Source organism: Bos taurus, chromosome 2 (genome assembly GCF_002263795.3).
Source record: "Bos taurus isolate L1 Dominette 01449 registration number 42190680 breed Hereford chromosome 2, ARS-UCD2.0, whole genome shotgun sequence".
Lineage (NCBI taxonomy): Eukaryota > Metazoa > Chordata > Mammalia > Artiodactyla > Bovidae > Bos > Bos taurus.
The window spans coordinates 126,554,050-126,624,275 of record NC_037329.1 but is presented as its reverse complement, the minus strand read 5'-3'; the positions used below and the strand labels follow the sequence as shown (position 1 = coordinate 126,624,275).

General features: G+C 50.9%; 1 protein-coding gene across 4 annotated transcripts; it reads left to right on the top strand.

Annotated features, from left to right (window-relative positions):
• Positions 1 to 11,488: 11,488 nt before the first annotated feature.
• Positions 11,489 to 49,374, top strand: RPS6KA1 (ribosomal protein S6 kinase A1). Of its 4 annotated transcripts, NM_001083722.1 has the most exons (22): positions 11,493 to 11,649; positions 17,771 to 17,815; positions 26,224 to 26,340; positions 26,616 to 26,697; positions 28,519 to 28,599; positions 28,782 to 28,861; positions 30,492 to 30,598; positions 31,568 to 31,605; positions 31,945 to 32,087; positions 32,503 to 32,573; positions 32,887 to 32,975; positions 33,938 to 34,002; positions 34,263 to 34,365; positions 35,756 to 35,886; positions 37,348 to 37,473; positions 37,992 to 38,081; positions 38,453 to 38,611; positions 45,848 to 46,009; positions 46,238 to 46,314; positions 46,596 to 46,713; positions 47,938 to 48,075; positions 48,423 to 49,374. In NM_001083722.1, the coding sequence occupies exons 1-22, from the start codon at positions 11,587 to 11,589 to the stop codon at positions 48,543 to 48,545; spliced, it is 2,208 nt and encodes a 735-aa protein (NP_001077191.1). In that variant the 5' UTR covers positions 11,493 to 11,586; the 3' UTR covers positions 48,546 to 49,374. The 4 variants fall into 4 exon arrangements, with proteins under 4 accessions (XP_005203257.1, NP_001077191.1, XP_005203258.1 ...); XM_005203200.5 differs by lacking the exon at positions 17,771 to 17,815 and having other exon boundaries at positions 11,489 to 11,649; XM_005203201.5 differs by lacking the exons at positions 11,493 to 11,649; positions 17,771 to 17,815 and adding an exon at positions 23,206 to 23,429.
• Positions 49,375 to 70,226: the final 20,852 nt, after the last annotated feature.

Below are 70,226 nucleotides of genomic sequence, written 5' to 3'. Positions count from 1 at the left end.
CCATGTCATATCTGCTGCTCCTGCTAAGTCTAGTGGTACATAATATTGACTTGAAATATTTTTATTGACTCATCCATGGTTTCAGGGCCCTTGGCCTAGTCTCTTCATTATGGAATTCCCCCCAAAGTTTTATCTGTTAGTTTTAGCATCCACTGATGATCCATTATCTCATTAGGTTTACAAAATGGTGACTTTCTATTAATAATTCTATCATTCTTTTTACATTCATTAGCTGGAATTCTTCCATAAAGAATAACTTTTCCTCATCCATTATTTGATTTTCCTGAAATAGTTTGTACAGGAAAGTTAAGATAAATGCTTGATCCCTTTTATGTATTTTTAATTTTTTTGGCTATAGTTCCCTGACTAGGGACCAGGCCACTCCAGTGAAAGTGCTGAGTCTTAACTACTGGACTGCCAAGGAATTCCCTCTTTTTTGTATTTTTATAAATTGCCTGAACTCCTTTGTGGAACAAGGTGTTACAAAACAAAGGGGAGAAGGGTAGGCAGAGTAGTGAAATGGAAAGAGCACAGGCCTTGGATTTGGACAGCATCCTGACTTCATCACTTCCTAGCTGTGTGACCTTGGGCCAGCCTTCCGAGCCTCAATTTCCTTAACTGCAGATTGGGGATATTGCTCCCCGTTTCCCCACACCTTCAGTAGAATCATTTCTCAGCCTAGATCAAGCAATTCCTTGCACAGGAAAATAAAATATTTTATTCATTGTGGAAATTTTAGAGGATGCAGATAAATATAAAGAAGAGAATACTAAAAACTCTGAAAAGCATTTAGCACATGATTGGCATATAGGCTTTTTTTTAATCTTTATCTATTTGGCTGTCTTCATTGTGGCACACACAATCTTCTTTGGGACGCGCAGGGTCTCTAGTTGTGGTGCGTGGTGGAGAGGACTCTGAAGTGTGGAGGCTCAGTAGTTTCGACAGGCAGGCTTAGTTGCTCTGAGACACGTGGGATCTTAGTTTCCCGATCAGAGAGCGAACCCGTGTCCTCTGCATTGCAAGGCAGATTCTTAACCACTGGACCACCAGGAAAGTCCCTATATCAGTATTTTTGACAACTCCAGCTTGACTCTCAGGCTGCCCTGTGTCGGCATCCTTCTGGAAGAGAGTAAATTTAAGCAGCCGTGACTCCAGCCTCAGCCTAAGAAAATCCTAGCAAGAGAGAGAGAGGGGAGCCTTTGGGAGAGAGCAGGAGGTGGACTCCTCTGTTCTTATTTCAAGAGCTAGTGAAGTTAGACAGACCTGCCACAAACTTGCAGTGAGATCCTGGGAGAGTCACAAACCCCTGAGCCCTTTTCTCACCTGGAAGCTAGAGGTTGTCAAGGCTGACCTGCCAGAGTCATTGGGAGATTCCCATGAAATGTTGATGTGGAAACGCCCACCTTGGAGACAAGTGGGAGGTGCTCAGGAAATAGGGGTTAGCTTGATCTGTCTGATGGGGGCTCAGAAAGGAGGTTTCCTTTCTGAGCCCCCATCAAGTGTAAAGTCGCAAGTGACTCTTGTCACTGAAGGGCTGTGTAAGGTCTGGCTTGGAGTCCAGCTCAAAGTACTGTGTGAACTGGGTAAATGTCTTCCCCTCTGGGGCTTGGGTTCTTCCCTTTGCGAAATGGCTACATTAGGGGTCCAAATCCAAGCCCCCGGGAGCAGTCAGGTAGCAAGTGAATGAAACGGACGAGGCATTGGGACAATAGCAGGTGGTGGAGACTGTGGTAATCTGCTGGACTTGATTTACCTAAGAGGGGCTGCCTGCTGATGGTTGCAAAACGGACTGTGAGCCCAGGTGGCCTGACTTTTAAAGAGGCAGGAAAGTTCTATTTTAAATTTTATTCTTCCTGTCTTTTTTTAATATATATATATACATTTTCTTTTTACAAACCCTTCTCTCTGACTTTCAATAGATCTCAGCAAGGGATCTGCTGTGTTACGTAGGAAACTCCGACCCAGAAGCAGGTCATCTATGAATGGTTTAACCCCAGTTTCCCCACCAATGTGCGTTGTGTGACAGGTGAGAGGGTGGCTGCCTTTCCGGCTGTGCCTCATGTCCCAAGGACTTTCCCTGACCAGAGGGGCAGTGGAATGTGCCTCCCTGTATTTTTAATTTTAAATTCAAAATTTAAATTCAAGTTATTTGAGATATTTAGCCACACGTATAGACTACACAAAATGTAAATATAAACAAAATGTAAAATAGGGTTAAGAGCATGGACTCTAAGAGAACTTCATGCACCAGCTTTACCACTTAACTGTATGACTTTGAGCAAATCATTTAGCTTCTCTGTGCCTCACTTTTCTTATCTGTAGAATGGGGCTAATTATTGCACCTACTTCACATGATTGTTGAAAGGGTCACATGAGCAAGGACAGGACTAGGCTGAGGTTACTAGAATGAAGTTAATGAGGAACCATCATGGATGCAGAATTTAAGGGGAGCACCACCGAAAAAACTCAGCAGCGCGTGGGCTTCTCATTGTGGTGGCTTCTTGTTGCAGAGCACAGGCTCTAGAGCGTTTGGGCTTCAGCATTTGTTTAAGCCTTCTGGGCCTTAGTGTGCAGGCTCAGTGGTTGTGGCTCATGGGCCTAGTTGTCCCACAGCATGTGGGATCTTCCTGGACCAGGGATTAAACCCATGTCTCCCGCCCTGCATTGGCAGGCAGATTCTTTACCGCTGAGCCACCAGGGAAGCCCCACATGTGTCTTTCTGAATTGTGATTTCCTTAGGGCATATGCCCAGTAATGGGATTGCTGGGTCTTATGGTAGTTTTTTCCCTAGTTTTTTTTTTAAAGAATTTCCATACTGTTCTCCATGGCTATATCAGTTTATATTCCCACCGTGGCTTTATTCTTAAAACATGATGATACACAAAGAGAACACCCATTCCACCTCCAGGGCCAGTGGTTCAAGGGTAAGAGAGAGAAAGCATTCGGCTTTGTTCGCTGTCATATCCCCAGCGCCTACCATGGTGCCTCACACATGGGTAAGATCTTAATAAACATTTGTTGAGTGGGGGAAATAACGGGATGACACATGTCAAACCTTAGAACAGTGCCTGGCACCAAGGAGGTGCCTCAATAAAATAATAATTATGTTTGAGAAGATAACAATGTCATTGTCTGTGGGTCCTATTCTGTCTTCAGACCAATGGTGAACTTGGTATGTTTGACACCCAGAATGTATCTTTTTCCCCCCCAAGATATCAGATTTTATTTTTCATTAACTTCTTTAACTTATATTTTCCAGTAATTTTTCAAAAAATATTTTCATTTTTATTGTAATATAGTTGATTTACAATGTTGTGTTAGTTTCAGGTGTACCACAAAGTGATCCAGTTGCACGTATACTTCTTCTTCTTTTAGATTCTTTTCTCATATAGGTTATCACAGAATATTGAGTAGAGTTCCCTGTGCTATACAGCAGGTCCTTGTTGGTTATCCATCTTGTATACAGTAGTGTGGGTAGAATAGATCATTTTTTTAAGGCCAACATGACAAGATTATCTTCAATAATAATCATGAAATAAAACATAATAATGGCAGAAAAGCAACAAAAATAGTAAAAACTGGCTTTTATTGAACCTCATATATACACTCAGACCAATAAAATTTTTAATAAATTAAAAATTGTAATACAAAGGGGAACAAAGTAATGGACTAATAATTTTTGGTTACATTATTTTTTTAACAAAAAGGGACATACACACACACACGACAAAATGCCTCCAAAAGATGCAACTCATGAAGTTCAGAGAATGGTTTGCACAGAGAATGACAGAACTGCAGTAACAATTACTGTTTTACCATCACTGTGCTATCACTGTTGACTTCAAATCTGCTGTTCAAATGCAGGGACATGGGAACCTCCCTGGGCATCCGGTGGTTGGGTCTTCGCTTTCCAATGCAGAGGGTGCAAGTTTGATCCCTGGTCGGGGAGCTAAGTTCCCACATGCCTCACAGGCAAAAACCCGAAACATAAAACAGAAATACTGAACTTCAATAAAGACTTTAAAAATGTAGATAAATGGAGGGACACAGGGACATGAACACTCCTGATGTGAGCTCCAGTGATGCTGACCTGCTATGAACTCTCACCTGAAGGTGTATGTTGGGGCCAGTTATGTAACTGGGGATTCTTCAAGTTAGCGTCCATGTAGAATGCATTATTTATGAAAGGTTAGGTGATAAAATGTCCAAATTTGAAGCATATATATATATATATATATATATATATATATATATATATAATTTAAGTTAGACCAATAAAGATCTCTTCAGGAGGGAGGGTTTTATCACCAAGGACATTGTTTAGAATTGCCAGGGCATGGTGATAATAAAAGCGGACGCACCCAGTTTCACTAACGTTTTAAACCTCTCTACAGACAATGCATGCCTTATGTTTTGCACACAGAGGACTGGCCACCACCCTTACCTGATTCACCTCTTGCCTCAGGCCATCAGTTTCCTATCTCTGGCTGAGACAGTCTCAAAGTCCCTTCCAAAGCTGACGTTGCACTACTTTCTAATTCTGGCTCTGCAAGCTATTTCAAGCTATGTGACCCTGGGTAAGTCAGGTCCTCCCTCCAAGTCTCAGTTTCTTCATCTGTAGGGGAACAGTAACCCCAAGCCATGTCTTATCCTGTAAGAGCTCAAGGAGATAGTGTGAGAGAAGACTCTGTAAAGAAGGAGACGCTGCACACAGGTGGCAGGTACCCAGGTGGCAGACCTTGATGACAAAGGTGACCATGTTCCTCCAAAGTCATAAAGGAATTGTTCTTAGATTGAGGATCTGAGATAGGGGAAGGTTATCTAGTGGGTGCTGGACTTCACAAATCACTGACAGTGACTTTTTCCTTCCAGGAAAAGGCTTGATCCTCTTGGCCCGGAAGCAGGGGGCTGGTTACAATGACCCCAGTTCCTCTCTTGCTGTATTACATCCCAGCTGGAGGGAGCAACTTCCCTTCCAGGGGAAGGTGGCCAAGGCAGAAGCAGGGTGTGAGGAAATGCTGATGCCGGCTGGCTCTGAAATTAGCTTACCTGCTTGTTTAACCATTTCTCCAAAGAGAATGCAAGTTCCTAGAGCAGGGGTTGACAAAAAAAAAAAAAAATTTCTTTTATTTCCTGAAGAGCCAGCTAGTAAACATTTTAGGCTTTCTTGGCCATATGGTCTCTGTTGAGACTGCTCGACGCTGCTGTTGCAGTGTGGAAGCAGCCCTAGACCATACGTAAACGGAGCGTGGCTGTGCTCCAATAAAACTTTATTTATGGATCCTGGAATCTGAATTTCACATAATTTTCACACATTATAAAATATCCTTTTGATTTTTTTTTCAGTCTTTTAAAGATGCAAAAGCTGCTCTTAGCTCATAGGCACATAAAAAGAGGCCAGATTTGGTCCACAGGCCACTGATAGTTTACCCACCCCTACTGGGCAGAGACCCTCTGTGTTTTCCTCCACGGTGTCCTCAGTGCCCAGAACAGTGCCTGGCATATAGCTGCCCATTAGTATCTGTTGATGAGCCTCTGCTTACTCTCTGCCTGTTGTCTCCAATTCCATCCCCATCTCTAGCTACTACTGAATCTCCCTCTCCTGCCAGCTCCCATCCGCTGTAACCAGCAGTGAGAAGCTTCTGCGTCTCTCTGCCTTCCCACCCCTGGCCCCATCTCCAGGTCAGTGGAGGATCCCACTAGCTAATTCTCCAGTAGCCCTGGGACTGTCTCATCTGGATGCTCCCATGTCTCCTCTTCTCTGACTGCCTTTGGCCTCATGTTTATTTCTCCAGCATCCAAAATCTTTTTACTAACAAGGCAGGATCTAGGGTTAGTTTTTTTTTTTTCTGAAAAAGAAACAACTGTATTGAGGTATAATTTAAGTTCCATATTTAAATTGTACAGTTCAATGACCTTTTAAAAAAAGCTTATTTTTAAATGTACAACAGGCTCCAAGACAACTTCATTCTAGATATGGGTGGCAATAGATGTTATGGCAAGGAACCCAGATGCTTAAACAGGAATGGAATTGAGGATCACTTCAATGACCTTCATTAAACTTACCTAGCTGTGCAACTATCACCACAGTCAAGTTCTGTAACATTTTTATCTCCCCAATAAGATTCCTCTTACTAATTAACAGTGGTGAGTCCCATTCTTACCCCTATGGTCAGTAGCTCAGTTGTATCCTATTTGTGTCCATGTGGATTCCTCTGTCTATGGAATTTTCTAGGCAAGAATACTGGAGTAGGTTGCCATTTCCTTCTCCAGGGTAGGGTTAGTTTTTGTAGCAGCAGCTGGCCCACTGGTTTCCGGCGCACTTAAACTTCTAGCCCTGGGAATGCAGGATTTGCCTGTACCACCTCTCAGCCTTCACCAGGACCAGAGAGCAGGCCAGTGCCACAGCCCTTGGGAGAGTCCAGGGCCAGCTGGTTTAAGGTTGAGGATCTTGCTCCAGGCCTTGGAGATGATGCCCTGGGTGTGGCTGCTCCTGGGGCAGCCCACACACCCTCAGTTTGGTACCTCCTGGGCAGGCACAACATCAATTAGATCCCTACAACCACAGCTGTTTTGCCTTCCTGGCCAGGAAATTCCATCTTCCAGATCATCCGGGAAAGGGCCAGAGGTGGCTGATTGGTGTAACTTATGATCAAGGTCTTTAGCACAACTTGATCAAAGGAGTTGGTTCATTTGGCCAGAAACCTGTACAGCTTGACCAACAGCCTTAGGTAGATGTCCTGGCTTTTCGCCTCATTCTTTACCAGCCTCTTGATCACAGTTATGGGAATTCCTTCAAGCTGAAGCCTCTTCTTACATATTCATCTCACACCAATGGAGAACTCACCCAGTGAGCTGCTGAAGCCCCAGTCTATTGCCCTCCTCCTACTTTTCAGGGGCAAGAATTTGGAGAGAAGAGAGAGAGTCTAGGATTGTTACATACCCTTTCCAGTGAGCACTGATAGTGTAGCAGACACTGCACAGGCATTTTGTTCCCTGACTTCACCTAATAACTCATAACCACTCCTATTTTACAGATGTGGAAACAAACTCAGATGTGTTAACTGAAATTCTGTCAGGCAACTAGGAAGCGGGCAAGCAGGGGTTAGAGGCCAGGTTGGTGTGGCTCTATTCACAAGCCTATTTTGAGGGCTTGCCATGTCTGCCATGTCCAGCGAGTATCAGTAAACAAAACAGAAAAGTCCTACCTCATGGAGCTTTGTTCCTAGTGGGAGAAACAAACAATAAACCGGTAAATATACAATATGATTGTTGGTAGAGAGGCATGCCATGAAAGAAAGGTGAGTAATACCATTGGGACGTCCCTGGTGGTCCAGTGGTTAAGAATCCACCTGCTGATGCAGGGGACAGGGGTTCGATCCCTAGTCAGGGAACTGGATGCCACATGCCACAGTGAAGACTGAAAACCCCGTGTGCCACAGCTAAGACCTGGTGCAGCCAAATAAATAAATAAAATATTTTTAAAACGTTTAATTATCCAGATTTAAAAAATAAGCTGTCATAGCTGATAATGATGATTATTTAAATGCTGAGCCAAGTTCTGGTTAAAGGTAACTACCATTATGATCATTCCCTGCATGCTGTTCCACCTGCTGCCAGGAGACACATGTGCCAAGACCTTCCCCTACTGAAAGGCCAAGAAAAAAATAATGACAGATTCCCTTCCTGAGGCAGGGAGCATCCAGAACCTGCACTCTTGAACATTATAGCAAGCTCATGGCCAGGCTGCAGGAGAAGGACCTAAAACCAGGTGCTCAGCCCCTATCAGCTCAGACCACTGCTCCAGGCCAGAATAACCTCTTCCACAGGGAACAGACTAAGAACCTCACTTGTGTCCAGCACACACTTATGAGTCATTCATTTAACAAACACCTCAAGTGACTGCCCAGAACAGCCTGTTTTCATCCTATTATGAATAGTAATCATAGCTAGCATTTATCCACACCTCAGAGTGTAGCATTTCAGAGCCTGAGAATAGATTGGCTGCCTGGATCCGAGTCCCAGGTTTACTGTGTTGCAGCCAGATGACGTTGCACATATCATTTATCCTCACTGAGCGTCTCCTACGTTCCCGGCAGTGTGTCAGGTGCCAGGAAAACAAGAAAGAGCCAAGAAGAGCCCATTGCTGCCCTCTCACAGCTTACTGTCTAATTGGAGAGCCAGATGTTAATCAAGTAATCACAAAAACAAATGCAAAAGTGTATCTTGAGGTATACTTCCCTGGAGGAGAAGGCAATGGCACCCCACTCCAGTACTCTTGTCTGGAAAATCCCATGGACGGAGGAGCCTGGTGGGCTGAAGTCCGTGGGGTCGCAAAGAGTTGGACACGACTGAGCGACTTCACTTTCACTTTGCACTTTCATGCATTGGAGAAGGAAATGGCAACCCACTCCAGTGTTCTTGCCTGGAGAATCCCAGGGACGGGGGAGCCTGGTGGGCTGCCGTCTATGGGGTCGCACAGAATTGGACACGACTGAAGCGACTTAGCAGCAGCAGCAGCATACTTCCCTGGTGGCTCAGACAGTAGAGAATCTGCTTGCAATGCCGGAGACCTGGGTTCGATCCCTGGGTTGGGAAGATTCCCTGGAGGAGGAAATGGCAAACCACTCCAGTATTCTGTCCTGGAGAACGTCATTGACAGTGGAGCCTAGTAGGCTACAGTTCAAGGGGTCTCAGAGAGGTGGACACGACTGAGCGACTAACACTTTCACTTTCATACCTTGAGGAGCACTCAGGAGTGGTGTCCATTGTCCATAACAGGGAGGTAAAAAAAGATGTCCTGGAGGAAGTGACTGTGGAGATAAACTGGCTTGAGGAAGATGGAAGACAGTTTTAAGAACAAAGAACAAGGTGCTGTGGCAGGGGAACTGCAGGAAAGTCAGTGTGGCTGGAGCCTGGAGAGAAATGGAGAAAACTGTGAGCTGAGGCTACAGCAGGATCAGCACATTGTAGGCTACAGATCGGTGTCTTGGTGTCCACAGCTCTCTGCTGAGTGACCGCAACATCCCTACTACAGTGATGGCAAGCTGACCTGCCCAAGCTCCCAGGCAGGGCCCAGGTGGCCTCTGTCCCCTCCCCCACCCTCCGCTCCCTTTTCCATCATGACCTGCTGCCTCTCCAATACTTTTCAGAGGACACAGGAAATAAAATATTCACAGGAAAGCACAATCACTACTGGATCCTTAAATTGAGATGATGCACTTGATAGGGAATCCTTTCGTGTAAGAAGGGAAAGGACGAGAAAGCAGCTCCAGGAAGGGGGCAGACTGAAGGCCAAATCATTCCGGTTTTCCCTTCACCTACACACCTCCCACTCATCCACCTCATTTTCCTCCCCCAGTCCTTTGTGCTTATTCTCTGGGTCACAATGTCTCTTCCCAAGTTTAACTTATTTAAACTGGCTTGCAGCCAGATATTCGGCACCTGTGTGCAATCTGTTCTGAGCCCTGAATAGGATGGCTAGATTTAGCAAATCAATGGAATACCCAATTAAATCTGAATTCAGATAAACAACAATTTTTTAGTCTAAGTAGGTCCAAATATTACAACGCTATCCCTGAGCAGCAGGGACTGGGGTGTCAGAAACTGGTTCCGGTCAACTGATAACTAACGCTGGTGATAATAACAGGTGCCAACACTGGCCCAGGTTACCTCCGGTTTGGCCCTCATCAGGGAAGTAACCAAGTGAGTGAACAAGAGAATGAACTCTGGGCCCAGACTAGCAGGGTTGTCTTTCAGCTCTGCCATTTTCTAGCTGTGTAACCTTGGAGGGACCCAACAAATGAAATGCTTAACTTCTCTGTTCTCAATTTCATCATCTGTATATTGCAGTAATAACAGCAGCTACTTTATAAAGATGCCGTGAGGATTAAATGCATTTACAGGTAAAGTGTTTAGAACAGTACCTGGTCCACAGTAAGTGCTGTACTAATGTTAGCTGTGATTATTTATCTAATCACACCAGACCAAATGTAAACTCCATAAGAACATGGATTTTCTTTTGTTCATTGCTAGGAGTGGGGCTGGTTTACAGTACATGCTCAAGAAGAGGGCTGGCATGTAATATATACCCATAAATGTTTATTGAATTAAATCTAGTCCTCAGGATATACCGGAAAGATTGGAATCATGATTCCCTTTTTACAGATAAGGAAACAGGTTTAGGGACCCGAAAGGAGTTTCCCAACGTTAAGCAGGTAGCAAGGACGGGATTCCAACCCAGATTTGTTAGGTTCCAAAGTGTTTTCCACTCAAAACTCAATTCACTTCAACAGTTGAGGTGCTACCCTTGGAAAATAAATAACGGGAGCATGTGGATTCAGGAGAAACCTTCACTGACTTTTTTTAAGGTCCTATAATCTGTTCCCGACCTGCTGTGTGACTTTGGGTAAGTCACCCCATCTTTCTGAAGCTGTTTTATGATGTGTAAACCAGGAGGTCATAAGTTGGTGAAGCCTGATCAGAAGAAAGCTTCTGATAAACAACCCTGCCTTAGAATAGCTTTGCAAATGGCCATTCTTCCCCCTCCATGAAACCCACAAGCCCATCTCTACACTCTTCCAGGTGTGAATCTCACCACACCTGGACTCTTAACACCGCTTTAGATGGAGGCTGAGTCTCTCCAGGGGGGATCCCTCTCCCTGGCCTCTTACTACAAGTGCAGCCCACGTGTCGGTGGATCCTGGGAGCCTCCCCAGAGGGGGCACAAAACCCAATCAGCCCAGAGCCAGGTCTCCAGCTGGAGAGATTCTGGAGAGACTTGGCTTGAAAAGAGCAAAGCATGCATATTAAGACATCAGTCTGGAGGTACTGTGAGCCCTGATGGTGGCGAAAGAAGATCCGTACCCTGCCCGGAGCTGGGGCGCAGGGGATCCCAGTGTCGGTTTGGGGTGGGGGGTGGGTGGGATGCGGGGAGTGTCCTAGGGCCTCGCAACAAGGGGAGTAGGGCTCAGGCTCCTTTCCTTTTCCAGCTTCTCCCTGGGTCAGGCCTAGGACATTCGGTGTGACTGGGAGTGGGGCGGGGGGGGGGGGCGGTTGAGGGGAGATAGGGGAGGTAAAGGGAATAAGGGGGTACAGGCCCGCTGGAGAGAGAGGGGGCATCTGGGAAGCTATTCCAAATGAGCTGAGTGTGGGGAAACCGGGGGCCCTGATGAGGTTTGGGCCCCGGGGACCGGGCTTGGGAGGGAGGAGCCAGGAGGGCCTCTCCTGGGCGGAGCGGAGCGTGGGCCGGGGGCTCACGGTGGAGGCGGGGCCCTCACTCCCCGCGTGGCGGAGGCGGGGGTCCTCCCTGGGAATGCCGCGCCGCGGGGGCCGGGGCGGGGCTACACTGGCCCCGCCCCCTCGCGCAGGTAGCCAATGGGCGCGGCGGCGCCGGGTGACGGAGGGAGCCGAAGTGCTAGTGCCGCGGCGGCGGCGGCGGCGGCGGCGGCGGACGGCCCAGCCAGAGCAAGAGGGTCTCGGCGGGGAGGAAGGGGACGCTGGGGACGCTGAGCGTGGGACCTCAGAACCCAGGAGGCGGCGCGGCTCGGGCCGCCGGTGGAGCACGGGCGGCCCGGCTGCGGCGCGATGCCGCTCGCCCAGCTCAAGGAGCCCTGGCCGCTCATGGAGCTGGTGCCGCTGGACCCGGAGGTGAGTGAGCTGGGCGGGGGACGGGCGCCGGCGGCCGGCAAGCCCGAGTCCCCACAGGGGCGGGGCGGCCCGCGGCGCCGCTGTAGCCTGGCGGGCGCCCGCGAGGACGCGAGTGCCCTCCGGTCTCCAGCCTTGTCTCCGGCTCCACCCCCTAATGCTCCGGGTGTGTGTGCGCGAGGGACCGCTCTGCCAAGCCCCGAGGAAGCCCCTTACCCCGGAGAGCGAATCCCGTGCTGCGCTTAGATCTGACCCCCGCCTCACCCCACACATACCTGGGACCTGTACCCGGAGCCGTCGGAGGTTCCTTCATTAGGGCAGACGGACCAGGGCTGGGATGCCAGATGTCTTGGATTCCACAAGAGACGAGGGTCATGGGACCCCCCCACCCCAGCCCCCTGCCAACTTCTTGATGTCTCACAGCGGCCCTACCCCAAGAGCTCCCAGCATCTCCGCTGCTGACCTTAGAAGGATTTCCTTCTTGATCGTCGCAGTTGTGGAATTTGGGGTGACTCTGCCCGTCTGGGGCTGAAACCCTTGGTTTTCTTTGCTCCAGGCTAGGGTCAGAGGACGCCTGTGTCACCTCTCCCAGGCTCGGGAGAAGAGAATGGGGAACCTTAGACCTTTGAGAAAATTATTCCTGGAGATGAGGAGGTCCTTGGTTCCTGCCCCCTCCCATGGGAAGGGTTGGGCCTCTAGGGAATTTGGCCTTTGCCTGCCTAGCTTCTCCCAGAAGCAGCTCTTGCCTTCTGAGGATACTGTGGTTTAGGCCCTAACCTTGCAGAAGGCTCGCTCTTCCTGTGCCCACCAGGGTCAAGGTCAAGACCTTGAACCGGCAAATGGACAAAACTTTCCCCTCAGCCTCATTATGGGAAGGACAGTAGGTGATACTGCCTTTCCAGGGGGATGTGAGGATATGAGGGAGACGATGGAAACCTCAGAGAGCCTGAGACCCAAAGTGATTTTCTTGTGGCTGGGGCTCGGATCCCTCCCCACTTAGATCCCCTCCTCTGCCCTCTCTTACCTGGGGCAACCACCAAGTGCCCTGCCCCTCAGGGCCGCTGGTTGGGAGCTGAGTGAGGATCCTGGGTCCCCAGCACCCGGAGTGTGCTGCCCCTTTAAAGGGATGGTCACCGCTGACACTGGCTATTGGAGGGTGGGCGCGGCAAGATTAGGTAACCAACCTGAAGGCGCAATTTGGAGTAAATTGCTCTGGGATCCCTGCCATGGGGTTTTTACGGGCCCTGCACAGCTCAAAAGTTCTCCCGCTGACTCACCCTCTGAACTGAGGAACACGGCCCTCTGCAGCCCCTATCCACGGGCTGCCCACCCTCTAGGACTGGGGCACAAGGGGTTAGGGGTGGTGCTCAGAGGTAAATTCCTTTGTCCTGGCACACCCTTGAGACCTAGGCCTCCCTAGAGGAAGGTGGACTGGGAGAGGCCAGGGAGGGACTTACCGTGGGTTATATTAGTTGGGAAGGCAGACACCCAGAAACTTGATTCCCAGTCCAGGGCACTGCTTCCTGCTTCTCTTTGGGAAATCCTGAGGCAGGGACCAGGTTTAAACAGGAAACTCAACTCAGTTTTAGTCCTACTGCACCTGAACTTTGAGAGGAAAAAAGACGGCTTATTTCCCTGGTTTAGGGGGGCTGTGATTTCTACAGGAGCTTCACCTCGGATTCGCTGTGTGACCCTCAGTCAGTCCATAGCCTCTCTGGACCTCTGTTTCTCCACTGGCCAGGGTTGGGTTCTGGCCTCTGCTTTCTGGGCCTGAGAGGGTGCAGAGCCCTAAGGAGTGCTGCCCATTTTCCTCCTCCCCACTCCATGGAAGTGCCAGGCGACTCGGTGTTATTGTTTGGGTAACAGGAGGCATGGGGCAGCCAGGGCACGGGTTGGGCGCAGGTTCTTACTGGAGAACAGGGCCTCGCTGTTCTCAGCCCAGGTGACATGTAAGTGATACAGCACCCTGACCTGCAGGTACAGGCTCCTGGCCGGGAGGGAGGCAGGCCAAGGGGCTGGCAGGGCGTTTGGCAGAGGCCTGGGATCTGCTCTCCCTGTGACGCTGCCGAGAATGGGCTGCTCGGAGGCAGGGCCTTGTCTGGGGTGTGGCCCAGGTGGAGCCACCCCACTGGAAGTGTGGGTGAGGATTCTGCCGGGGCCTCCCCCTGGCCCTGCTGGGCTCAGTAACCGTGGCCGCAGGCCCGGCCTCGCTGTGCAGAGCTTTGCTCTGTGCCGTCCACCCCACTCCGCCAGTGTGGCCTTATTAAAGTCAAATAATTCTCCAAACAGCTTCTCAGGGCAGAGAGTATTACCCCTGTCATATGGAATAACTGAACTCAGTGGGACCTGGCCTGTGAATTAATGTCAGAGTCAGAATTAGAATCCAGATCTCTCACTGTCTTCTACCCAGTAGGCGGAGGCTTAAAGACAGGCAAGAGCTGGGGTCAAGCCGGCCAGGTGGAAGGTACTCCAGGAGAGGCTCCGGATGTTGGCAGACTCTCCTGTCCAGCCTTGGCTGAGGGCTAGTAGTGCCAGCCAGCCCTGGCACCTGGCCCCCAGCTTCCAGCAGTGGGCAGGGTTGCCAGTGCTGGGCTCTGAACCCAACTCCTGGGGCTGCTTCCTGCCTATGGGGCACGTGCTGTCTTTGTCCATCTGCTGCCCGGCTTCTCCAGATACTGCCCTGGATGCTTCTCTTCCCAAGACAGAGCGGCTTGGGTGGGAAGGAAGGATGCTTATTGGAACCCATCTCTGACCTTTGGGGAGGGGGCACAATGGCCTGGAGGCCCTCGGTTGCTGTGCCCATGAGTATTGCTCTCTGAGGAAGCGGGAGGAGAGTGAGTCTCCATCCTCTAAGGGGCCAGAGGCCTTTCCTGTACCAGACTCGTAGACAGGGTCTTTCATTCAGTTTTCTGCAAGGTCAGTATCATTGTCCTTATTCATTCATTCAACAAGTATTTATTGAGCACTTACAATGTGACAAGTACTTCTCCAACCAGCAGGGTGCCACTGTGAACAAGACAGACCTGCCCTCCTAGTACAGGTGAGGAAGCCGAGGCTCAGAGAAGTAATGAGACAGACACATTCAGAGTGAGTGGCTGGCAGAGCCAGCATTAGGGGCTCTGTCTTTGTGGCTGCAGACCTGTGTTCTTTCCACCCTCTGTGCAACAGTCAGTCCGGAAGGGCAGATGCGCCCTGTCTTCCCAGGACCCCGGCTTTCAAGGGGAAGGCCACCTGTGGTCCTCTTTGCACTCCTAGTGCTTTCTCCGGGGCCGCCCATTCCCCGCAAGAGACCTTGTGCATCAGCTCTTACAGGCCTGGGCGTTGCATGAAGATGGTACCCAAGCCAGACCCCGGGACTGGAGGCAGCCAAACAGGCTCCCTGAATCCTCCAAGATACTGCTCTGTAAGCGCCCACCTCTGGATTCACCCACCACCTCCTCCTCTCTCTCACTGGGGATTCATGTGACTCTGGGTCATAGCCCCATGTGTCACCTGCTAACAGGCTGCAGTTAAGTCACTCAGCTCTTCTGAGCCTCATCTGAAAAATGGGAGGAATAAAACCTACTCTGGCTTCCTTGCTCGCTTTGCTGGTTTGAGGTTTCATTTGACAGGCTATGTGCCAGACCCTGAGCTGGGTGCCAAGGAGACAGTACTGGACAAGCCGTGGCTCCTCCCTGAGTTAATCTGAGGTTTGCTCGGTGCTGTGAGGCCCAGAGGAGGGAGGAAAGGACTTGAGGCTGTATGGACAGAGGAGAAGACATTTAACTGAGTCCTCCAAGAAGATCAGGAGTGTACTGAAGTGACTGGGCAGGAAAGATTTTCTTGGTAGAAGGAGCCACCATGCAAATGCTTGGGGACAAGCTGATCTGTTCAGGGTCTCAGCTTGTTCAGTTTAGCTCCAAAATAGGGATAGTAATAATGGTGATTGTTTGTGGACCAGTTATATGCCAGCTGTACTTTTTTTTTTTTAATATTTATTTAGCTGTGCCGGATCTTAGTTGTAGCACTTGGGATCTTTAGTTGTGGCATGTGGGATCTGACCAGGGATCGAACCTGGGCCCCCTGCTTTGGGAGTGTAGAGTCTTGGCCCACTGGATCACCAGGGAAGTCCCTGGATGTATGTATTTTATAGACACTATTTTGCCTGCTTCTTAAAGCTACCCAGTGAGGTACTTTACTTTTATCCCCATTTCACAGATGGGGAAACTGAAGCTTTGAGAAATGCAGTAACCTCAGAGTTATGCAGGTGATAACCCACAAGGTCAGATTCCAGAACCCACATTAATCACCTGTGGGAGCTGGAGATGATGGCTTTGAATGCCATACCAAGGATCTGGGACTTTATCCCGCAGGCAGTGGGAAGCCATGGAAGAGTTTGAGGCCTGGTACCTAGAAAGTTCTCAGTAAGGAGTGAGTGACCAGGGGAGTCTTACTCAAGTGTGATGATTGCAGTTGAGTTTTAGGAAGGGTGAGGGCTTAGAATGGGGGAGGCTGGCGTGTAGGCCCTTGTTACCATCCGGGGTTATGTCAGGAGTCTGCAATGCTGGGTGAAGTAGAACTCTGTCTACGAAGGCCTCACGCCTCCTCCTCCCCTCAGGCCTGGTTCCGCCCAGTCCTGCTTCCCAAGCTCCTGAGAGAGAACACGTATGATGGGGCCTCAGAACACTGGCCCCTGGGGAGGATTAGGGGCATTAAGGGGGTTCAAGGGGCAGGATGTCCAGGGACTGGCGGGGAGGGAGTGCTGCTCCAGGAGCAGGAAGATTATATAATGGGGAAAGCACAGCTGTGCCCGCTGCTGCCAACAAGACTGCAGCTGCCCTGTGGACTTGGCCTCTGGCTCCAAAGTCCTGGGTCTTCCTGGTCTCTCCACACTCTTGCTGTGCATGAGGGCTGGGGACTGCTCCTTTTAGCTTCCCAGCGCCCGGATGGGGTAGGTTACTCACCTCATATCACACAGGAAAGGGGTGGTATACCCAGGGTGGACAGCACCCAGTGGAGGGCGAAGTCTGGGGTCTGGAGGACTGCGCAGGGGCCAGCTGCCATGCCTGCCTCTCTGTTGCCCTGGCTGGGCACTGGAGCCGGCTCCTCTTCCTCAGTCCTCTTGAGCACCTCCTGGTGTCAGAGACCGGATTTTGAATCCCCACTGAGCAGTGGTATGGCCTTAGGTGCCATCACTAGGCCCCTCTGCACCTCAGTTTCTTTCTCTGCCAAATGGGACCCAGGCCTACCTCCCAGGTCAGGAGGGTTTAATGGTGCCCCAGGTGTGAGGCACCAAACTCAGTGCCGGCGTGCAGCAGGGGCTCGGAAGAGAGCAGCTGTTAGCACCAAAGCCTCATCTCTGCCTCCCAGGATTCCCCATTTATTAGGAGGGGCTCCCAGGTGGCACTAGTGGTAAAGAACCTGCCTGTCAACGCAGGAGACCTAAGAGACGTGGGTTCGATCCCTGGGTGGGGAAGATTCCCTGGAGAAGGGAACAGCAACCCACTCCAATACTCTTGTCTGGAGAATCCCATGGACAGAGGAGCCTGGCAGGCTACAGTCCATGGGGTCACGAAGAGTCGGAGACAATTGAAGTGACTTAGCACGCATGGCCCATGAGTCAGTAGTCCCTGCTTTGTGATAAGTGGTAAAATGAAGGTTCATAGGGAGTAGCAGTGATTCTGCAAGAATGGAGAGGGGTCCCAGAGCAGGCAGGGCCAGGGCATTTCTGGGCTGGGCACTCTCCCAGACTTTGTGTCCTTCAGCCCTTGCATCAACTCTGGGAGGTGGATGTAAATACCCATGTTACAGATTGGGAAACTGAGGCCTCTTGAGTTGGTTAGTTGGCACACACCCACAGTCCTTTCCTTCTCACTGGGGGAGGTGGCATTTGAGCCAGACCTTCAAAGATGAGATGTTTTCTAGGCAGAGAACATGGGAGGGGTGCCCAAAGCAGGCTGCCTGAGTTGGGGCGATTGCAGGAGGCTTGAGGCCTGTGCCCTCCCAGAACTCCCGCCCCTGCCTCCAGGGCTCCTCTAGCCACTGGGAGCAGCCAGGGGCTGGGGCGCCCCATAGGGTCTGTCTTTGCTTTGTGCCACTCTGGTAAGTTCTGACAGTGTTCCCCACTCTATCCTCTCTTTTCCAGAATGGTCAAGCCTCAGGGGAGGAAGCTGGGCTTCAGCCATCCAAGGTAAGGCCCAGGCCCTAGCACCGGAGCTAGGGATCGTCAAGGGTGGAGTGACTTTGCCTGGAGTGGACGAGGAGGGAGGCACTGACCTTGTCCCGCCCAGGTGTGAGGCCCCCTGGGGCAGGCAGGCAGCTCAGCCTGCCTTCTCTGAAAGTGAAAGTGAAAGTCACTCAGTCATGTCCCACTCTTTGCAACCCCGTGGACTATTCAGTCCATGGGATTCTCCAGGCCAGAATACTAGAGTGGGTAGCCGTTCCCTTCTCCAAGGGATCTTCCCAACCCAGGGATCGAATGCCGCATTGAAGGTGGATTTTTTACCTACTGAGCCACCAGGGAAGCCCAAGTCCTTCTCTGGTGCCACCGAATGCTCGAGGCAACCCCATATGTCAGGATTACTCACTTCAGCCTTCCAGTTCTTCAGGTGAGTGGACTATGGCCCAGACAGGGTCAGAAGCCAGGCTAGAACTCAGGTTTACCTGTCACCGAGACCAGGACGCTTCCTCTGTTTATTTGCTCATGGTGGCTTGGCTGACTGTATTAAGAGGGTGAAGGGCTGATGGGAGAGGCTCAAGTCCACTGGCTCTGATGAGGGCATGGCACCTGGCGCTGGAGGGAACCTGGTGGCCTCCAATCAAACCAAGGCCCAGTGCCTGGCACGTGGCACACAGGCCGTTTCTCAGGGCTCCCTGCTCCCAGCCCCAGGCCGGCTCCCTGGGCTCTGAGGTCTCTGGTCCCTTGGGCTCTCCCTTCAGCTCCCCAGGGCCTGTTGCTGGTTTTGAGTGTCAACAGCACTGCGAGGCTGGGGGACAGTCTGGCCTGGGCTTTCTCATCACCATGCAGGGAATGACCTCACCCAGTTCTCAAGGTGCTGTGAGGTCGCAGAGCTGCTGGCTGGGGAGGGGCTGTGGAAGCCGCCAGGCAGGACAGGGCGTGAGTTCTGGCAGTAGAGCTGACCTGAGTTCTAGTCCTGCCTCCACCATCGCCATTTGACCTGAAGCTTCTCCCTTCTGAGTCTAGTTTCCTCAGCAGTAAAATGGGAATAATGGTACCTGCCTCCTGCCTCTCAGAAGTGACTTGAAGGACAAATGGAAGAGCAGCTGCCTGGCACACAGTAGCTTTAGCCCTGGCAGCCTGAGTGCCTGGCCGTGTTGCTCAGCTCCACTGCCTGTTAGTGGCCGCGCCCTTCTGGCCTGGGTCTGCCTAGGTATCAGACCATAAGCCCGACCTTTGAGATGGACCGAGGGCTGGTCCTGATGTTTGTCTTGACTCAGCCTCCTAAGATAAGGGAGCCGAGTTTCCTGGGGCAGGGCAGGCCAACAGAAGTAGGCTCCCACCCCCTCCTCTTTTTGTTACTATGGCAACCTTGGGTCATCAAAGGCCAGGCCGAGTCATGTGGACTGGGCCCCTTGACATGTCTCAGCCTCATGTGGGAGAATCTCTTCCCATCAAGTAGCTGCCCCTGGTTGCCTTGTAATGAAGGGACTGTAGGTCTCCAGTGAAGATCCAGATGTTCAGATCTTGGGGCTGTAGTTCTAGGGGTTGCAGAGGTGCCTGCAGCTTTGAGGGAACTGGTGGTGAGTGCAGCTTCTCACCTCAGAGCTAGAGGGGCTGGTTAAGAGAAGACAAGCACTTACCTAGGTGGACAACCTACATTTGATCCCAAGTCTGTGACTCCTTCCTGCTTCTGGAACAGCAGATCCTGGGATGGGAAGGGAGACGAGGCTGGACATGGATGGGGCAGAGAGAGCCTTGAATGCCATGTTAAGAGAAAGAAAGTGCCATACCAGGAGCTTTGCATTCGGTTCTCATAACATCCTCAGAGGTAGAAACTGTTACTCTCCCCATTTTACAGATGAGAAAGTTGAGGCCCAAGGCCAGATCGCTAGTGGGCAATGAAGTCAGGTCTTGCTTGACCACAGAACCCACATTCCTCCCAGCCCAGGAAACACACTGAGTGCTGAAGAGGAGGAGCACTGCGTCCCTGTGAGCTCAGTTTCCATCATTACTTGGCACCTGCTCATTCACCTCTGTTGCTGCAGAATCTTGTAGCATTCCCAGTGCCCACTTTTGGGCTCAACACACCAGGGGGCGCTCAGCCTGTGGTCAGAACCTCATCACTTTGTGCAGTGGAAGGAGCTGGTTTTATCTTTTGCATCATCACATGTTCATGGCACTGGGAACCCCAAAATGAAGTCAACACCCCACCTTTAGGGAGTTCTCAGCACTGGGGAAGGGTGGTGATGAGAAAGCTGTGTGGTGGATGCAGTGATGGGGAGGAACAGGCTGTGGGCACATAGAACCTCCATTCAGTGCCAGGCCTGACAGTGGGCAGTGAAATATACCACCTGCCTACCTGCCTCTCTGGGGCATGATGAGATGAGCACGTCCCAGGGAACCCAGTAGCATCCACTCTCAAGGTTGATGGTGGACCAGATGGACGGGCACTGCTGTGTGTGGCAGAAGAGGAAACGTGGGCTGTGGGGCACCAGGTCACCTTCCCCACAGAGCTGGCATTTGCCTGGGCCTCGAAAGCCGGGATTTGGGCAGCTGGAGAGAGAAGTGGCCCTTCCAGGGGGAGGAGAGGCCTGACTTGGAGGAGAGGCAGGCTCTCTTGAGTTCAAAATCCTGCGCCTCCTTCTTATTTGCCAGCTGACCTTGGGCGAGTTGTTTTACCCCTCGGAGGCTCCGATGCCTCTTCTGTAAAAGGAGACTAGAGTCCACCCATCAGGGCCACCCAGAAGGAAGGAACGTGATGTGCATAAATTGGAGCATCCAGCAGTGTTTGAGACATCATATTGGTGTTTAACGCTTGTTTATTTGATCCGTTTCAGGCAGAAGAAGGGATTGGGGTTTTAGCAGCTGTAGAGAGGACTGCAGTCTAGGATGAGAGCTCCCCGTGTGCACCTGGTCCTTTAGGCATGCTGGGGCTCCATTCACCCTCCCTCCCTTCCTGGAGGTGGATTGGGCACCCCAGGCCCCCTCCCTGGCTATCTCCGGAGCTGGACCCCTTGGAAGCGCCTGCAGGTCTATTTTGAGAGCTGAGCGTCTCCCCCCCTCCCCTCCTCTCTTCCTGTTTATGAAACCCTGATCCCTCCCGGATCCCTCATGCTCCCCTGGCTGGAGCTCAGGCAGGATGTGATTGTGGACTTCGGGGAGCCTTGGGAGTCTCAGGTGTTCGGGGGGGAATTTCCCTGGGACTGGCCGGGGAAGGCTCCCCAACCCTCCACCCTCGCAACACCTGAGACCCGTGGACTCTTGTCCCTTCAGCCTGCCCAGAGGAGACCCTGCAGCAGTAAGAAAGCCCTTGCCGTTCAGGGAGTTCTGTTTACCACATCCCTTTATCTCTGTGGCCCATTTTTGCTTCTTGAAACAACCTTTTGAGGGTGCGAACATTTTACAGAAGAAGCTGAGGCTTAGATAGGGAGAAAGGGTTGCATGGGAACAAATGAGTAGACGGGTCTTAGTTTCCCACCCTGCCCTCCTGGCCTCAGGCCTCTTTTCCGTGCTGGTCTCTTTACACGGAGTGTCTTTTTTCCACCTCTCTGCTTGGCCAGCTCCTATTGATCTTCAGGGTCCAGCTAGACTGTCGCATCTTCCCAGATCTTACCCCGGGCAGAGAGTGAGACCCTATGGGCACCTCCAGCACTTGGCCTGCACTGTTGCACGCCACGCTTCTGTTTCGTTATTGTGTATTTGGGGGAGCTGCCTGAGGACAAGGCTGGAGGCTTCCTTAACACGTGCGCCTCCTAGTGTCTGGCTCCTGGCCTGGGGACACATAGCTCCTGGCCCGTAGCGGTGAGTAACGTCCCGAGGGGAGGCAGGCTGGTGGGCCTCGCAAGGAGGGTGATGATGAAATGCTTCAGCCTGTAGGCTTCGATTTTGCCCCAAGCTCTCTGCCTTTCTAGCCATGTGGCCTTGGGAAAGTCACTTTCTGTCTGAGTCTGGTTTCCTCTTCTCTGGAATGGGATGACCGCACTTCCCTTGGAGTAGGACATCTGAGCCTGGCAGAATCCACACCAATAAAAGCTGAAGGAAAGAATGGCTTCCTGCAATAAATGCTCAGTTAAGAGGCACAGTTCTCATTGTCACTGCATGCCAGTCCTGGCCTCGGGCCCAAGGCCAGCTGGCCTATCAAGGAGGCCTGGAAACTGTGGACCCACTGCCCAGAGGCATGCTGGGAGAGGCGTCTGGGGATGTTTGCCCCATGAGAGGGGGCACCCCTGGGAGGCCCTGCAGATGCTGCCATCTGGGGGAGGGGCTGTTGATGTCCGTTAGGGCCAGAGATCAGCAGGTGGGCTTGGGCTGCAGCTGCTGGAGGGAGGCCCAGGTTGGGGACCCTACAGGCCAGGGATCAGGCAGGGAGTGTGGTAACGGGGGGCAGAGGCGGGTGGCGCTCTGGGCTTCTCTCCAGCTGCCTTGTGGGAGGAAGTAAATAAGAGGAAGTATCTATGGGGGGAATGGGGCCACGACCAGGGGGTGGGGTCTGGCGCTGTCCTCCCCGCTGCTGCCACCAGAGGCTCCCAGGCCCTGCACGCACCCCTCCAGAGCAGGCAGTTTGGAGACAGCGTCCTTCCTATTGCCCCTTCTTGTACCCTGCCAGCCACGGAGAGCCTTCTTTGCTTCTGAAGGGTACAGGGGTAGTGAGGAGTCGGGGCGGGGGCGTAGCTGGTACTGGACCAGAGAGCTTTGGGGCTCTCAGGGCAACCCCAGACCCCAGGTCCTCCAGGAGAAGCTGGAGTACAACGAGAGGCCTCAGTCTAAGGAAGTATCTTGCCCAACAGCCAGCAGGCCCTCCTCAGACTGCTGTCAGGGGCTCTGTGGGGACTGGAAGGGGAAGTTCTGTGTCCGTGGGGGCGTTTCCACATAGGGCATGTCTGTGGAAATGGTTTCCGATCAGCGGACTCTGTGCATCTGTGTGTGTCAGTTCCTGTGAGGGTACTGGGTGAGTGATGTGGTGAGGCCATGTGGCAAAGGGCCGGGCCTGGTCCCCCCTGCCCCACGGCTACCTGTGAGGTCCATGCCTTCTGCACCGTCCCCCCCCACCGCCCCCACCTCAGGGCCCTGGGCGGATAGGCTTCTTCAGGGCAGCGCTGAGTGCGGTCGTGCCTGCTCTGTGGGCTGCCATTTTGGGTGGGCCCAGCCATGGGAAGGTCACCGCAGGGGGAGGAACGCCCGTGCTCTGGGCCAGACTGTCAGAGGTGGTGACCCTGCTGCCTTTTGCCCCCCATTCTCTCCTGGAGGTGTTTGCAAGTAAAGGGTGTCCCCTGTGTGGCTGCCGCCTCTACTTGTGACTTCTGTCTGTGTCCGGCTCTTCTTTCCTTAGGATCAGAGAAGACGAGGAGAAAGGTCTCTCTGCATCCACCCTGGAGTTGTGGGCTTGGGGTCTACGGTGTCCCCTCCTCCGCAGGGGAGCCTTACCCATGTTCTGTCCCTCCTCCCGGCAGAGGGGGAAGTGAGAAGGAGGGGGTCAGGGACCCTGCCTTCTGGGCCAGGAAAGTTGCAAAAGCAGAAGTGAGGGGAGTAGCCAGGCTCTCTGGCCATAGGCGTGGGACCCACCATGCAGACCCCAGCAGATTTCCCCAGGGCTGAGAGAGACTCACGCCCCTGCCCCAGAAAGGTGAGCAGAGGCTTGGCCAGCCTCCAGCGGTGTCTGTCACCAAGACTCTGCGCCAGGAATGGGTTTGGGGGTGGCTCTGTGCCCTGGGGTTTCCGGGTGACTACCTCTGTCCCCAGGGACGGTTCTCAGTCAGAGGCAGACCGAGCGGTGGAGACTCAGACCTCAGGATGGGGCAGGTCGATGTTGCTGTGTGGTCTTTGCCCTCCCCAGCCCCTCTCTCAGCCAGGTTTTCTGCCTGTCCCACGTACTGGGTTCCTCTCAGGGGCCTGATTGACCTGCAGTTTTTCGTGACTGCAGCTTCTGTGGCTGTTCAGGCTCCCTCAAGGGAGGCGTCTCTGAGGGTCGACATCTAGAGGCAGAAGTCCCCAGACTCTCCCTGGTACTAAGGGAGGGGCCGGGCTTGGCTCGGCAGGGCATCGCTCTGGCTGACTTGCCCGCCCTCCCTTTCCTGGCCCCTGAGGCCTGCTGACCCCCGGCCAGGCAGGGCCCAGGGAGAGGACCTGGGTTTGAGCAGGCTCCGCCACCAGTTCACTTTGAGCCTGGGTGAGTCGCTGTCCGGTGAAGCTCAGTTTCTGGTTCCTGAAGTGGGGCATGACAGCTTTGGGATATCTGTCTGGGTCAGGGTCAGAGTCATCAGATTACACTCAGCAGACATCCGTCTCCGTCTAGTGACTTGATCCTGGGCCCCTCTCAGGCCCTGGCATAGGACGGAAAGCCCAAAGAAATGGAATTCCTCAGAGATGAGTCGGCCACAAGTACCAGACTGCTCTCTCTCAAGTGCTGGGGTTTTGCAGATGATGTTCCCCCAGGTGGACCAGCAGGAACCCAGAGCTCTTGCCCTTAAGTCCAGGGTCTGACTCTCTGGGTGCCTGTGTGTCTATGTGCCCTGGGTATCTGTCAGCCTCCTTGGGCCTCACTGACGCTGGCTGCCTCTGACTGCTGCCCACTTGCTTCTGCTGTTGAGTTCCTGTCTGTCTCCACTCCATGAATGCCTGTCTTTACCTGTTGGGTCCATGTCACATAGCTGGGTGCCTGTTGGGTCGTGTCCCTTCTGTCTCTGCCTGTTGAGTACATTCCCCATCTGTCTCCACCTGTTGGATGCAAGCCCCCATCTGCCTCTGCCTGTTGGATCCCCATCTGTCTCTGCCTGTTGGGTACATGTTACCATCTATCTTTGCCTGTTGGAATGTGTGCCCCCCATCTGCCTCTCCATGGTAGATATGAGTCCTTGTCCACTTCTGCCTTTTGGGTATGAGTCCCTTCCTGCCTCCTCTGTATGTTGGGTACATGTTCCCATCTGTCTCTGCCCATCGGATGTGTATTCTTCCCACCTCCTTCCTGTTGGGTGCATGGCCCTGTGCATCCCAGCCTGCTGGGCACGGGGACTCTCCTACCCATCTGTTGGATGTGCGCCTTCATCTGTCTTCACCTGTAGGGAGCCTGCCTCTGCCTGTTGGTTGTCCCTCCTCATCTGCCTGAACATGTCTGGTCCCTGTGTCTGCCTGTTGGGCACCTGTCTCCTCCTCAGCAGCTGGCTTGGCATATGGGGCTTTCCCTCTGCAGGCCCACAGGGAGGATGGGGAGGAGGGCCAGAGGGCAGCCCTCCGGCGATGGGGAGGGTGGGGGAGAGAGAGGAAGGGAGGTGGTAAGGGAGCTGGGAAACCACAGGCCCTGAGTGATTGGCGGCCCTGGGCTGGCCCAGCCCCCGCCTTCACCCTGCACATCCGCCTTGGGCCTGGCCACCTCCGCAGCAGCCCCGGACGCTGCCTGCTCCTGCCATGGTGCCTCGGCCCAGCCGGGCGCATGGAGCAGGATCCCAAGCCGCCCCGTCTGCGGCTCTGGGCCCTGCTCCCCTGGCTGCCCAGGAAGCAGCGGCCCAGGATCAGCCAGACCTCCCTGCCTGCCCCTGGCCCTGGCCCTGGCCCTGGCCCCAGGCAGGACTCGGTGAGTGTGCCCAGCTGTCTGGGCCTGGCCTGACGGTGGCCCCTGGAACAGGTGCCCTGGTAACCAGTTTGGAAACAGCTGGCTCTGGGTTCTCCTTGCCCATGCCTGACCCTCCTGGGTGACTAGACCCTGTCCAGCCTTGCTTCCTGGGAGAGTGAGGAGGCACTTCCGGGCTCCAGGGTGGCATCAACAGATTGGAGGGAGAGCAGAGGGGTTCTAGAACATCTGGGACCTGGCAGGAGTTTCTAGTAGACTTGTGTGAAGGAAGTGTCAGAGGGTGGTGCAGAGAGTCCCAGTCTTACTCCCTCAACCTCAGGCTGACACTTACTGGGATGCTAGGGGGAGTCTGAAGTGGCGACTTTGTGTTCTTGTGTATCTTAGCCTTGTCCTTCTACCAGAGAGAGCCCATCTTCCATCTTGGCCAGAAACAAAACCCAGCTGTGCCTTCCCAGTACATGAGCAAACTCGACTTCCTATTGTGGCAAAACCAAAACCTTTGTAGCTGCGGGAGGGGAGCCTCCAGGGAGGACTTGGGGCAGGTCTGTAGGCCTCAGCCAGAGCCTGGCATTGGCTCAGCCCGGCCGTGCCTGGGCATCCCTCTGGGCCTGACCAGGCTGGAGCAGCAGGAACGATACGAGCTCGCCTGACCCGGCTCCTTGGTGGTTTGGCCCTCCCTGGGTTTTGATATGCATGAATTGGGAGGCCTCGTCTTCCAGGGTAGCTGGCTGGTTGGGCCTGCAGGACCCTGTCTGCTGAGATCTGGCGGGAGTAGGATCTCAGGATGGGGGGCCGTGCCGTTTGCTGACCTGGATGGGACCCACCATGCTCACCAGCTCTGTTCCTCCATCAGGATGAGGGCGTTCTCAAGGAGATCTCCATCACACACCATGTCAAGGCTGGCTCGGAGAAGGCCGACCCATCCCATTTTGAGCTCCTCAAGGTCCTGGGCCAAGGATCCTTTGGCAAAGTGAGTCCCGAGCCCACAGCTGGGAGGGCAGCACTGGTCATGTCACAGTGGGGGTGGGAGGACCGCCTTGGAGCTCAAAGGATCAGAGCGCAAGGGTTGATGGGTCTGAGGGGAGGAGGAGAGAGGTCACTGTGGTACCCAGGGGCAACACAAGGGCAAGCTGGTGCTTAGGGAAGCTGAAGGTCAGCCTGGGGCATGCGAGCTGGCAGGGTCAGCCCCCTGCCCATCTTCTCTTCTGCTTCCCCCTCACCACCCCCACCCCGATGCCGTCTAAGGTCTTCCTGGTACGAAAGGTCACCCGACCTGACAGTGGACACTTGTACGCCATGAAGGTACTAAAGAAGGCAACGCTGAAAGGTGAGTGGGGGGTGCCTCCCCGCAGAGCCTCAGGCTGGGCAGAGATAGAGGGCAGATGACACCCAGCTCTTAGGGGCCTAGGGTCTGATGGGAGAGACAGCTATCTCACCAGGAATACCCGGTCTGAAGATACAGAAACAGGCCTATTCTCAGCCCCTCCTTCTCTCCCACTGCCCCAATGGCAAAGACAGGATCCATTCAGAAGAAAAGACTTCGGGAACTAACCCCTTCCCACCCTCCTAAGCCAAGTGCCAGTGTCTGTAGCTGAAGGGCGTCTGGCAGTGTGTTGCGGGGGCGGGCGGGGCAAGGGCTTCAGATATCAGGCATCAGCTTGGTTAGGCCGAGGCATTCTGTTAGCAGAATTGCTTCATGATGCTTGAAGAGTCTGAGGGAGACCTCTCAGAGTTGGGGAGAGCGTGAGAGGAGAGGAGGGAACCCAGGGAATGAGGCAGTTGGGCGGGTTGGAGAGGGTGAGTCAAGGCAGGGCCCCAGAGATGGATGGAGAGGTTCAGAAAGGAGCTGAGCCCACGTCTAGAATTCCCAGACTTACAGAGGGTGTGAGGGTGGTTGCGAGTGGGCTTTGGACTGGACAGTGACTCCTTGGTCAGCCTGGGGACCAGGCTGGTCCTGCTGACCAGGAGGAGTGGGCCCCGGCTAGGATGGTGGGGGCAGAATAGGAGGTACTGGCCTTGGGTTCCTGTGGCCACAGTGGGCTGGCTGTGGGGTGACTTAGCTGTGGTGCTCTAAGACCAGCCTGGTAGGAATGGGAATCCTTCCCCAGGAAGGATGATGGAAGGAGAAAGATGCTGTGAAGGGCTCCCAGGCTGGGACAGGGGAGGGGGTGCGGGACCCCACAGGCTGGTGCAGTTGGTGCTGGGACCCAGGAGAATCTGGGTTTCAGCCTCACAGGGGAGAGGCTCCCATGGGAGTAGCCAGGTGAGCTGTGCCTTTAGAGGGTGAGTTAGGCCTTCTCTCCAGACTGAAAACATAGAGGAAAGACACCCCAGGAGGGAGGAACTATGCCTGAACAGAAATGTAGGGTCATTTGATAGTTTGAAAATGCTAGATGTATTTGGGAAGCAGTGATGAGGGTAGTTAATCCAGCATGGTCCTGGCCTTGTCGGGTGAGTGAAGCAAGAAAATTAGAGGGTGAAAGGTGCTCTGAAGGGGGACATAGAGCACTACAAGAGTCCAGAGGGCTCCAGCTCAGCCTAGCAGGTTAAGGAAAGTTTCCTGGAGGAGAGGATGCCTGAACTGAGTCAGAGGAGAACTGGCTGACGATCAGAACGGCCTAGGGACTTTTATTCTTAAAAAAAAAAAAGGGTGAGGTGCCTGCTCAGACCTATGAGTCTGAAATTCATGCCCAGGGAGTCTACCCTCAGCTATAATCAAGGACTTTTTTCTTGCTTTTTTTTGGCCACACCGCATGGCATGTGGAACTTCCCCAACCAGGGATCGAACCCATGCCCACTCTAGTGGAAGTGCAGAGTCTTAACCACCGGACCACCAGGGAAGTCTGGGAATTGGAGATTTTTATGCCAGACGGAGAAGGGGCTGATGAAGGCATCCCAGGGGGAGCCACAGGGGCAGAGGCTGGGGGCACACAAGGAACAGGTTGCTTAGGCTGGCTGGATTGAATGGCCCCTCGGGACACAGCTAGCGACAGGGCTAGAGAGATGGGCAGGGCACCAAGGGCCAGTCTTGGGCACTGCCGAGAGACATGAGGAACAAGTAGAAAAGAGAGTCCGTCTTAGCCAAGGCTGGGGGCGGTGCTGTGCTGGGCGGCCAGACCTTTGGTAAGCCTCTTCTTCCTTTGACCAGTGCGTGACCGCGTTCGGACCAAAATGGAGAGAGACATCCTGGCTGACGTAAACCACCCGTTTGTGGTGAAGCTGCACTACGGTAAGACCACAGACCCTCTCTGACCTCCCACCCCACCTGCCGGCCTTTGCCCTTGTTGGGGGGCTGTTGCCTCCCCTATATACTGCCCCATTTGCCGCCTGGCAGACCAAGGGAGCTGAGGGGCAGAGGGACAAGGCCCAGGGCGCAGCTGGCTCCCCCATGGCCTTTTCCTGTCTCCCCAGCCTTCCAGACTGAGGGCAAGCTCTACCTTATCCTGGACTTCCTGCGTGGCGGGGACCTCTTCACCCGGCTCTCTAAAGAGGTGAGCTGACGCCCGGGACACCTGGACACCCCACTGCCAGGGCCCCGGATGGAGCTGGCGCGAAAGTGAGGCCTCCACCTGGGACTCGCCAGGCCTGCCCAGCATTCCCTGACCCACCCTGGGACAGAGCCCATTCCCTGGCTGAAATTCTGAGAGTTCCCTGAGATGGTTGAGGAGAATCAGGCCCAGGATGTGATCCTGCCCTGATTCCAGGAACCCAAGAGTGGCTCTCACCTCTTCACCTCCTTGCTTCTTCTTTTTTTTTTTTTTAAGATTTATTTATTTGAGAGTTTTTATTTATTTTTTTGGCTGTGGTGGGTCTTTATTACTGCATGCAGGCTTTCCCTAGTTGCAGCATGTGGGGGCTGGGACTCATTGCAGTGCTTGGGTTTCTCATTGCAGTGGCTTCTCTCATGGTGGAGCATGGGCTCTGGGGTGAATTGGCCTCAGGAGTTGTAGCTTGTGGCCTCTAGAGCTTGGCCTTAGCAGTTGCGGTGCACAGATTTAGTTGCTCCAAGACATGTGGGATCTTCCCAGACCAGGGATCAAATCCGTGCCCCTAACATCACAAGGTGGATTCTTAACCACTGGGCCACCAGGGAAACCCCTTCACTTCCATTTTTTTCAGGGCTTCCCTGGGCAGGGTTATGAGGATTCGGAGAAGCTCAAATCCACCTGGAAAGCTGGATTCTTTAGGATTATGTGCTGTTAACCAAAAGGCTTTTGAACTCACATATAAGAATTTGAGCCAGATATAAAAATGGGACCAGTAATACAAATTAAATTTTAGAAGAGAACCAAAGTTTTTAAATGTTTAAAATGCTGTTTGAATGATCAAATAGATAATACATGACTGAGAAGAAAAATATCCATTGAGAAGTCTTCCTCCCACCCCAGCCCTCTCGACTCCCTCCTCTAGGTAAACATTTTTCTTATCTAAATTTCCCATGTTTCTTTGGGAAAAAAATACAAACCAATTCAACGTATGATCTGAATCCTGACCCCTACTTTCTTACATACAAAACAGCATTCTACATATACTGTACTTTGCTTTCTTCATGACAGTGTGCTTTGGGGTAACTTGGCACTTATACCTTGGAGATGGATCTGTAGCCATCCGTCATATGGAGGGATCCTTGTTCTAGTTTATGGCTGCATTGTTGTTCAGTTGCCAAGTCGTGGCTGACTCTTTTGCAACCCCATGGACTGTAGCCTGCCAGCATCCTCTGTCCATGGGAGTTTCCAGGCAAGAATACTGGAATGGGTTGCCATGCCCTCCTCCAGGGGATCTTCCCGACCCAGATCTTGAACCCGTGTCTCCTGCTTGGCAGGCAGACTCTTCATCACTGAACCACCTAGGAACCCCTCATGGCTGGCAGAGCACTCCGTGATGTGGGAAGGAGACAGTTTAGTTTACTGCTTGACCCTTGGGCTGTCTCCAGCCTTTCCCTACTTGCCTTTCAACGCTACCATGAGTGACTTGGATATTAGTCACTTTATTCTTTAAACCCCTTCATAAAGAGAAGGGGGTATGGAATCTCTGAGGGGGACTGGGAAGCTGCTGAGTGCCCAGTGCCCCAGCTCCTGAGAAAGGGGCGATCCCGGCTGAAGTACCTCCCGCCCGTTGCAGGTTATGTTCACGGAGGAGGATGTGAAGTTTTACCTGGCCGAGCTGGCTTTGGGCCTGGATCACCTGCACAGTCTAGGCATCATTTACAGAGACCTGAAGCCTGAGAAGTGAGTGAAGGCCCAGCTCTGCCCAGCTCCCTAGGGTGTGCAGAGGCAGGCCCCAGGGGCCTCTTCTAGAGCAGAGCCAGTCTGAGGGGGTGGGGTGACTCCCCCTGAGAAAGTCCCCCTCTCTTGGGTTGCCCCAAGAACTGGCGGGTGGAGCAGAGTGGTGGCAGCAGTAGGCTCGCCTGGGGGCTGCCTCATCACTAGGGCTGCCATCACCAAGCACCAGGTACCTCTGTGCCTGGGCGTTGCCTACCTTTTTTGCTAATCCAGTGTGACATCTGAGATGCCACTATTAAAGGTCCTTCCTTGATATGACCCTCTGTAGAATCTTCCTTAACATCTAAATATCCTCAAGTGGTAACTTGGGAGCCAGGGGCAGGTGCTTACGTGGAGTGGGATGTAGCTTTCGAGTAAGGCAGAAAGTGAAAAGTGAAAGTGTTAAGTCACTCAGTCATGTCCAACTCTTTGCAACCACTTGGACTGTAGCCCACCAGATTCTTCTGTCCGTGGAATTCTCCAGGCAAGATCACTGGAGTAGGTAGCCATTCCTTTTTCCAGGGGATGTTCCTGACTCAGGGATCGAACCTGGGTCTCCTGCATTGCAGGCAGATTCTTTACCATCTGAGCCACCAGGGAAGCCCAGAGTCAGGCAGACCTGAATTCAAATCTAATCTCTGCCACCTCCTAACTCTCTGACTGGGGGAGTTATTTAACCTCCCTGGGCCTTAACTTCCCATCATTAAAACGGGGCCATGTGAGTATCTACCTCACACAGTCGTTTCAAGAATTAGCAGAAAGGTAGGCAACACACCTGTGCAGCACCCCCAGTCCCTGCGCCACCCACCCATTCATCAGCCGGACCTGGTGGACCAGCTTCCCTGGGCTGAGCCCAGCCCCTACAGACCCGTGGCGTCACCTGACCCCACCAAAGGCCCACGACTGAGGGGCCCTGAACCCTTCTCTCCATTGCAGCATCCTTCTGGATGAGGAAGGCCACATCAAACTCACTGGTGAGTGGAGGGCGCCTGCCCCTCCGGTTTCAGGGGAGGGAAGGGTGGGCTCTAGAGGGACCTGGGCTGAGTGCTAGGGTATCCGCGTGTCCTGAGAGGCTGTGCCAGGCACTTAGAAGTGGTCAAAAGTCCAGGCCTGGCATGACGTGGGTTTGCATCCCAGGTCCCCACTGTGTAATGCTGAGCAGACCATCTCACCCCCCTGGGCCTCACCTTCCTCCTGAGTACCATGGCGGTGATGCCCTCAGGCCTCTGGGCAGGAGGGCATGGGTGTGCAGGGGTGGCAGCGAGGAAGGTAGGGGGTCCTGAAGGTGTGTCCACTTGCGCTCCTTGTCACAGACTTCGGTTTGAGCAAGGAGGCCATCGACCATGAGAAGAAGGCCTATTCCTTCTGCGGGACAGTGGAGTACATGGCCCCTGAGGTTGTCAACCGCCAGGGCCATACCCACAGTGCAGACTGGTGGTCCTATGGGGTGTTGATGGTGAGTGCCCAGGCAGGGGTAAAGCATCCAGCAACCAGCCCAGGCATTGGGCCTCAGTTTCCCCATCTGTGGGGCATGGGGGCAAGGGAGGGTGGTTTCTGGTCTCTAAGGCTCTTCTCTTGTCCTCTCATAGCTAAGCTGGCCTCACACTCCTCCGAGCTGCAGTTTCCTTCCTTGGAAGGATTCCGGGCTTGGCCCCACCTGGGGTGCCCCCCGCCCCGTACTGGGCCTCTCCCCAACCTCAGGCCCCTAGTTCTGCTCCTGGTGGTCTGATTGATGGAGAGGGGAGGGACACACACAGTTCTTGATCCAGGTGGACCTCCTGGGCAGGGGGCTGAGTGGCTGGCCCGGGTGGGAGGAGGTGGGGGGCCTGAGGGGCGGGAGCAGAGCCTGAACGGACCCTTGTTCCCTGCAGTTTGAGATGCTGACGGGCTCCCTGCCCTTCCAGGGGAAGGACCGGAAGGAGACTATGACCCTGATTCTGAAGTAAGCTCCAGCCTCTCTCTGACACCTCCAGGTGTCTCCTTTCTTGGCCTCGTTTGGGGGCCAGAGTATCACCCCACACCTATCCTCAGATTCTCCAAGAACGAGACACTCCGCTGGTTCGAGTGCTATGCTTTTGCTAGGGCTCCCTTTTCACCCACGGGGCCTGTGGGTGGAGAATCCTGAGTCTCTGGGAGGGAAGCTAGTGGACGGCTTGTCTGGACTGAGCTGGAAATGAGATGTGGACAGAGGTGGGAGGTGAGATGGGGCCTCCGGGGCGGGGCTCAACCCTGACGAGACCCGGGGGCCATTGCAGGGCAAAGCTGGGCATGCCCCAGTTTCTAAGCACGGAAGCCCAGAGCCTCCTGAGGGCCCTGTTCAAGCGGAATCCTGCCAACCGGCTCGGTAAGTGGCCCCAGCCCAGGGGAGGGGAGCGGGTACAGCTGTGGCCTAGGCCACGGGGCCACATCTGGGGCTGAAAGGGGCCGTTGTCCTTTGTGTGGGCAGACAATGCCGGCGGCCACCCTGCCTTCTGGCCCCATGTGTGGAGTGTGGGGCGGGGGGGTGACCTGTGTCTGGGGGAAAGCAGGAACTGAGTCATCTCCACTCCCCCTGGGGATGAGGACAGAGGCCGGCACGGCTCCTCCGCCAAGGCTGCTGGCTCAGGAGAAGGGGCACGAGTTCGGGCGCCAGGGGCTCGGGACCCCACTGCTGGCACGCGGTGGTCCCTCCACAGATACTGTGGTCGGATGAGTGCTGTTTGTGAGCAGAGTGACCCAAAGCAGTTGACGTCTCCCCCCAGAGCCCGAGGTCCTTGTCTCCACCAGGGACAATGATCTCGAGCTTCGTGGATTAAATGAACTCACATGAACGTGCCTGTAGTAGCTGATCAGTATGTGTTGGCTCCTTGGCTCCCGGGTTCACCTGGACCTTGACCAGCTTCGTAAGGTCCCATCCAGGTGTCTGGGCTTGAAAGGAGGGAGAGCCTGTCTGGTGGCTGACAAGGGCGATGGGCTAAGAGCAGCAGAGATGAGGCCTAAGTTGGTGCGGAGCTGGGGGAGGTGGGGACCCCCTGCAAATCTCAGGACAGGTTTGACCTGTCCTGACTTTGGCCTTTGACAAGTTGTCTAGCTTCTCTTCTCTGGACCCTCCTTCTCCCATCAGTACATGGGAGCCCAATCATCAAGAGGCTCCAGAAAGTGGAAAATGCTGAGTGGTCTGTAGGCCTCGGGATGGTAGCTGGACTTGGGGTGGTGTGAGCCCAGCCTCTGGTCCCAGACCCCAGTGAGGCGCGGCCACTCGGAGGACAGGGCGGCTGTCTGGGGTCGGAAGGCCCTGGGGCAGGCCCCTCATCTGGGCTCTTGCAGGCTCCGGCCCTGATGGGGCAGAGGAAATCAAGCGGCATGTCTTCTACTCCACCATTGACTGGAATGTGAGTGAGTCTATCCACCCTGGGGCCCCAGGCAGGGCTTCGGCTGTGGTGGGAGGGGGCCTCTGCTGACTCGAGCCTCCGACGTGAAGCAGAGGTGACAGCGTGGCCTTGGGGGCACGGGCCGGCCTCCCAAGGGCGAGCAGTTATGCCCTGTCTGCATAGCCTGTGCTCGTCCAGGCCATTAACTCCTCCTCCTGCATGGGGCTGCTGATGGGCTGTGGGGGTGCCAAGGTAACCAGGGCGCCCACTCCACCTTGCAGAAGCTGTACCGGCGTGAGATCAAGCCACCCTTCAAGCCGGCCGTGGCGCAACCCGATGACACCTTCTACTTTGACACTGAGTTCACGTCCCGCACACCCAAGGGTGCGTCCCTCGTCTGACTTTGTCCTGGGCTTTCCCTTCCCCAGGAGGGAAGTGGGGAGTCGGGGCCTCTTTGGGGCACAGGGGCCCTGAGGGCTGAGGCAGGCCCAGGTGTGTGGGCAGACAGGCGGGGAGTCTCTGACTCTTTGTCCCCGTCTCATTCAGCCTGGCTGTCCCACTCTGGGGCTCTATGGGCTTCTTTGTGCCTGGGCAAGGGGGTGGGAGTGAGTGGGTGAGTGGGCCACAATAGAAAAGTCAGGACCCTTGGCCCCGGGCACCTTCAGCCCACTGGAAAGACCAGACACATCAGGCTCCCACTCACGTCAGGGGTGAAGAATCTGACCTGGCAAATGCGCGAGGTGCACAGTCTGGCAGAGCAGGGGTGACGGTGCCCAGAGGTCAGGGGCTAGCGTGGGAATCGGCTTTGGCTGCTCTGACAACTGGGCTTCGGTGACGCATCTGGAACACGGACTTAGCCACAGACCCACTCAGTCCATGGGATTACAGATAGAAGCCAAGGAGGGGGCTTCTGAGAGGGAACTTGGTAAATCCTAATGTTTTGGCCACATACTGGGGAGGAGTGTTCTGAAAGGCCTCCTAGAGGGACAGGTTTTAGCAGAGGGGTGCTTGTACGTCTCTGATGTCGGGGAACTTGTCACTTCCCCGAGCAGCCCGTCGCATCTTTATTTATCTGACAAGTATGTACCAGGTCCGTTAGTGTGCCAGCCATGTGGGGACTGACTGTGCACAGGACAGACCCAGGCCCTGCCTTCATATGGCTCAGGCTGCAGTGGGAGAGACACAAAGTCAGCTCTGGGCAGCTCGGCAAGTGCAGCTTAGCAGGGGCAACAGGCTGGAGGAGCAGCGTGAGGCCAGGTTTCTCAGAGGACAGTGTGTGAGCTGAGCCTCAAAGGATGGACAAGGAATGGTTGTCTAGTTAGCAGGAACAGCATGTACAATGGCTTAGAGTCTCCTCTAAGGATCTGAGAAGCTGGGCGTGGCTGAGCTGTGGAGTGGGGCGAAAGGAGGCTAAGATCACAAGCATCTCATTGCCTGGGCTATCCCAAGGGCAGAGAAAGGGTACAGACAGGGCACAGACTTGTGATCGGAACCCTCCATCTGGCTGCTGCAGAGAAGATGGACCTAAAGGGGCAGACCAGACACAAGAAGGCCTCCAGGAAGGGATAAAGTGCCCTGGCCTGGGCGGGTGGTGGATGTGAGGGTTTTTGCTGTTTCTTGCATGACAGGGCTGGACTGGTCTGAACACACATGGGCAGACGGGCTAAAGCCGGTGATGAGAGGTCCTGCCCAGGCTCCCATCCCGGCCAGCTTTCTGGGCTACCTCGGGTCAAGGGTGCCTCCTCTGGTTCACACCCCGCTCCTGCCTCTGCAGACTCCCCAGGCATCCCTCCCAGTGCCGGTGCCCATCAGCTGTTCCGCGGCTTCAGTTTCGTGGCCACCGGCCTAATGGAGGATGACGGCAAGCCTCGGGCCACACAGGCGCCCCTGCACGCGGTGGTACAGGTGAGGGGCGGGAGAAACTTCTCAGCTGTCCCTTTCTTCTTGGAAGCCGCGAGGTGGAAGAGCTGAGAACACAGGCACTGAACGCGGACAGACTTGGGTTCAGACCCTGCTGCCACCGGGGAGCCCACTGCGCCGCAACCTCCTTGAGCCTCAGTTTCCCCACTTGTAAAACAGGGAAGGCAGCGTGCTTATGAGTTTCTTTTTTTTTTTTTTAGTACCTTGAAACTTTATTTTAAAAATATTCTGAAATTTGAATTTTTCAAGAATCGTCATCTGCTTTCCTTTCACACACGCTTGGTCCTAATAAGTCCCGTGTGCGTGTGTGTTCAGTTGCTTAGTCTTGTCTGACTCTCTGAGACCCCATGGACTGTAGCCTGCCAGGCTGCTCTGTCCATGGACACTTCCAGGCAAGAATACTGGAGTAGGTAGCCCTTCCCTTGTCCAGGTTATGAGTTTCTTGACACAGAGCCAGAATGTTGGAGGGCCGGGGCACACCCAGGTTGGTGGCGCTGGGTGGTGGCTGGCCCTGACAGGTTGGGCGGGCACTCGGATCTCTTCCCACTGTCTCCCACTTGCCTACTCGCCGAACTCCATGGGAAATTTAGAGTTGAGAGGCAAGAATGGAGACTTTGGAGCTCACTGCCTGGGTCAGAGCTTCCAAGGTCAGGGATTGTGGAGGGGACACTTCCTCGTGCCTCAGTTTCCTCATCTGTAAATGGGGGTGAGGATAGAACCTTTCCCCGAGGGTTGTTTCAAGGATTATGTGAGTTACATAACACAAAGTTATGCGTAAAGTTAGGGTGACTTATGTGATTTATTATCCAACTGGGATATCTTGGTCCCAGACAAGTGTTAAACCAGACTGGATGTGAGGACAGCAGATGTGAAGCAGGGCCGTGTGGGCTGTGTGGTCACCTGGTGAAAAGGGCTCCTGCTACACACTCAGCATCACAAAGCATTTGATACAGTTAATGTCTTAGAGCCTCGAGACATCCCACAAGGTGGGCTGTGTCTCCCAGAAAAGGGAAACAACCTGCCAACAGCCCCAGGAAGTGGAGAGCTGGGACCTGGCTCAGGGCTCCCATGCCCCTCGCAGGCCTGCCTGGGTTCTCAGAGCCTCCAGCTGTTCCACGTGTGTGTTATGGCTCCTTACCCGCCTGCTTCAGCACCCACTGACCACAAACTGCAGCCAGGTGCCCAGGAGCCAGCAAGTGTGCCCATCATATAGTGTAGAAAACAGGCCCAGAGAGGGGCAGGTTCTTGCCCGAGGCCTTCTACCCCAGGCTTCCTATTGTTGTTCAGTCACTAAGTGGTGTCCGATTCTTTGTGACCCCAATGACTGCAGCGCACCAGGCTTCCTTCTTGCCCAGTGCCACCTCCAGGGGCCCAAGGCCTGGGGCTCTGGGAGATGACTTTACATTCTAGAGCACATAATCAGTCCCACCTCTTGGTCTCCTGCAGCAATTACATGGGAAGAACCTGGTTTTTAGCGATGGCTACGTGGTAAAAGAGACGATTGGTGTGGGCTCCTACTCTGAGTGCAAGCGCTGTGTCCACAAAGCCACCAACATGGAGTATGCTGTCAAGGTGAGCCTCATGACCTTGTCCAGGCCAAGGATGCTCGGCTGGGGTGGAGATGGTGGGTGATGTAGCCCTGGCCCTCTGGTCGGGGAGGGATAGTGCTGGAAGCTCTGTGGATGGGTGAAAGGCGTGCGGCTGAGACTCCACGCCCTGCAGCGTGGGGCTCTGTGGCAGGTCGGGTGAAAGGCGTGCGGCTGAGACTCCACGCCCTGCAGCGTGGGACTCTGTGGCAGGTCAGGTGAAAGGCGTGCAGCTGAGACTCCACGCCCTGCAGCATGGGGCTCTGTGGCAGGTCGGGTGAAAGGTATGTGGCTGAGACTCCACGCCCTGCAGCGTGGGGCTCTGTGGCAGGTCGGGTGAAAGGTGTGCAGCTGAGACTCCACTCCCTGCAGTGTGGGGCTCTGTGGCAGGTCGGGTGAAATGAGTGCGGCTGAGACTCCACGCCCTGCAGCACGGGGCTCTGTAGCAGGTCAGGACTCTGGAGTTGATCCCCCAGCACCGCCACGTGCACCCCCTTTCCTCAGGTCATCGACAAGAGCAAGCGAGACCCCTCGGAAGAGATTGAAATTCTTCTGCGGTACGGGCAGCACCCCAACATCATCACTCTGAAAGATGTGAGTGGGGGTCCTTGAGGGTGGGGTGGGGACACGGGCCCTCGATTCTCGGATGGGTCTCAGGGTGGCCATTCCTTTGATTTCTGATCCTCCTCTGCTCACGGATGGGAGGTCCACTGAGGCACCTCTAGTCTGGCTGCACCAGGTGCCCTCCCTGGGTGACGCTGGCATTCTCTGAGAGCATTCTTGCCCTCAGGACAGAGCCAGCATCCTGCTCAGGGGCCCAGGTGAAAGCCCTGCCAGGGTGATGAGACACAGAGCAGAACCCAGGCCCAAGGCTCAGGTCGTGGCTCCCTGGCCCTGCAAGCGGGAGACCGAGGAGCCCAGGCCTGGCGTCGAGGGGAGGGGCTTGACGGTGCGGTCTCTGGCAGGTGTACGATGACGGCAAGCACGTGTACCTGGTGACAGAGCTGATGCGGGGAGGGGAGCTGCTGGATAAGATCCTGCGGCAGAAGTTCTTCTCGGAACGCGAGGCCAGCTTCGTCCTGCACACCATCAGCAAGACCGTGGAGTACCTGCACTCCCAGGGGGTAAGTCTTGAGTAGGGGGCACCGAGTGGGCCTGGGGCAGGGGGCGGCCTGGGGTCTTACCATCAGCAGAGTGCATGGACCATGACTGGCCCAGACAATGGCAGTCTTCCACCAGCCAGACAGAGGGGAGACCCGAGCTGGGTGAGTGGGCAGGTGGATGGAGGTAAGGAAGGAAAGGAGGATGAGGCCACATTGTGAAAAGGAACGTTTATTCAGGACCTAGGCAGGCATCATGCTGCGTTCCTTCTTGGTTATCTCAACTGATTTTCACAGCAACTCTATTAGGTAGATGCTGGTCTTAGCCTCACTTTATGGTTATGGAAGCCGAGGCTCAGAGATGTGAGCTCACTTGCCTGAGGTCACACAGCCTGGGAAGAAGGGAGCCAGAGTGTTTGAGAAATTTGGGTGGGGCGCTACAGATGCAGAGTGGTTTTGAGTTAGGAAACAGCAAGATCACTGGGAGCTTCAAGGCTTCAGGGAGGAATCTGGCTGCGGGTTCAGCTGTCAGGACAAGAGGAAGTGGATGTAAGAGGAAATGCTGCTGGAAACACTGGCTAATTTCTTTACAATATTGTGGTTTTTGCTGTCCATTGACAAGATCAGCCACAAGTACACATGTGTCTCCCCATCCTGAACCCCCCTCCCACCTCCCTCCCCACCCCATCCCTCTGGGTTCTCAGAGCCCTGGCTTTGAGTGCCCTGCTTCATGCATTGAACTTGTACTGCTCATCTATTTTACATGTGGTAATATACATGTTTCAGTGCTATTCTCTCAAATCATCCCACCCTTGCCTTCTCCCAGAGTCCAAAAGTCTGTTCTTTACATCTGAGTCTCTTTTGCTGCCTTTCATGTAGGATTGCTGTTACCATCTTTCTAAATTCCATATGTATGCGTTAATATACTGTATTTTTGTTTCTTTTTCTGACTTACTTCAGATTCATCCACCTCATTAGAACTGACTCGAATGTCAAAAATGTCTGCAATTTGTTTATTGGATTCACAAGCTCTGCAAGGTTCATACCTTTCATTCACTTATCATACCCCTTAAGTCTCTTATAAAACTGAGATAAAATTTGCCTACAGTAGATTTTAAGCGTACAAGTTGATGAGTTTCATTAAATGTGTACATCCATCACCTCCATAGTAAAACCTCCCTTTCAGATGCCACTGACTTGTTGAAGAGAGCAGTTCTGTGGAATGTCCCACATTATTTACTTATTTATTTGGCCTCACTGCAGAACATATGGGATTTTAGTTCCCCAACCAGGGACTGAATCTGTAACCCTACATTGGCAGCACAGAGTCTTAACCGCTGGACCACCAGGGGAGTCCCGGTCCCGCATTCTGGATGTGTTTGCCTCCTTGTGGCATCATTTTCATTGTTTCTCTATTGCCTATGTTTCCTGTAAACTGCAAGGTGCTCCAAAGTCTTAACTAGATTTCACTTCAACTTCTTTTGGGGAGCAAGGAGTCAAAAGTCACTCCATGGGAGGTGCAGTGACCTTTGCACAGCGTCGTGTCCAGGAGCCAGTGTCTCATTGCCCCTGTTAGTCATCAGGGGATGACTGAACGGGTCTGGGGACGGGTGAACGGGTGTCGGGCGGTGGGTGGGTGTGAGGTGTATCATGGAGATCGTCACCAACCTTTCATGCAATGGTTTCAGCCTTTCGTGACATTTCCCTGAATCAATCATTTCATTAGAATTTGCAAAAATAACAATGTGTAATTCTGTCTAACTTATTAGGGGGATTCTTTTGTGAAAAAGAACTTTACCTTATCACCAGAGGTCTAGTTTGGTTACTGCGTGGTCGTGTTTGAAGTGGTTTTGTGTTTTGAAATGACCAGTGCAAACAGACTGATATGGAAATATGTCAGGTCAGACAGTACACAGGCTTCCTTTTCCTGTTTTGGTCTCACGTGAGTACTAGCTAGCATTACCCGAAGAAGGTTTAGAAGATAGAGCTGAAGTGGTGAGTTTCCAGCAGGCCACCTAAAGCTCAGAGCAGGGACTGCTGTGCCTCAGAGCTTATAGTACATTCGTTCCCTCAACAAGGGAACCTGCACCCTCAGCTGTGAAAGCTCAGGGTCCTAACCACTGGACCACCAGGAAATTAACCAGGGAAGGGCTTTTTAGAGTGGGAGCTGCTTCCAAAAGTAGTGAGCCTCTCTATGAGGGGTAGGTGAGCTCCAAGTGCAGACGTTCACTCTGTAGAGGTGTCATGGGAGAATATTATTTCTTTCCCAAAGGACATCTTTGGGATTTTGGAACCTATGGGCCCTAAAGTTTCTCCATGCCAGAATACTGGAGTGGGTAGCCTTTCCCTTCTCCAGGGGATCTTCCCAACCTAGGAATCAAACCCAGGTCTCCCGTGTTGCAGGCAGATTCTTTACCAGCTGCCTCTAAAGTTTCTGGCCCTTTCCAAATACTAGGGGAAGATGAGGAGGAAATTGGAAGCCCTCATAGAGGTGTTTGGAGGGAGATTCTCGAGCTGTTTACACTTCGGCAGCATCTGTGGTCCAGAAGCCGGAAATCTCATAACAGCTGAGGAATGAGAAGGGAGTCACCAGTTCTGGACCCTCCTATTTGTTTTAATGTTATCTTCATATTGAAATATCACATAAACAGGTCATCATGCACAATTCAATAAGTCTTCAAAAAGTGAATACACCCATGTAACCAGCACCCAGAGCAGACAGGGCTGTGCCTCTCAGCTTAGTTCCCCGACCAGGAATTGAACCCACACCCTCGGCAATGAAAACTGGGAGTCCTAACCACTGGACCACCAGGGAACTCCTCAGGGAAGGGCTTTCTAGAGTGGGAGCTGAAGGATTTCTAGTTCCCCCCAACCCCCTCGAGCCCCTTCCACTCTCCCTCCTCAAGGATAACCATTCTAAGCTGACTTCTAATTTGACATCCATGTGCTCTTTCGTATCTGACTTCAGCCACTCAGCACTCTCTCTGAGAGTCACCGGTGATGCTGTGTTGCTTCAGTTCCCTCAGTCTCATTGCTCTGTGATGTCTACTGTGTGAATACAGTTTAACTATCCTTTCTACTGTTAATGGACATGGATTGTTAGTAGTTTACTTATTTAATTTTTTAAAGAAGGTATTCAAGAACAAAGGGGTTGGTAGTGATGCTGATCCCTTCGGCATATTGCTTCACAAAGCTGATAAAGTAAGGTTTGGATGATATTCAGGATTCTTCTCTTTTGTCTGCTCTGGGTCTTGGTTGCAGGAGGCGGGCTCTTTAGTTTTGGCTCGTGTGATCTAGTTCCCTGACAAGAGCCTGAACTGCGTTCAGAGCCCCCTGCATTGGGAGCTTGGAGTCTTAGCCAGCGGACCACCAGGCAAGTCTCTGTTACCAGTTTTTTGACTATGACAAGTAACGCTGCCGTGACCTTCTTGCACTTGTCTCTCGTGAACACTCGTCCACTATAACCTGGGTGTGAACACGGCAGTGCGATTGCTGGGTCATAGTGCAGGATATGCTCATCTTTAGTAGAGGTTGGCGGGTTTCCGAAGTTGTTTTACATATTTATCCTCTCCAGAAGTGTGTGAGAGTTCTGTTACTTGCCAACACTTGGCATTTTCCATCTTTTTAATTATAGCCACTCTAAGAGATGAGGAGTGGTATCCCATAGTGCTTTTAACTTCGGTTTTCCGGATGACTGATGAAGTTGAGCACCTCTTCAGTGGTTTATTGCCATTTGGACAGCCTCTTTTATGGAAAGTCGGTTGAAGTCTTTCGTCCATTAAATGAAATTGGGTTGTCTGCTTTTTTTCATCTTATTTTGCAAGAGTTCTTTGTTTAATATGTGGAGCCCTTTCAAGTCTCTAGCTTCCCTCAGGGCCCCAGGGTGCCGAGAACAGCCTGTCTGAGAACTCAGTCGTGCTTCGCACTTTGACTTCTCTGTTTAACCGGACGACTTATATAGAAGAACTTCAGCCTTTATCTGTGTGTGTGGCTGGTCACAGGTGCCCTAATGCATCTTCCGATGATGCTGGCGATGACAGGGCACTTTGCTGCCACTGGCATCTCCGAGCACTTTCCACAGGCCGGACAGCTTCTAAGTACTTTACACATCTACTCACTTAGCTGTTTGAACAAATCTATGAAGAAGGTGTGAGTATTAGGTCATCCATTTTATAGGTGAGGAAACTGAGGCTCTGGGACCTTAAGTAAAAGTCTCATAGCTAAACTGGCTTTAGGTCCGTGCTTCTTCCTTGCATACAGTTGGCTGCTGCTTTGGACAACATCTGTGGCCTCATTTTCTTGCCCTTCTTGTCCTCTAATTTTTAAGGGCTTCTTAACAAGCACTAGCTGTATCTTGATATCCAGCATGATGGTGGGTTCACCCAGGAAGTGCTGGGGTTACTATGGCAGCAGCTGTCATTTTCCAGGCCCTGTGCTGCATACTCCTGGTACATAACTCGTATGCGCCTTCCTGTAACGCTGGGGGCCAAGCACTCTTATCAGCCCCGTTTTACAGGTGAGAAAACCAAAGGCTGGCGAGGTTGAGTGACACATCATGGTCACACAGCTGCTGCTGGTAGAGCCAGGATTCACACTGCAGCCCGTCTGCCTCCTGACTGAAATCACAGCTCCACTGGAGCCACAGACTGACTCAGTGGCTGTGTTTGGCCTGCGCAATGCAGGTATTTTCTTGGTTTGGTAATTTGGCTGCTTTTGAAACCTGGGCCCGAGGTGGTGCGTAGTGATTGTCAGCTGGAGTGAGCAGCAGCTGCCTCTGGAGCCTGTTGGCCTGGCTCCACAGGGACCATGCAGGAATTCTCTCATAAAGCCAACTAACCGGTGAGATTCAGCCGATCTAACGTGCAAGGTCTCTTGTGTTTCGGAGGTGTGATTCATTCATTCATGGCACAGAGTTCACGTAGCGCTTGCTGTGTGCGAGTCCCTGTGCTGGGTCCTGGGGGTGAGCAGGCATTCCACAGAGAGATATGGCTGATCGTGGTTGAAGGACCCCTCTCTGACCTGGGCTCCAGGCACTGGAGGGATGTGGTGGACAGTGAGGCTAGAAAGGGCAGCTTGGCTCTCCACACCAGGATGGGGACTTCAGGCTTTATCCCGAAGTAGTAGGGAGCCAATGAAGGTTTTTCACAGCTCTCAGGGAGGTACGTGAGCTCATGGGAGAAGGAAGGTGAAAATGAGTTTAGTCTGGGATTATTGGGCTTGAGGGGCTAGGGGACATTCAGTGGTTGCCATCTGGTCAGCAGCTGTGTGATCCTGGACTCAGGAAAGTTCTGGGTTAATGTCGGAGATCTGAGAGTTGTCAATAATTAGGTGAGAGTTAGTGACTCTGAATGGAACCATGCAGAGGGAGAGGCTGTGGATGGAAAGCAAGTGGAATGTGTCAGCCTCCTCCGGTTACACACGAGCACGTGGGGCCAGGGGAGAGTCACGTGCTTAAGGCCTCAGCAGTGTCGTTTGTCCATTTCTCCAGCAGGTATTTATTGAGTACCTACTGTGTGCTGGGAACTGTTCTTAATGCTGGGATGCAGCAGTGAGCAAAACACTCATGGAGCTTACATTCCAGTGGGTGGGTTCTGAAGACGATGAAGTAAATCTCCAGCAGTGGTAAATGCTGTGGGTAAAGCTAAAGCAGGGTGAGGAGACTAAGGAGTACTGCTCTGTGGTTGCTATTTTGTATGGAATGGACCAGGTGGCATTTTATATTTTATATGGAGTAGTCCAGGGAAGCCCTTATCGGTAAGGTGGCATTTCAGCCGAAACCTGAAAGAAATAAGAGAATGAGCCAGGCAGATGCCTAAGAGGAGAGTATTCCAGAAAAAGGGAACAGCACATGCAAAGGCCCTGGGGCAGGAGTGTGCTTAGCACGCTGAGGGAAGAACAAAGAGGCTGGCGTGGCCAAAGCCAGCTGAGCAAGGAAAGGAGTGCTAGAGGACCAGGGTGCCAGCGATATGGTGGGCAGTAGGGGAGAGAGGAGGTGAGCCACCAGGCCATCGTAAAGACTTTTCTTCCTAAGAGGGGAACCCTTGGAGGTGACATGATCTGACTTACATTTAACAGGATCACTCTGGCTGCTCTGTTTAGAACAGGCCATAGGAAATGAGACAGAAGCAGGGAGACCGGTTAGGAGGTTGTTGTCGTAATCCAGGGGAGGAATGATAATGGCTGGGATCCACATGCTGCCAGTAGAGGGGCTGAGAAGTGCCTGGGCTCTGGACATTTTTTAAAAAACATTTATTTATTTGACCGTACCAGGTCTTAGTTGCGGCACTCCAGATCTTTAGCTATGGTGTGTGGGATCTTGTTCCCTGACCAGGGATCAAACCTGGCCTGCTGCATTGGGAGCACAAAGTCTTAACCACTGGACCACTATCCAGGGAAGTCCCTGGATATATTTTAATGGTAGAGCCAGCTGTGTTTGGTGATGGATTGATTGAGGAATATGAGAAAAAAAGAGGAATTAAGAATGACTCTTTAGGATTTTGACCCATGCAGTGGGAAGAGTGGAGTTGCCATTAGGTCACATGTGTGGTCCCCCCTTCCCAGGTGGTGCTAGTAGTAAAGACCCCGCCTGCCAATGCAGGAGACATAAGGAGACATGGGTTTGTTTGATCCCTGAGTTGGGAAGATCCCTTGGAGGACGGCATGGCACCCACTCCAGTATTCATGCCTAGAGAATCCAGTGGACAGAGGAGTCTAGTGGGCTACAGTCCATGGGTTCTCAAAGAGTCACGACTCTCAAAGAGTCACACGACTGGAGCGACTTAGCACGCGTGTATATACACACACGTGTGGCACGCAGATTTGAGGAGTTCACTGTGGACGGTGAAGTTAGAGCTGCCAAGTGGCTCAGTGGTAAAGAACCCGCCTGCCAACGCAGGAGGCACAAGAGACCTGGGTTTGATCTCTGAGTCAAAAAGGACCCCCTTGGGTAGGAAATGGCAACCCACTCCAGGATTCTTGCCTGGAAAATTCCATGGACAGAGGAACCTGACGGGCTACAGTCCATGGGGTTGCAAAGTCGGACACAACTGAGCACGTCCACGCACACAGACATTGACCGAGAGGGTTCAGGTTGATAATGCCAGCAGCAAGGCCCCCTGGCAGCCCCTTCCCCCCTTTCAGATTCTGGGTCCTTCTGCCCCCTCTCTGGGCCCATCTTCTGACTCTCCCAGCCCTGGCAGTGGACCTGGGCCCCCGGCAGCCTGCCCACATGGAGAACTGACCCGGACCCTCTGCCCCCAGGTCGTGCACAGGGACCTCAAGCCCAGCAACATCCTGTACGTGGACGAGTCTGGGAACCCCGAGTGCCTGCGCATCTGTGACTTTGGCTTTGCCAAGCAGCTGCGGGCTGAGAACGGGCTCCTCATGACACCTTGCTACACCGCCAACTTCGTGGCACCCGAGGTGAGTGGCCCGGCCTCCTCAGCTACGAGAGTGAGGGGGGCTGGCACGGGGGCCTTGTGTCCCTTCCAGAGGCCCCACGCTGTCCAGGACTCCGGTCTGTGTGGCCTTGGTCCAGGGACCAAGGCAGGATCAGCCCACGCCTGGGACCCTCGTCCTGCGTTTTGGGGAGTAGCAGGCAGGCATATGCCCCTCAGCCCGACCACTCTCCCCTGCCCACCTTCCTGCCAGGTCCTGAAGCGCCAGGGCTATGATGAAGGCTGCGACATTTGGAGCCTGGGCATTCTGCTGTACACCATGCTGGCGGGGTGAGTGCCCCTCTGGCCTGCACCCCATCTGCCCCCTGCCCCTTCCTCCAGCCCTAGTGTACAGGCTGGGGTGGTGCTTGTCTGATGGGAAAGACTCATCCCTGCTTCAGGAAGGGCTGGAGACAGGGGCGTGGTACTGCCTTTGGGAGCTCCACCTTGGGGAGAAAGTGCCACCTTTGGGGGCACCCACTCCGAAGGGGGAGACACAGTGCCCCCTCGCCACCCCAGCCGCCCGGATGGAGGCCAGAGGCTATACCCACACCGGGTGGACTTTCCTCCAGATACACTCCATTTGCCAATGGACCCAGTGACACACCAGAGGAAATCCTGACCCGGATCGGCAGTGGCAAGTTTACTCTCAGTGGGGGAAACTGGAACACAGTTTCAGACACAGCCAAGGTGAGTCTGTAAGGCCTGGACCGTGCTCACTCAAGGCTGGGGAGGCAGGGTCCCATCCCAGGGCTTTTCGGCATTTCACGGACAGGTGACTGGCAGCCTCATTTCTCCAAGTGGAACATCCCACAAACCTCTGTTGCTGTATTTCTCCAAGTGGAAGATTCCCAGGCAGACTGCTGTCCCCTCCCCCGCCCTCTATCTTGTGTATTGTTTGAACAACTTGGTGATCGTTCACTGGCCCTTCCTGTGTTCTGGGCCCTGAAGCAGGACAGAGGGCTGCATCGTCACGGCCCCTACCTCGTGGGAACTTAGTGTGAGGGGTCAGACAGGCTTGCACACAAGGGGACAGAGAGGCAGGTCCTCCTGGTCAGAGGTATAGGCAGTGGAGACCCAGGCAGAGCTACGGGCCAACAGGCAGACAGGCCTTCTCAGAGGAGGGAACATTTGTGCTTTCAGTACTAAACAACAGGTCCCAGTGGTGGGAACCTCTGTGTCAGATGCTGGGTTGAGTCCTTAGTGAACAGTACCCCCTCGCATTGACCTTATGCTGCTGCTGCTGCTGCTGCTAAGTTGCTTCAGTTGTGTCCGACTCTGTGCAACCCCATAGACAGCAGCTCACCAGGCTCCCCCGTCCCTGGGATTCTCCAGGCAAGAATACTGGAGTGGGTTGCCATTTCCTTCTCCAATGCATGAAAGTGAAAAGTGAAAGTGAAGTCGCTCAGTCTTGTCCGACTCTTCACGACCCCATGGACTGCAGCCCACCAGGCTCCTCCATCCATGGGATTTTTCGGGTCAGAGTACTGGAGTGGGGTGCCATTGCCTTCTCTGATTGACCTTATGATTTGGGTACTTTTGCTATCCTGTTTCTCGGAGGGGAAGCTGAGGCTCAGAGAGTCAAAGTAACTTGCCCCGGATATGCAGTCGATGAGCAGCAGAGTCAGGTTTTGATCCTTCCCAGCCCAGCCTTCGGTTCTTCCCACCTTCCTACGTGGCTTCTAGACGGTGAAAGAGGAAAGAAAGGGCCTTCCAGGAAGAAATCCCCAAAAAGGGCATGTGCCACTCAAGCAGGCCCTGGAGCAGCGTGGAGAATGGATTGCAGGGGCTAATGCAAGGGTCCAGGCAGGACATTGCAGGAAACGGCTGCCTTAGCCATTCCCCATCAGCCAGGCCCAGCACTCTGCTCCTCTGCTAGCCTCTCCCACCAACCCCTTGCCTGCTCTCCCCCAGGACCTGGTGTCCAAGATGCTGCACGTGGACCCCCACCAGCGCCTCACAGCCAAGCAGGTCCTGCAGCACCCGTGGATCACCCAGAAAGACAAGCTTCCGCAGAGCCAGCTGTCACATCAGGACCTGCAGCTTGTGAAGGTACCACCACCCTAGGCTGCCAGGCCGCAGGGGCCCAAGCCAGGGTTCCGTGGGCAAGGACTCAGGGTGGTAGAGCCAGGAGATGCCACGTGTGTCTCTCCCCAGGGAGCCCCCGTCTGACAGGCCGGGGTGTTGACACTGCACTCATGGCCCCCAGTCCTTTGGGGGTGGGCACAGCTCCTGCCCTCTGAAGTCTGAGGGAGGAGGCAGGACTGATGACCATGAAGAATGACCAAGGCAGGATTAACAGGGGACCGGGTGGGCTGTAGAACCCTGGGAGGGGCTGGCTTGGCCTTGGAGCACATGTACCTCCCACCCTTGTGAACTGAGTTCCCCTTGTCTCCCAGGGAGCCATGGCAGCTACCTACTCAGCACTCAACAGCTCCAAGCCCACCCCTCAGCTGAAGCCCATCGAGTCGTCTATCCTGGCCCAGCGGCGGGTGAGGAAGCTGCCGTCCACCACCCTGTGAGGGGCCCGAGCATCCAGGCCGCAGGGCGGTGCTAGCTGGATGGAGGCAGCGTGCTTCCCAGAAGAAGCAGGCCTGAATCCCAGGGCCAGAGGGAGCGGAGCCCCGAGGGGCCCAAGAAGCAGCCAGCCCAGATCACCCCAGGGAGGGTGTGAGAAGTGCCTTCTCCTTCCCCAGGACGGACTGTTCTCGGCTCAGGCTCTGCTGGTTGAAATCGATTCACTGTACAAACTCTTTATCTATTTTTAAGGACAAAATGGCATCAACCACCATGGATTTCTACAAGATCCATTTGCCTTTCTGGGAACAGAAGTAGCCAGTGGAGCCCCAGGAGGGCGCTGAGTCACTCAAGGGCGCTCTGTGGCTGAGACCCCTTAGAGCAGCTTCAGGATTCCCCCAGGGGGACCCCCACAATTGGCTGTCTATAGCCATCAGCACCCCTCTGAGGCAGTCCGGCGTCCCCTCCCAGAGCCTTTGGCTGTTTCGCAGAACTTGCTCTATCCCGGTTGGCTCCTTTTCTGTTCTGTTATGCTGCAGTGGGGAGGTCTGGAACCATTTTCTGCTAGAGGAGAGGACAAAGGCCCTGTGGCTCCCAGCTCCAGGCACCAGCATCCACCCCTGGGTCCCCTGCAGACAGGTCGAGCAGTCCCTGAAGGAGCATCGAGAAAGCACTTTCTGGCTGACTTCTGTTGGAGTCCGCCACAGGACAGAGTTCACGAGAGGCCTGTGGGGCGGGCCAAGAGGGGCAGGAGCTTTTTTCATTTCTTCCTCAGCTGGTAACTCAGGGTTCATCTGTCCATGGCCTTTCTAATAAACTTACAGTTGAATTGAAGCATGCTCGCCTCTGCTTGTCATCCCTGGATTTGCCTGCCCTCTGCTGCTGGGTGTTGAGGACTTCGGCCATGATCAGTACTGGGCCCGGGCCAGTTAGCCCACTGCTTGGAGCTCAACTGGGGAGCAGTGGGAGTCCCACTGGCTCTCCCCATTTCTGCCAGGGATTCCATTATGGTATTGATAATCAGTCAGTTCAGTCGCTCAGTCGTGTCCGACTCTTTGTGACCCCATGAATCGCAGCACGCCTGGCCTCCTGTCCATCACCAACTCCCAGAGTCCACCCAAACTCATGTCCATCGAGTCACTGATGCCATCCAGCCATCTCATCCTCTGTCGTCCCCTTCTCCTCCTGCCCCCAATCCCTCCCAGCATCGGATCTTTTCCAGTGAGTCAACTCTTCACATCAGGTGGCCAAAGTATTGGAGTTTCAGCTTCAGCATCAGTCCTTCCAATGAACACCCAGGACTGATCTCCTTTAGGATGGACTGGTTGGATCTCCTTGCAGTCCAAGGGACTCTCAAGAGTCTTCTCCAACACCACAGTTCAAAAGCATCAATTCTTGGGCGCTCAGCTTTCTTCACAGTCCAACTCTCACATCCATACGTGACAACTGGAAAAACCATAGCCTTGACTAGACGGACCTTTGTTGGCAAAGTAAAATCTCTGCTTTTGAATATGCTATCTAGGTTGGTCATAGCTTTCTTTCCAAGGAGTAAGCGTCTTTTAATTTCATGGCTGCAGTCACCATCTGCAGTGATTTTGGAGCCCCCAAAAATAAAGTCTGACACTGTTTCTACTGTTTCCCCATCTGTTTGCCATGAAGTGATGGGACCAGATGCCATGATCTTCGTGTTCTGAATGTTGAGCTTTAAGCCAACTTTTTCACTCTCCTCTTTCACTTTCATCAAGAGGCTCTTTAGTTCCTCTTCACTTTCTGCCCTAAGGGTGGTGTCATCCTGCCCTAAGGGTGGTGTCATCTGCATATCTGAGGTTATTGATATTTCTCCCAGCAATCTTGATTCCAGCTTGTGCTCCTTCCAGCCCAGCGTTTCTCATGATGTACTCTGCATTTAAGTTAAATGTACTCTGCATTTAAGTTAAATATACAGCCTTGACGTACTCTTTTTCCTATTTGGAACCAGTCTGTTGTTCCATGTCCAGTTCTAACTGTTGCTTCCTGACCTGCATACAAATTTCTCAAGAGGCAGGTCAGGTGGTCTGGTATTCCCATCTCTTTCAGAATTTTCCACAGTTGATTGTGATCCACACAGTCAAAGGCTTTGGCATAGTCAATAAAGCAGAAATAGATGTTTTTCTGGAACTCTCTTGCTTTTTCCATGATCCAGCAGATGTTGGCAATTTGATCTCTGGTTCCTCTGCCTTTTCTAAAACCAGCTTGAACATGTGGAAGTTCACAGTTCACATATGGCTGAAGCCTGGCTTGGAGAATTTTGAGCATTACTTTACTAGCGTGTGAGATGAGTGCAATTGTACGGTAGTTTGAGCATTCTTTGGCATTGCCTTTCTTTGGGATTGGGATGAAAACTGACCTTTTCCAGTCCTGTGGCCACTGCTGAGCTTTGTAATGGGATTATTAGCCACTTGTGAGCAAGTGCCAGGCACTGTGCCTGAGCCTTACGTGTATTTCTCATTTGATCTTTTTTTTAATTTATTTTATTTTTGTTTGTGCTGGGTCTTCACTGCTGCGCTCGGGCTTTCTCTAGTTGCAGCAATAGGGGGTGGGGGCTACTCTCAATGTGCGGTGCACAAGCTTCTCACTGCAGGGGCTTCTCTTGTTGCAGAGCACGGGCTCTAGCCATTCAGGCTTCAGTAATTGTTGTATGTGGCCCAGTTTGGTGACCTTTGACCTCCAGAGCACAGGCTGAGTAGTTGTGGGGCACAGGCTTAGTTGCTCTGAGGTGTGTAGAATCTTCCCAGACCAGGGATCAAACCTGTGTCCCCTGCATTGGCAGGCGGATTCTTAACCACTGGACCTCTAGGCAAGTCCTTCTCATTTAATCTTAACTCTGTGAGGAAGATATTATCATGTTATTATCCCTGTTTAGTAGATGGGGAAACTGAGGCTTGGGGTGGAGGGAATTGACATTTCCTCACACGATAAATTTTCTCTGGGTACCTATTCTGGCCCTGTTCCAGATGCCGGTGAACCAAGTAGAAAACAAGGTCATTGTTTTCCTGGACTTACTTCTTAGTGGAGAAACAGACAATTAAACAAAGGTCAGCTACTGGTGAAACATGCGGAGTGAAACCGGGGTGAGAGACAAGGTGATCAGGGAAGGCCTCTCAGGGGAGGTGACCCAGAAGCTGAGATCTGAATGATGAGAAGGGCCCAGCCAGGACCAGGAGACAGAGGGCAGGGTCAGAGCAAAGGCGCCAAGGAGGAAATAGGCTGTGCTCAGGGACTGGAGAGAAGCCAGCAAGACTGTGGTGTCAGGGCCAGGGGTTTACCTGAGATGAGGTTCAGAAGGAAGGCAGAGGCCAGACATGCTGGGTTTTATAGGCTAGGGTAAGGAGTTAGGATTCAACTCTAGATGAGATGCAAGCTCCTAAAGGAATTTCATGAAGCAGGAAAGTGACGTGATTTGATTTATATTTTAGAAAAATCACTCTAACTAATGTGTAGAGAATGGATAGGGGGAGAAGGGGGAGAGGGCAGGCAGGAAGCAAAGTGATCAGTGGCTTCTGTAGCAGCTCACACAAGCGAGGAGGTCGCCTGGACTAGGGTGGTGGGAATGGAGAGCAGAGGGAGTAAAGGGTCCAGATAAGCTGTGGAGGTAAAGTAGACAGCACTTGCTATCAGTTTGGATATAGACTGAGAAAAAGGCTATTCGTGGATAGTTTCTAGGTTTTGACTTGAGTCCTTGAGTCCTGAGGGAGACGTTGGCAGGAGTAGGTGTGAGAACCCTGTTGTTCTTTAGTCACTACGTCATGTCCAACTCTTTTGTGACCCCAAGGATAGTAGCCCGCCAGGCTCCTCTGTCCGTGGGATTTCCCAGGCAAGAATACTGGAGTGGGTTGCCATTTCCTTCTCCAGGAGATCTCCCCAGATCAGGGATCGAACCCATGTCTCTTGCAGTGGCAGGCAGATTCTTTACCACTGAGCCACCAGGGAAACCCTTGAGAAATTTAGGAGATGCCTTATAAATATCCAAACAGAGGTGTCAGCTAAGAGTTGTAATTAGAAGTGGCAGTTCGGGAGAGAGGTCTGGATTGGAAGTCTAAATTTGGGAGCCATTAGTTTAGAGAAAGTTTGTAGAGCCTGGAGGTTGGACTTTCAGAACGTGGTCCCTGGACCGGCAGTATCAGCATCACCTGGGAACTTGTTAGAAATGCAGAAACTTAGGGCCATCCCCAGAACTGCTCAATCAGAATCTACATTCTAATGAGATCTACATGTGATTTGTGTGCACATTAATGTTTGAGAAATGCTATTATAGGGACTGCTCATACCAAACACCCTTTTCCAACAACACAAGAGACATCTCTACACATGGACATCACCTAATGGTCAATACTGAAATCAGACTGAGTGTATTTTTTGCAGCCAAGGATAGAGAAACTCTATACACTCAGCAAAAACAAGGCTTGGAGCTGACTGTGGCTCAGATCATCAGCTCCTTATTGCAAAATTCAGGCTTAAATTGAAGAAAGTAGAGAAAATCATTAGACCATTCAAGTGTGACCTAAATCAAATCCCTTATGATTTACGCAGTGGAGGTAATGAATAGATCCAAGGGATTAGATCTAGTAGACAGATTGCTTGAAGAACTATAGATGGAAGTTCATAACATTGTACAGGAGGCAGTGACCAAAATCGTCCCCAAAAAAAGAAATGCAAGGAGGCAAAGTAGTTGTCTGAAGAGGTTTCACAAATAGCTGAGGAAAGAAGAGAAGTGAAAGGCAAGGGAGAAATTGAATTGCAGAATTCCAGAGAATAGCAAGGAGAGAAAAGAAGGCCTTCTTAAATGAATAATGCAAAGAAATCAAGGGAAACAACAGAATGGGAAAATTGGAGACAGCAAGGGAGTATTTTGTGCAAGATGGGCACCATAAAGACAGAAATGGTAAGGACCTAACAGAAGCAGAAAAGATTAAGAAGAGGTGGCAAGAATACACAGGAGAACTACACAAAAAAGGTCTTAATGACCCAGAAAACCACGATGGTGTGGTCACTCACTTAGAGCTAGACATCCTGGAGTGTGAAGTCAAGTGAGCCTTAGAAAGCATTACTACAAACAAGGTTGGTGGAGGTAATGGAATTCCAGCAGAGCTATTCAAAATCCTAAAAGATGATGGTGCTAAAGTGTTGCACTCAATATGTCAACAAACTTGGGAAACGTGGCCAAAGGACTGGAGAAGGTCAGTTTTCATTCCAATCCCAAAGAGGGGCAATGCCAAAGAATATTTAAACTACCATACAATTGCATTCATTTCACATACTAGTAAGGTTATGCTCAAAATCCTTCAAGCTAGGCTTCAACAGTATGTGAGCCAAGAACTTCCAGAGGTACAAACTGGGTTTAGAAAAGGCAGAGGAATCAGAGATCAAATTGCCAACTTTCGTTGGATCATAGAGAAAGTAAGGGAATACCAGAAAAACATCTACTTCTGCTTCATTGACTACTCTAAAGCTTTTGACTGTGTGGATCAAAGCAAACTGTGGAAAATTCTTAGAAATGAGAATACCAGATCATCTTACCTGTCTGCTGAGAAGCCTGTATACAGGTCAAGAAGCAACAGTTAGAACCAGACATGGAACAATGGACTGGTTCCAAATTGGGAAAGGAGTACGTCAAGGCTATTTATTGTCACCCTGCTTATTTAACTTATGTGCAGAGTATACCATGTGAAATGCCAGGCTGGATGAATCACAAGCTGGAATCAAGATTTCTGGGAGAAATATCAACCTCAGATATGCAGATGACACCACTCTAATGGCAGAAAGTGAAAAGGAACTAAAGACCCTCTTGATGAGGGTGAAGGAAGAGAGTGAAAAGGCTGGCTTAAAACTCAGTGTTCAAAAAACTAAGATCATGGCATCCAGTCCCATCACTTCATGGCAAATAGATGGGGGAAAAGTGGAAGCGGTGACAGATTTTTCTCTTCTTGGGCTCCAAAATCACTACAATGAATGCAGCCATGAAATTAAAAGACACTTGCTCCTTGGAAGGAAAGCTGTGACAAACCTAGACAGCATATTAAAAAATTTAGAGACATCACTTTCTGACAAAGTTTCATATAGTCAAAGTTATGGTTTTTCTAGTAATCATGTACAGATGTGAGAGTTGGACCATAAAGAAGGCTGAGCACCAAAAAATTGATGCTTTTGAACTGTGGTGTTGGAGAAGACTCTTGAGAGTCCCTTGGACTGCAAGGAGATCAAACCAGTCTATCTTAAAAGGAAGTCAACTCTGAACATTCATTGGAAGGACTGATGCTAAAGCTGAAGCTCCAGTACTTTCACCACCTGATTGGAAGAGGGACTCATTGGAAAAGACCCTGATGCTGAGAAAGACTGAGGGCAAGAGTGGGGGATGACAGAGGATGAGATGGTTGGCTAGCATCACTGGCTCAATGGACATGAATTTGAGCAAACTCGAGGAGATAGTGAAGGACAGGAAAGCCTGGCATGCTGCAGTACATAGGGTCACAAAGAATCAGACACAATTTAGCAACTGAACAATAATAACAATTGTAGGGACTGAGAGCAGAGAAGGGGATTGATGGAGAGTGAGCACATACTAGCATTTAGAGGAGATGACCTGGAGGAGGGAGAGCCAGCAAAGGAAAGGAGATAACAGTGAATGGGGACCTTCCAGTCTGGCTCAATCCAAAGCTTTACGAACCAGACACTTTTGCTTCTGTTATTTCTCAACCTTCTCACTTTATAGATAAGAAAGCCAGGACTCAAGAGATGAGTATGTCTTATTATGATAGAAGCAGATTCTGACACTAGCAGTTCAACTTCTGAGCTGACCTTGACTTGCAGTTTCTGAGCTAGCAGTCTCCCTACAGGAGCAGGAAAAGCTGCACTGGAACCCCAAAGGCCGAGGGGCTCTCGTGAACACACACTCACACACGTAGTCCTGAGCCCCTGACCAGGGTGTGTTCCATCTCTGTGCAATGAAATCAACATTTACTGTCCCACCCACCACCCGAGGTCGTCCACCCTGGATGCCATCATCCTTGCTGGAATCCTGAGGCTCCTCCCTGACCCCTTCCCCCACTTCCTACCTCCAATCTGCCTTCTGGTCCCATCAATACTGTTCCCTAAATACTTTGGGGATCCACCCCCTTCTCTCCCTTCTCCCCGTATGCCTCTTTTTTGTTGCTTACTTGTTTTTGTTTTTAATATTTATTATTTATTTATTGGCTGCGTTGGGTCTTAGCTGCAGCACGTGGAATCTTTGTTGTGGCTCACAGGCTTCGCTCTAGCTGTGGCACATGGGCTTAGCTGCCCTGCTGCCTGTAGGATCTTAGTTCCCTAACCAGGGGCGGAACCAGCACCTCCATCCCACCCATTGGAAGGCAGATTCTCAACCACTGGACTGCCGGGGAAGTCCCTGATCTTGTTTTTTGTTGTTGTTGTCGTTGTTGTTCTTTGCTGCTGCCTACTACTTCCCTTCGGTCTTTTGTGTCCCCAGCATCCTCCATTTAGAATCACAAATTCTGACCCAGCATCTGCCCTGGAGTGGCTCCCTGCTGTCCACAGAGAGAGCCCAGACAGTCAGTCCTAGTCTGACAGTCAGTGTCCTGTGGGACCTGGTCCCCCCTGAGCCCCAGCATCAGCTCTCATAACTTGTCCCCAGATTGCTCACATGACCTGAACTTGCCAGGCTCCTGCCTGCACTGGATTCTGCCTGGCTAACTTCTACTCATCCTTTAGGAAAATTCAAATGACACCTCCAGGAAGCCAGCTAGGACATCCCAGACAGGGTTTGGCAGTTCTCCTTTGGGATCCCCAGACACTCTATGTTATACAGATTTGGAACTGGCTGATGATGTATTTTCTCCCTACCCAGTCTGTGAACTCCAAGGTATGGGCTGTGTTTTGTTCATTTCGGTATCCCAAGCACCTAGCTCCAGGCCTGGCACACAATATTTTGGTTCTCAGCTAGCGTTTGTTAAATGAGTGAATGAGAGAGAACGCAGGAACAGTGGGCTTGGAGGTGCAAGGGGAAGCACAGAAACTTCACCCACAGAGTTGCAGGAGCCTGGAAAGGCATCTAAGGAGGAAGAAAAGAAGCCAATGCTCCGATGCACCAAGCAATTAGTGTCTTGCCCCAGGCACCAGAGGGGGGATTCAAGAACCAAGATGGGTAGAGTGAGAGTCCGCAACTGCTTTCTCAGCAGCTAAACTCCGATACTCATATACTTCACCTCTCTGAGCCTCAGGTTCCTCACTTGCTAAATGGGAATCACAATCTGGGCTCATCTCACAGCTTAATCTCAAAATCAAATGAGCAAGTGAGTTTGCACATGTTTTGGAAGGTAAAAAGTGTAGCTTACACAGTTAAGCTTGTTCTAACTTTTACAAGGTGAGCCCCCACCCCAGCCACTGCCCTCAGGAACTCAGTGGATTTCAGAAGCACACTTCCCAATCACCAGCATCTTAGCCAGGAACTTTCCTCTCTGAGTGCTGACTCCCTGGGCAAAAGCCACTTATAGAAATAACCCGACTTGAGGAATCGAATTGTCAGTTCAGATGTTCCCAAGTGCCAGAGTCACTCTTCCCATTAAGGCTCGAATAACAGTGCCTGAGCTCCCATCCATCAGAATGCCCATTCCATGAAATATCCCCGTGCGCCTATTAAACAGATCCTTGCTCTGTGGAGGCGCTGGATGCCAGGTGTTTCCCAGGCTTTATTTCAGTTGATCCTCATGTGAAGGAGTTTTGTTTTTTCTTTTTTTCCTGGCTGTGCCACATGGCTTGCAGGATCTTAGTTCCCCAACTAGGTATCGAACCCATGCCCCCTGCAGTGGAAGCACAGAGGTCTAACCACTGGACCACTGGGGAAGTCCCCAGAGATATGATTAATTCCATTCCAAGCATGAGAAAGTTGAGGCTCGGAGGTTAAGTGATTTGCCCAAGCATACAGCTAAGTGAAAGAGCAGAACTCAAACTGAGGTCTGTGTGGTTCTGAAACTGCTCTTAACAGGGTACTGCCCCACCTCTCCGCTTCCAAGAAGCCCAAAATCTACTTACCATGCTCCACAGAGTTATCTGGTTGTTATCAGTCTTCCCCTCAGGCAACCATGTGGTCATAAAGGCACCTATAGTATTGGGGTCTGGTCTCAATTAGAAGATGTCGTTAGAAAGTAGTATTTCCCAGCGGGCAAAGGGCAGAAAACATCTCAGGGAATTTGGGGAGTTTCCTATGGACAGTCTCAGAAGGTGGTGAGTTCCCCATAGCCTGGGCTCAAGCAGAGAACTAATGAGACCTGTCAGGATCCTCGAGAAGATTCCTGTTGCCAGGTGGGGACTTATTTAGATGATTTTACACATCCCCTTTGAGTCAGAGATGCCAGTTCTCAACTGTTGGCACAGGCATCAAAGTCCCTAATTGTTTCTTGTATTTCACCCACTTACATTTTATGTTTTTCATGGTTATTTCTGGGACAGGCACCCTCAGAGAAAAGGCTGGTTTCCCCTAAATGTTAAGCATCCAAACATTTGGTACTTTGATTAACATATGGATTTAATCCTTGATCTGGCCATTCATTTATTGGCGATGATAGTAGGCATGATTGAGTTCCTGCTTTATACTCAGCACAATATATACATCACCCCTAATGCTCAAAGCAATCTCATGAGGTGGGTATGATCATTTCCATCTTTTAACAAGGAAACTGAAGCTAAGAGAGGATACTTGCCCACTGGTCACCAGCAAGGAGGTTGACTGAGCCAGGTTTTGAGCCCAGGTCTATTTGGCCCCGGGCTTCCCTGGTGGCTCAGCAGTAAAGAATCTGCCTGCAATGCAGGAGCCTCAGAAGACACGGGATCGATCCTGGGTTGGGAAGATCCCCTGAAGGAAGGCATGGCAATCCACTCCAGTATTTGCCTGGAGAATCCCATGAACAGAGGAACCCGGCGGGCTATAGCCCAGGGGGTTGCAAAGAGTTGTACACGACCGAAGCAACTAAGCAAGCACGCGTGCTATTTGGCCCCAGAGCTCATTCTAGGCCACTTTGCTGTACAGCCTACATTTCATCCCACACTGACTTGTAAAATTTCACAGTTAAAAGGGCTCTAAAGGCCTCAACCCAGTCTCCACCCACGACAGGAATCTCCAACAGATGGTTCTCCCGTTTCTACTCAGATACTGCCAGCGATTACGGAGACCCCCCCACCACATTACAAGGCCATCCCCCGCACGGCAGGAAGGTTCCTCTGCTTTGAACCGAGGTCTTCTGCATAGCTTCCATTTCTTGAGGGGGTTCCCACTAACTCCAAGGACTCGAGGGAGAAATGACTCAGCAGTAACAGGAGGGAAATCTAAAGGACACCCCCCTCCCCATCCTCAGGGAAGCAGCTGCAGCCACAGGCAAAGCTTGTGCTGTCAAGAGACACAGATGTGGAGGTGAGCAGGAGGGCCTTGTGAGCCATGCCCTCCCCAGGGCTGTGCAGTGGACCCTCCAGCCCAACTCATCCCTGAAGGCAGGTGGTGGTGGTGAGAACAGCTGGATCTGCAGTCACACCCCAGCCCCAAGGCTGACCTGCTGTTTGACCTTGGGCGAGTCATTTCACTGCTCTGAGGTGTTTCCCCAACCGTCAAACGGGGCTGATGTGAGTGTTAAAGGAGAGGGTGTGTCTACAGAGTCTCTCAGTTAAAAGCAAATGTCAAACGTAGGAATGTAGGAAGAAAGCCGGAGTCCGGGGTTAAGCACGGGCTCCAGTCAGAGCTGTCCTGGTTTTGTTTGTCGTGGCAGTCTGAGCGCGGGTTAGAGAAGAATTTCCAGACACAGAGCATTTTAGAAGGGAGTGAGTTTATTAAGAGCAGGGAGCAGAGATAATGAGGGTGCGGTGAGCACAGGGGGTTGACTTCCTGACAGGCCGGCGAGAGTTGATTGAGACGCTGTTAGAACAGGGGGTTGACTCAAGGGAGAACTGATGCTTTTCGTGGGTTAACAGCCAATTTTTATAGCCTCAAGACAAAGAAAATTCCTGCTGGAAGGTTGGCATTGTGAAGTGAAAATCGCTCAGTCATGTCCGACTCTTTGTGACCCCATGGACTGTAGCCCACCAGGATCCTCTGTCCATGGGCATTCTCCAGGCAAGAATACTGGGAGTGGGTAGCTGTTCCCTTCTCCAGGGGATCTTCTGAACCCAGGGATCAAACCCAGGTCTCCCGCGTTGCAGGCAGATTCGTTACCATCTGAGGTACCAGGGAAGTTAGGTGACTAGTTAGGGCACTATAGGGTGAGCACTGAGGTGGGCATTTTTGCCTAATATGGGGTCAGCTGAAACTCCAATACTTTGACCACCTGATGCGAAGAACTGACTCATTGGAAAAGACCCTGATGCTGAGAAAGATTGAAGGCAGGAGGAGAAGGGGGCAACAGAGGATGAGATGGTTGGATGGACATGAGTTTGAGTAAGCTCCAGGAGCTGGTGAAGGACAGGGAAGCCTGCTGTGCTGCTGTCCATGGGGTCGCAAAGAGCCAGACACGACTGAGCAACTGAACTGAACTGGGGTCAGAAAGCCTGCTGGTGATAATCAGGGGGGCTTCTGGCCGCGGTTACAAAGGAGCTCAGTCAGTTCCCAAGATGACCTTGTTCCTAGATGCTGCTTCTGTAGCCTTGCTGCAAGGCCTTGCTCGGTAGCCTTGGGGCAGGACTGCACATTGTTTACTTTTTTTCTTGAAGTATGAGCATTTCTGGGTTAGAATCCAATGTTGACCACTTGTCTGTGTGACCTTGGGCAAGTCATTTAGCCTCTCTGCCTCAATTTCCCCTTCTTTAAAATGGGAATTAATAGTAGTGGCTACTCTGGAAAAGGTAAAATGAAGCACCGCCTCAGAAGCACGTGGCACAGGGCCTGACACATATGAAATGCTTAACATGTGTTGATAACACTACTACCCACTCTCTCCTCCCAGAGCACAGACTCCTCTGTCTCTGCCTGTCTGTCTTTCCGTCTCCAGAGCAGAACTACCAGTCAACTCATCTGAACATCTTTGTCCCACGAGAAGGAACCCTCTCAAAACGGCTGTCTCTGTCTTTTCCTCTCCTACCTCAGAGCCTCTCTCTGAGTTATAACTCATGTGTATGACTCAATCTGAAACTTCTTTTTATAAGTAATTTCCTCTGTTTCTCTTCCCTTCTTCCGCTCCACACCCACTCCTCAGGCTGTGGGCTAAATTGAGAAATCAAGGGGCAGATGACACATGTTTGAGTGAAGTCTGAGGTCTGCACCTGGGCTGGGCCTGGCATCACTCACCCATTGCAGAATCTTCTTACCAGAGGACTGGGTCGGCACAGTCATTCCTTCTGTTATTACAGAGGATTCCAGGTCCTAGACCCTTTGTGTGAGCATCAGGGAGCAACTGACGGGGACTGAATATTCTCACCTGGAGGAGTGAGTAGAGGGTCAGAATCAGAAGGCACGAGGGTGAAGTCAGATCTCAACATCGGCCATCACAAGCTGTGTGACCTCGGGCAGGTCACGTGACCTCTCTGAATTTCGTTTTCCTCATTTGTAAACCATCCTCAGAGCATCATAAGAGTGAAGGCTCTAGCAGAGATTAGGTGCAGAAAAAATGGTAGCTATGTTGCAAGAATGCTTGATAGAACATTCAGAGCTGAAAGAGACCCTCCAGAACCAGGGATCTTAACTTGAGCTCCATGGGCTTCCCAGAAACGAGGAAATGATATATAAAAGGGTGTATGCTTGTGTAGTTTTCTGGGGGAGAAGGTTCAGGGTTTTCATCAGATTTTCAGAGGGGTTTGGGATCCCCTAAAATTGTGTCCAGGGGAGCAGATATTAGACTTTTACTTGACTAGTATGCGGAAGAGTCTTCTCGTCCCAGCACTTAGTAGACATGCATTGAAGATGCTAAGACCAATGCTCCTTGCCTGTCTGGAGCTTTGGGCTTCAGGGCGGATAAGTGATTTAGCCAAGGTGCAGACATCTGAGAATGGAAGGAAGCCTACTGCTGGGATTGGAACCCCAAATCTCTGACTGCAAATCTCTGACACACACCCCCCAGGCCTGTGACTTGCCTAAGTTCCCTCTGGTTAGCCAAGACTAGCAGGATCAGCATTGCATAAGAAAGGTGCTGGGGGGACTTCCCTGGTGGTCTAGTGGTTAAGAATCCACCTTCCAATGCAGGAGATGCAGGTTCGATCCCCTTCGGGGCAGCTAAGCCCATATGCCTTGCCGCAACAACTAAGCCCGTGGGCTCTAGAACCCATGCTCTACAACAAGAAAAGCCAAAGCACCACACGCAGCCAAAAAAATAAATAATACTAATGGTAATAAAAAGTTGGGAATCCTCTGGCATCCCAGTGGTTAGATACCTTCACTGCTGGGGCCCAGGTTCCTTTCCTGGTCAGAGAACTAAGATCCCACAAGTCACACAGTACAGCCAAAAAAGGAAAAAAAAAAAAACCCGCCTTGGGGCCACAGGAGCTGAGGTGTGGATACAGCCTATGGGGGTGCAGACAAACTGCCAGGGGTGGGCAAATCCTTGACTATGACTGGCCCTATTCTACTCTGAGCTGACTCAGGGAGGCAGGTTCCTCTCCTAAACTCCAACACAAGCTGACAGACCAGGAAGCAATTCCACAAGTGTATTTAGATCAACTATGTGAGGTTTAATTCACCGTCAACAAGGTGCATGGATTTTATGTATACGATCAGATGAGTTTTGACAAATGTGTACACCTGTGAATCCCATACCGCTCACAAGATACAGAACGTTTTTATTACCCAGAGAATTTCCTCCTGTCCCTTCTCAATCTCCCCCAAGGTCAGAGGCAGCCATCATTCTAATTTTTGTCCCATAAATTAGTGTTGCGTCTTCTAGAATTTGTATAAACGGAATCATACAGAGTGTGCTCGTTCATGTCTGATTTCCTTTGTTCAACATAATATCTATGAAGATTCGTCCGTGTTGGTGGCTGTGTCGGGAGCTCACTTCGTTTTGTCCCTGAACAGCATTCCATGGACTGAATGTGCCACAATTCCTTTAACCCATTCATCTGTTTAAGGACACTTTTTCCCTTTTTGGCTCCTATGAATATTCATATAGGAGCTTTGTGTGGACATACGTTTTTATTTCTCTTGGGTAAATATATAGAAGTGTCGTTGCTCCATGCTAGGGTAGGTGTAGGTTTAACTAAAAAATGACTCAGCTGTTTTCCAAAGGACATTTTACACCCTGACTAGCAATGTATGAAAGTTCCATTTGCTTCATACCCTTGCCAATCTTTGGTATTATTAGTCTTTTTAACTTTAGTCATTCTAGTGGGTGTGAATTGGTTTCCCTCTGCGGTTTTAATTTGCATTTATCTGATGACTATTGATGCTGAACATCTTTTCATGTATTTACCGGTTATTCCTACATATTCTTTGGTCTGTTCAAAACTTTTGCTTCATTTAAAAAACTGGGGAGACTTCCTGACCCTGGTGGTCCAGTAGCTAAGACTCTGTGCTCCTAATGCAGGGGCCTGGATTGGATCCCTGGATAGGGAACTAGATCACACGTGCTGAAACTAAGAGTTTCCAGGCCTGGCACAGCCAAATAAATATTTAAAAAAAAAAAAAGCAAGTATAAGTACAAGATAGATTTATCTTCTTAATGTTATATGTATAAAAAAAACAAAAATGATAGACAACAAAATGTTAACAATGATTCTTCTTTGTGCTTTTAAAATACTTGACTAACTTTTTAAGATGAAGCTATGGATTTAAAAAAAGTCACAAACTCATACACAAAAAATTTATGCGTGCCTGTGTGTTTTCAGAACCCAATCCAGCCCTAAGCACACGTCCTAAGAAGGAAACCAGTGCAGAGATTCAGAATTAGCTGCTGCACCCTTGACCAGAGCCCTGTGGAGCCACCCTTCTGCCTTCTGGATATCAAGGAGAGTCTTAACTACTCCCCAGGGTCTCAGGGACTCCATGGGAAAAAGGAATGACTTACTGATTCCCAGCGCTAAAACTGAGAAAGCCTAAATAGGGATGGGCAAGTGTTTTGATTGCCTGAAAAGCAACATGTTTAGACAGATGAAATTTATTTATTACACAATACATCGCGGTGATGTTGGCATCAGCTCATTTGTCAGTCAACAAACATTTCCTGGGCACCTACCCAACATCTAATTTTTGGAGGAAAAAATGATGACTTTGGTTTGGTGTTTGTTAAAAGGTAATCACTCTTCTTTCCTCCCGTTTACCACATGCTCAACACTTAACCAGGGCCTTGAAATGCTTGTTTTTTTTGTTGCTGTTCAGTGGCTAAATCGTGTCCAACTCTTTGTGACCCCATGGACTGCAGCATGCCAGGCTTCCCTGTCCTTGACTATCTCCCGTAGTTTGTTCAAACTCATGTCCATTGAATCAATGATACCATCCAACCATCTCATCCTCTGTTGCCCCCTTCTCTTCCTTCCCTCAATCTTTCCCAGAATCAGGGTCTTTTCCAATGAGTTGGCTCTTCAAGTCAGGTTAGCTCATTTAATTAACAAAAACCACATCAAAGAGAGATTATTATTTCACATATGATAATGGAATGACAGAGAACTTAAACAACTGAAATATCAAAGAACTTAAATCCTTTAATCAGTAGTTCATGTATATTGAGTGCTTATGGGTGCTACCCACTGTACTAAGTGCTTTATAAGAATTACTGCCTTTACTTACTTACCTTTGATTATACTCATTTTACTTAAGAGTATGAGGTTAAATTATTTTGATGTTAAATTATCTACCCAAGGTCATCCTGTTAGAAAGTGGTAAACCTGGGATCAGTACTGGACTTGGCATTGGTAGACTTTGTTCCGATTTTGCTTTCACCATGTTATTTGAGGCAAGACACTGAACAACTCAGTTTAGTTTTTTCTTAAGGTTTTTGGAGTTTGGGGGTTTTTTTGGAGTGGCATGCAGCATCAGATCATCCCAAGACAAGGGATCAAATCTGTGCCTCTTCACTGGGGATGTGGAGTCTTAACTACTGAGCCACCAGGGAAGTCCTTACTTAAGTTTTTTAATGAGGATTTTTTTTAAGTCACAAATGGGCTTTGTACACTTTTAAGGGACTTTAAACTTGCATTATTATTTAATCAAAAAACATTATTGTGATTTCCCTGCTGGCCCAGTGGTTAAGAGTCTGCTTGCCAATGGAGGGGACACAGGTTCAATCCCTGGTCCGGGAAGATTCCACATGCTGTGGGTCAACTCTATTTACCCAAGAGAAATAAAAACATATGTCCACACAAAGCTCCTACATGAATATTCATATGAGCCAAAATGGGGGGAAATGTCCATCAACAGATGAATGGGTTAAAGGAATTGTAGCACATTCAGTCCATGGAATGCTGCTCAGGGACAAAACGAAATGAAATCCACATGCTGCGGAGCCTGGGCACCATGATTACTGAGCCCATGTTCTAGTGTCCAAGAGCTGCAATTGCTGAAGCCTGCACACTTTGGAGCCCATGCTCTGCAGCAAGAGGGGCCACTGCAACAGGGGGCCACAACTAGAGAAAGCCTGAACATGGCAACAGAGACTCAGTGCAGCCAAGAATTAAAAAAAAATTATCGATCACAGCCAATACTGGGAAGAACTGGGAGGATGCATACATGAATAATTTGTTTGCTCTTTAGTAGTTTATAGAAAGATGATCAGATATCAATAAAAATAAGGAACACAAGTCCAAGGGATCCCATTCTTACAACTAGTCTGGGCTCTAGAATCAGACAGACCCAGGCTTGAAAACTTGGCTCTACCACCAACTATCTGTATGACTTTGGGTAAAATATCTAACCTTTCTGAACCTCAGTGTTTTTCTCTATCATTGTCTGTATAATATACCTACTTTACACAAGTGTTTCAGAGGACTGAGTTAAGTAAAGTGCCCAGCACCGTGTTTGGCACTAAAGCAGACATTCATTGAATGTGGTAGTTATTTTATTTGCGTACCATGGGCAAGGTCCCTTTTGTCTGTGTCCCCTCTGACTCTGTTTCCTTTTCTTCCTGGGCACACAGCTAGACTACACTTGCTATTAGATGTGCCCATGTGACAGAGTTCTAGCCAATGGGATGTGAGCACACATTCAGTTCAGTCGCTCAGTTGTGTCTGACTCTTTGTGACACCATGAATCACAGCATGCCAGGCCTCCCTGTCCATCACCAACTCTTGGGGTTCACTCAAACTCACGTCCATCGAGTCGGTGATACCATCCAGCCATCTCATCCTCTGTCGTCCCTTTCTCCTCCTGCCCCCAATTCCTCCCAGCATCAGAGTTTTTCCAATGAGTCAACTCTTCGCATGAGGTAACCAAAGTATTGGAGTTTCAGCTTCAGCATCATTCCTTCCAAAGAACACCCAGGGCTGATCTCCTTTAGAATGGACTGGTTGGATCTCCTTGCAGTCCAAGGGACTCTCAAGAGTCTTCTCCACAGTTCAAAAGCATCAATTCTTCAGCGCTCAGCTTTCTTCACAGTCTAACTCTCACATCCATACATGACCACTGGAAAAACCATAGCCTTGACTAGATGGACCTTTGTTGGCAAAGTAATGTCTCTGCTTTTGAATATGCTATCTAGGTTGGTCATAGCTTTCCTTCCAAGGAGTAAGCGTCTTTTAATTTCATGGCTGCAGTCACCATCTGCAGTGATTTTGGAGCCCAAAAAACAAAGTCTGACACTGTTTCCCCATCTATTTGCCATGAAGTGATGGGACCAGATGCCATGATCTTCGTTTTCTGAATGTTGAGCTTTAAGCCAACTTTTTCACTCTCCTCTTTCACTTTCATCAAGAGGCTTTTTAGTTCCTCTTCACTTTCTGCCGTAAGGGTGGTGTCATCTGCATATCTGAGGTTATTGATATTTTTCCCGGCAATCTTGATTCTAGCTTGTGCTTCTTCCAGCCCAGCGTTTCTCATGATGTACTCTGCATTTAAGTTAAATAAGCAGGGTGACAATATACAGCCTTGACGTACTCTTTTTCCTATTTGGAGCCAGTCTGTTGTTCCATGTCCAGTTCTAACTGTTGCTTCTTGACCTGCATATAGGTTTCTCAAGAGGCAAGTCAGGTGGTCTGGTATTCTCATCTCCTGAAGAATTTTCCATAGTTTATTGTGATCCACACAGTCAAAGGCTTTGGCATAGTCAATAAAACAGAAATAGATGTTTTTCTAGAACTCTTGCTTTTTCGATGATCCAGTGGATACTGGCAATATTATCTGTTCACAAAATCCTCCCAAGAAGACCTCCCCATCTCTTTCTCCATTCTGTGGTTTGACAAACATAGTCACTTTGGGCTTTATGTGGTGAGATGGCAGAGCCATGAGATGGAAAGAGCTTGGGTTAATGAATCACTGTTTAGAAGAAGATCACATGTCAATCAGAGACACCTGTTCTGGACTTCACATTAGTCCAAAATAAATTGTTCATGGGTTTGTTTCTTACCCCAGCAAGTACTACCCTAAGAGATCAACAAAGGGTCCATTCTCATCATCCACAGCCTCCAAGTCTCCCAGGATCTGTCTTTTTGCACCTGAGAAGCTCACACAGGGTCATACCCCTTACACCACACCTCTTCATACTCTGCACTCCCACTCAGTAGACACAGTTATGAAGTGATGGAAGAGCTCATGATTGAATTCTGCATTCAGTGTATTGGAGAGTTTCCCTGACCTAGGACTCCTGGAAACATAAATATGATCTCAACCTAAAATATTAAGTTTCCAGTGAAAGATAACATTTTGGGGTTGGCAGGTTTCCAGAGGAAAACATTCTAAATGGGATAGCAGGGTACCTTGTAAACATATTCCCATGAAATCTACCTTCTCCCCTGTAATTAAACTCTCTTGCTCACAAGTATCACTATGGCTGTCTTTCCAGGTTTCCATCAAGGCCCGCCTCCTCCAGAAAAACATTCTTAATCATTTGAGCCCCATAGCTTGCTCTTGCCTCTTTTTATTTTTGTTGCTTGCAACACTCATTTGACTATTGTTTTTTCAATCTTTTTTCTTACTCTTTCTTTACTCTTTTCTTAAGTAACTCTTTAAGGCAGAGAAAAATGATAGAATGAAATTGGAGAAAAAGTGTCTCCGGGAGAAATCATAAAAACACTGAAGCCGAGTTATTGTCCCAATACTGTTATTTACCAGCTGTGTGACCTTGGGTAAGTCACCTCCTTCTCTGGACTTCAGGTTTCTCATCCGTAATATAAGGGACTAAAACCCAACCAACTGTTCTGTTTGCTTAAAACCACTAAATCTCCCTTTATGTTATTTTTTCTTTTACTAATCCTGTGTGGAAAATCAAACCACATTTGCTGATGGGAACAGTAGGAAGAGACTGAGATTTGAAGTCAGTTGATCTAGACTGGGCTCTCAGCTCAACAGTTCATCAGCTATGTGACCTTAGGTAAATGACTTTCCATTTCTGAGCCCGAGAGATGTTTTCTTCTCCCTCACCTTCACTTTCCTCTTCCCCTCCTTCTCCTTTTGTGTTCTTCTGATCTTTTGTATTTTTAAAATCAAAGTGAAAAAGTGGAAGAAATGTTCTAATTTTCACTCAATAAAATACATCCACTTAAACTATACAGTTGAATGAGTTTTGACAAATATATATACTTATGCAAAAACTCCCCAAGCATGATACAGAACATTTACATTAGCCCCCCAAATTCTCTCATACTTTTTTGCTATTAACCTCTCTACCTGCAGAAAACCACTGATTCTATTTCCAGTTTTGCCTTAAAATTTCACGTAAAGAGGGTAATATATGATGTGCTGATATACTCTTTTTTGTCTAACTTCCTTCATCAGCATGATGTTTTCAAGATTCATCCATAATTGCATATTTCAATACTTCATTCCTTTTTATTGCCAAGTGGTATTCCTTTGCATTATTATGCCACAATCTATTTATTCATTTACCTGTAATCGAAGACATTTGGGTTACTTGCAATTTGGGGCTATTATGAATAGAGCTGCTATAAACATTCATATGCAAAACTTTTTTAAGGATTAGGTTTTTTTAAGTTAAAAAAATTAATTATTTATTTGGCTGCAGCAGGTCTCAGTTGCAGCATGGAGGTTATTCCATCTTTATTGAGGCATGCGGGCTCTTTTTTTTGTTCTGTCATGCAGGCTCCTTAGTTGTGACATGAGAGATCTCGTTCTCTGACCAAGGATGGAACATGGGTCCCCTGCATTGGGAGTATGGAATCTTAGCCACTGGACCACCAGAGAAGTCCCAAGACATTTTGTAGACATACGTTTTTATTAATCTAGAAGTAGAATTGCTGGGTCGTAAGTTAAGCATATGTTCAACTTTATAAGAAACTATCAAACTGTTCTTCAAAATATTTGTATGAACCACTTTACAATCCCATCAGCCACATATGAGGGTTCTGGTTGCTCAGCAACATCACTGATACTTGGTGTTATGCCTGTTTAAATTACAGCTTTTCTGGTGAAAGCACACAGATATATCTCATTGTGGTTTAATCTGCATTTCCCCTGATGCCTAACGATGCTGAGCATCTATCTCCTCGTGTGCTTGTTCACTCTTTGTATATCTTCCTTGGAAAAGAGTCTGAACAAATCGTTCGCTTCTTTTTCCCTGAGTTTTCTTATTATTGAGTTGATAGATGTTTTTTGTTTTTTTTTTTTTACATATTCTGGATACAGTTTCCTTGTCAGAAATATACATAAAAAATATTTTCCCCTAGTCTGCAACTTGTGTTGTCCTTAGAAGATCAGAAGATTTTATCAGTTAGGTTCAATGTAAAGTTTTTCTCTGATGGTTAATTTTCTTTTTTAACTCTAAGAAAGCTTTTTCTTTCTTTCTTTCTTTCTTTTAAGTGACTTTAAAAGTTCTTTTTACTTATTTATGTGGTTGTGCCAGGTCATAGTTGCAGTACATGAGATCTTCGATCTCCCTTGCAGCATGCAAGGATCTTTAGTTGGGGCATGTGGGATCTAGTTTCCTGACCAAGGATAGAACCTAAGTTCCCTGCATTGGGAGCACGGAGTCTTAGCCACTGGACCACCAGAGAAGTTCCTAAGAAAGCTTTTTCTATCCCAAGTTCTCAAAGATTTTCTTCTACTTTCTTGCCAAGTTTAGCATTTATGATTAGCTTTATGATCCACTTCAAATCAATTTTTTTGTATGGTATGAGAGAAGAGTTGAAATTTATTTTTTACTTATGGATATCCAAGTTGGTTCTGCACCATTTTTTGAAAGACTGACTATCCTTTTACAGCACTTTCTTGGTAACCAATTGACCATATACATGTGGCTCTGTCCCTTAACTCTCTATTCTTTTGAGCTATATGTCTTAACATAATACCACACTGTTTTATTACTAAAGCTTTATATTATAGTTTATACTATAGTATACTTTATACTATAGCTTTATAGTATTTAAAGTAAATATTAATATTGTAGTTAAAAGTACCCCTCTCCTGGGACTTCCCTGGTGGTTCAGTGGTTAACACTGTGTACTTTCAATGCAGGGGGCTCAGGTTTGATCCCTGATCAGAGAACTAAGGGTCTCATAAGCTGCACCACAAAGCCAAAAAAGTCCCCTTCTCCTGAATATTTTTGTGTTTTCTTTTCCTTGATTTTGTGCAGTTTCACTGTGAT

Excerpts from the sequence above, each read along its gene's own strand:
- RPS6KA1 (XM_005203199.5), top strand. The coding sequence starts at position 25,233 with ATGGAGCAGGATCCCAAGCCGCCCCGTCTGCGGCTCTGGGCCCTGCTC. Across the intron at positions 26,698-28,518 it reads AAAGAAGGCAACGCTGAAAG|TGCGTGACCGCGTTCGGACC; the intron begins GTGAGTGGGGGG and ends TCCTTTGACCAG. Across the intron at positions 46,714-47,937 it reads CAGTTTCAGACACAGCCAAG|GACCTGGTGTCCAAGATGCT; the intron begins GTGAGTCTGTAA and ends GCTCTCCCCCAG.